At 37.7% G+C, this 59,444-nt stretch overlaps 3 protein-coding genes across 8 annotated transcripts; 2 read left to right on the forward strand and 1 right to left on the reverse strand.

The window, feature by feature from the left end:
- Positions 1-4,199: 4,199 nt before the first annotated feature.
- On the forward strand, positions 4,200-5,027 carry LOC139980092 (uncharacterized). Its single transcript, XM_071991468.1, has one exon. The coding sequence runs from the start codon at positions 4,200-4,202 to the stop codon at positions 5,025-5,027; it is 828 nt and encodes a 275-aa protein (XP_071847569.1).
- A 4,129-nt stretch (positions 5,028-9,156) lies between these two features.
- On the forward strand, positions 9,157-38,212 carry LOC139980229 (RNA-binding protein 26-like). 5 transcript variants are annotated; one of them, XM_071991751.1, is made up of 22 exons: positions 9,157-9,310; positions 11,113-11,180; positions 12,181-12,299; positions 13,124-13,311; positions 13,822-13,946; positions 14,401-14,537; positions 15,621-15,800; positions 16,437-16,736; positions 17,963-18,085; positions 18,795-18,962; positions 19,836-20,230; positions 20,753-20,899; positions 21,727-21,822; positions 22,638-22,883; positions 23,424-23,564; positions 24,917-25,021; positions 25,551-25,760; positions 26,077-26,163; positions 26,464-26,589; positions 28,055-31,610; positions 31,770-31,886; positions 32,246-38,212. In XM_071991751.1, the coding sequence occupies exons 2-20, from the start codon at positions 11,119-11,121 to the stop codon at positions 28,151-28,153; spliced, it is 3,054 nt and encodes a 1,017-aa protein (XP_071847852.1). In that variant the 5' UTR covers positions 9,157-9,310; positions 11,113-11,118; the 3' UTR covers positions 28,154-31,610; positions 31,770-31,886; positions 32,246-38,212. The 5 variants fall into 5 exon arrangements, with proteins under 5 accessions (XP_071847852.1, XP_071847853.1, XP_071847854.1 ...); XM_071991752.1 differs by having other exon boundaries at positions 28,055-30,987; positions 31,461-31,886; XM_071991753.1 differs by having other exon boundaries at positions 28,055-30,987.
- Positions 33,290-56,106, reverse strand: LOC139980231 (magnesium transporter NIPA2-like). Of its 2 annotated transcripts, none has more exons than XM_071991755.1 (6): positions 55,352-56,106; positions 54,110-54,386; positions 51,445-51,501; positions 49,890-49,980; positions 44,245-44,405; positions 33,290-43,062 (listed from the first exon to the last, which is right to left on the reverse strand). In XM_071991755.1, the coding sequence occupies exons 2-6, from the start codon at positions 54,381-54,383 to the stop codon at positions 42,434-42,436; spliced, it is 1,212 nt and encodes a 403-aa protein (XP_071847856.1). In that variant the 5' UTR covers positions 54,384-54,386; positions 55,352-56,106; the 3' UTR covers positions 33,290-42,433. The 2 variants fall into 2 exon arrangements, with proteins under 2 accessions (XP_071847856.1, XP_071847857.1); XM_071991756.1 differs by having other exon boundaries at positions 55,262-56,106.
- Between the last annotated feature and the right edge of the window lie 3,338 nt (positions 56,107-59,444).

The following is a 59,444-nucleotide window of genomic DNA, read 5'->3' on the forward strand; positions in this document are numbered from 1 at the left end:
AGGCCGATAGGTTGCTTAGAATTGCACGATAGTAAAGACCCGTATTTCCAATTAGCTCAAGATCGGATCATAGATCGATTTTAATCGCGGGCTAGGCTGAAATATTATCGCGCACCAACGGGCGATCTACGGAGGAACCCTGGTGCAGATCATCAAAACGACTACACTCTCTTGTAATCAATAAGATCAGTGATTCTGCCCCTTTTTCTCTCTTTGGCTAGAGCAACACCGTGGCTATAGCAACACCGTTGCTAGAGCAACACCGTGGTAATATGGTGTAAAACAACTTATTGGGAACGCAAATGGGTCAGTGGGGAAGTGCCCGTATTATATTGTTATGTCGTAAAGGTCAAGGACGATGACCACCATATGTCCGAATCGAAGGACTTCTCGAAACCTACACGTTATGTCTACAACTGTATACGCTACAAAAAAAAATCATATATAAATGGTCACGCTTGCGCACACTGCAGCATACATGTTATTGCGATATTTAAAAAAAATGGAGAGCTTCTGTCAAACAGAGACAAGCATCAGTGATAGTGAAGCAGAAACATTAAATGCCGACTGATTAAAACGCATGATGTGGTGATGCGAAGAGCGCAAGAGCACACCGTGATCAAATGGTAGTATAGTCATGTGATGAGCACACGAGCACAAAATGAGTGCATCAAAGGGCAAAAGAGCACACCGTCATCCAATATTACTTGAGTATATTTGGTTTGATACGTGTATATATTCTATTTAATACTCGTATATAGGCCTATTGGAATTAATACGACTATATAATATGATATATTTGTCCCACAGGGCCTAATATATACGTAAAGTGAGCATCACGAGTTTCTTGGAAAGGAATAAATACCGCACATGATCCGGTTGAAGGTTGCAAAACCTTTCTGCAGAAAGTCAGATATTATCGAACCGTGCAGGGCGATCTGAAAAATGAAGTTTTTGCAAGTATAGAGGGCGCCAATCATATCTGGGATGCTATGTATGGCTCGTTATTAGTGGAATACAGCGCGCATATTTACATTTTACCGTAATTATGGAACACGTTGCTCATAATATTGCCGAACACAAGTTAAGTTAGGACGTTCCATGCAAGTTAAGCCAGTAACTGTGCCGACTAGATATACCCATGTTAATGGGGTGAGGGGAGCGAGGATACGGGGATATGACCCCTATTTTTCATCCTCAGTCGGCGGGAACGGTTCAGTCGGGGTTTTTTCTTCAATTCAACCGGGGGAAATGCTTCAGATGACTCTTTATCAAACGTTTGACGTAAATGACACAATTTATAGTTTTGCATTAATTTCTCTTTCTTAATTCTGCATTGTCGTCGAGTCTACGACTCTAGAATAGAAACGGTGAAGTGAAAGCGAGGTACTGAGGTGAATATAACTCTTTGTAAAGTTTAGCAGAATCATTAATATTATTTGTAAAAAATAACTTTGGAGAGTTCACCGGCGTTTTAAAGTCGTAGTCTTATTTATAGCTTGTGTTACAACCAGTGATATATGTAAATGCTTGAAGGATGATATGTACGGAAGTGTAAACAAGACATGTCAATTGAAGTTTGATGCGATGCAACAATTCGTGAAAGTGACAAGAAACATGTCAATTTTCAGATTTTTGTAATTTTGAGTTGGTATTGGTCGACAAGATGTCAGTTTTCAGATTCGAGTCATTTTGACGAGTTGTTGCATCTCATCAAAAAGTCACTTTTCATGTCCTTCTACGCTTCCGTAGATCTGAGAATTCCAGTTCTTATTATAGACTCTGCGGAGTGTATAAAATGTTCCTTCTACGCTTCCGTAGATCTGGGAATTCCAGTTCTTATTATAGATAGACTCTGCGGAGTGTATATAGTGATTATGCGAATTTCGAGTCTTCTGCACCCTCCCTTCACCGAAGAAGCTCTCGCTCTTCTGTAGGGTATCGCTCCTCCCTCTGTAGTTACACACAACACTCTGTATAGAATATTAACAGAGGATAGAGGGGAGATATGGTGTACACATGGTATGAATGTACGCTTTTGCGTTGGCATACAAGTGGCGTAAGGTACATTAATATAAAAGAATTGTCGAATTCTACCGTGATGCCCAAAAATGCCACTGTTGTGTAGGGAATCCCTCTGTCTGTAAGTGCCCGTTTGTGGCATGAAGAGGAGAGGTGGCACAGTCAATAAAGGGAAATGCACGTACTGGTGTTGTGTCGCTGCCGGGGTTAGGGCTATTTAAGGACAGAAGACCTTCATCTAGATTTCACATATGTTAGTATACAAAATTGCTGACTATAAAGCCACACGTTGTTGCAGAGATCTCATAATAATCATTTTGTGCGCTTTGTGTATAGCTTTTCTTAACAAAACCCGATGATATGTCGATTTCTGCGTTTCCGTTTATTTCAGTACGGTATCTTCTCCAGTACAGGAACGGTCATGTCGTTTTGAAGGATGTTATACTCACGCGTATATATGCAAAGTCGGTTAAAATGGAATGAAAGGCTATAATTGGATACTCCGTTAAGGTGAAATGTAATGGTATCACCTTGTACTTCAATCGGGGCACACTAAGATTCCTACATATAGTGCCGTTGAGGGAATGTAAGCACTCTCTTGTGGGTGTTTAGGGCATACTTGAGATAAATTTTTGTAAATGTTTAGTACCGATATATCAAGACACAGAGCAAAAGAGTGTTATGCTTTGCATATGTACTGAGTTTATGATGTAGGCTCCAGATAAGCTAGCATAACGCATCTCTACAGTGCTAAACTAAAAATAGTAAAATATGAAGCCCAGACACATTGATTGATGAGCCCTGATGCCAGTCTAAATTGTCATCTAAAACAAAAGTGGTGAAGAATTTAAAGTCTAAGGAGTGTTAACCGGTAAGTTCAGTCACGGACAGATGTACAGCATGAAATTTTCCTGATGTTGGTTGAGAAGGAACTTGAACGAGGCAGGACAGAGCACATGAAACTGCGGTTTTATAAATTGTTTGAATACTCAACTGCCTGAAAAACTGACAGGCTATTAATATTACAACTCAGATAAAAAAAGAACTGGTATGCCGAAGACTCCACAATGGGGATCATCCCAATCATGCCGGTAATATAGTTACCGCCCTAAATATCTACAAATTTGATTTCACACTTCAAGTGAGTAATTGTGGGCATTCAATTATCGATGAATATTGCTCTTCATTGTAGATCACTCAATTTCCTGTTGGGGCCGTCAGTGGTAGGCCTACATGAAGTATGGTATTTTACGGTTGATTATTTTTAGGTTAAGAGGCAAGAACTTCATAAAAGGAATTAAAATGACATAAGAATAGTTATCATAAAAGATAAAACTGGAGAAACGTAGCCTAGATTACGAGTAGAGGTAAGACAGTTCTTCTGATCCGTTCTTCCCCTTAGACGCACTGACAAAACTAAACTAAACTAACCTTCCATTCCAAAAAGTTGAGAAAAATTGTTAAGCAAAATCTAAGTAGTAAGTTAATGATTTTATGTTTATAAACATATAGTAGTAAGTAATACAACTTGATGAAAGTGTAGAGGACTTCACTTTTCTTAAATCGGAAGTGCGCCCTCATTTTTATAAGATTAATTACGATCGATAATCACTCTGTCAATGTCATGACTAATACTAGGTCAAGAGACATTGGTTTCGATAAAACAATGGATGGTTTTATTCCGACGAACGATAAGCGAAATCTTTCACACAACGATAGAATATATAGCTACTTACGACTTACGACTTACGACTTGGATTACGATATTCAACGGATCGACAACGCTTATACTTATGACGAAATTACGCTTAAACGGAAAACTTTTATTGTTTTTCCCTACTTTTATTCAATATCAAATCGGATACGTGTTGCCCTGCTTCCGGGCGAATTGTTTTTATGGATTAGGATTTTGATAGCGGAATTTGTGTTGGATTTTTAATTGGATCCTGTCTGTAGTATTCGTACGAGACGGCGACCTAGCGCAAATAGGACTGTAGTGTTTGAGGTGAGTGACGTACTTTTATCTTTCATATAATTTACCACCTAATAACCCTAGCGTCCAAAGTGGTGACCCCGACGTGATTCAGCTAGGTTGCCTTGAATACTTCCCATGTACTAAAAATCGCATAATTTTTTACTACTGTTTTTCGCATTGGAATAATATAATACTGTACATCATGGATCCAGAAAATTCCCACGAAACACAACAATCGCTATCCGCAGTTAGTATTAAATTACCTCCGTACTGGCCCAATGACCCAATTATCTGGTTCGCACAGGTTGAGGCGCAATTCGTAACGAGGAGAGTTACTAACGAGGATACAAAATATTCCTACGTGATATCGTCCCTACAACCGGAAATAGCCCAGGAAGTACGCGACTTGCTCATAAGTAAGCCAAGCGAACAACCCTATAAAAAACTAAAGGAGGAGTTGATTAAGCGAACAACGGCTTCGGAGCAAAAACGGCTCCACCAGTTGTTAATTTCTGAAGAATTGGGGGATCGGAAACCCACGCAACTGTTGCGCAAGATGCGTCAGCTGCTAGGAACAAACACCCTTCATGCGAACATTTTGAAACAACTTTTTGTTCAGCGACTTCCATCGAGCGCCCAACTAATTCTGGCGTCGATGAGCGACACCACACCGATAGAAACCGTAGCCGAGTTAGCGGATAAAATCATGGAAGTTACTCCTGCATATCCTCCCATCGCTGCCATACAAACACCCCAGGCCCAGGCACAAAAATCAGAAGTGCAACAACTAAGTGAACAAGTCCGTGAACTCACTGCCCAAATTGCTTCACTAAAGTCAGAGGTCAGGGAGCGCAGTCGAAGCCGATCTCGAAGCCGACAAAGATTCAGTTCCCAGTCAAATAATACCAGTAACGTCGACAGTGATATTTGTTGGTATCATCAATCATTTGGTGATAAGGCCAGGAAATGTAGAGCGCCATGCAAGTATCCAAGCAATTTAAAGCCGGAAAACGAACAGGCCAGCGTGTAACGGTGGCGAGCGTTGGCCAAAATCGAAGCCGCCTGTTTTACATTCGTGACAGAACCACCACGAAACGTTTTCTCATTGATACAGGGGCAGCGGTCAGTGTGGTACCCCCCGTACGTTGTGACCTATATAATCGCGGAAAGGGGCCATATCTTCAAGCGGCAAATCGGACCAAAATAGACACTTTCGGGCACAAGTCACTAACACTCGATATTGGTTTGCGTAGGAACTTTCCGTGGGTCTTTGTGATCGCCGACGTGGAAACTGCTATTCTCGGTTGTGATTTCTTACGATATTTTGGATTACTTGTCGATATTCGAAATAATACACTTATCGACAGGTTAACCAATCTCACTATTGAAGGCATCTCAACCGAAGAAACGTCCCTTTGTCCTATGTTTGCCACAACATCTAACGATTCACCTTATCATGCTCTATTAAAGGAATTCCCAGAAATTTTGCGGGTAACTTTTGAAGAAACACAGGTGAAACATTCGGTTACGCACTATATCAACACGATCGGAGCACCCATTTTTTCTCGCACACGTCGTCTACCGCCCAACAAGCTAACTATCGCTCGACAAGAATTTGACCACATGCTGCAACTTGGGATCGTCCGACAATCTAACAGCAATTGGTCATCCCCTCTACACATGGTGCCCAAAAAGAACGGAGATTGGAGGCCATGTGGCGATTATCGAGCCCTTAACAACGTTACCATTCCAGACCGCTATCCTATTCCACACATTCACGATTTCTCAACTTCACTGTCGGGAACATCAATTTATTCCAAAATTGATCTAGTGCGAGCCTACCATCAAATCCCAGTGGAAGACTCCGATATTTGCAAAACGGCCATCACAACCCCATTCGGCCTCTTCGAATTCAAACGAATGCCGTTTGGACTCCGCAATGCCGCCCAGACGTTCCAACGCTTCATGGACGAGGTAACGCGCGGTTTGCCATTTTGCTACACTTACATTGATGACGTACTCGTGGCCAGCAAATCCCCAGAGGAACATACCCGTCACCTTAAACAGCTGTTTGCCAGACTCGCAGATTACGGAGTGGTGATCAATCCAACTAAGTGTCAGTTCGGTGTTCCAGAACTTGAATTTCTTGGACACAAATTGAGCTCCAAAGGAATATCACCTCTCCCGGAGAAAGTGCAAGCCATAGCCGAATTTCCGAAACCAAATTCGTTACGCAAACTTCGAGAATATCTTGGACTTGTCAACTTTTATAGGAGATTCATCCCGGGATGTTCCAGTATTTTACACCCGTTAATAGACTTATTAGCCGGAAAGAAGCCAAAGTCAGCACCGATTGACTGGAATGACGAAGCATCCGAATCATTCGAGGAGAGCAAACGAGCGCTCGCCAACGCAACTCTCCTTACGCATCCCGACTCATCCAAACCCCTTTCATTAATGGTGGACGCCTCGGATAAAGCCTTAGGAGGCGTGTTACAGCAAAATATTGAAGGAGTTTGGCATCCAATCTCGTTTTTCTCCCGAAAACTAAGCGAGACAGAATCGCGATACAGTGCATTTGGTCGTGAACTACTAGCAATATACTCGGCAATACGTCATTTCCGTCATATACTAGAGGGACGACAATTCTTCATTCTCACCGACCACAAACCACTAACATACGCGTTAAAAACTAGTACCGACCGCTACTCACCGAGAGAGATACGGCATCTGGATTTCGTTTCCCAGTTCACGGCGGATATTCGCCACGTCAGTGGAAAGGACAATGTCGTCGCAGACGCACTGTCTCGTTTAGGCGTTAACGCATTCCGTCAAGGATTGCCCGCATCTACCCTGATCGACTTTGCTCAAATCGCTGCAAAACAACAGCATGACATTCAGCTTCAGGAATTGAAGGACTCCACTGTCATGAAATTTCAGGAGATTCCGCTCCCATCATCACCTGGCACGATATGGTGTGATATGTCAACCGGTTCACCGCGACCGTTTATACCGAAGGTGTTTCGGAAAGACATTTTTAATTCACTTCACTCCATGTCGCATCCTGGAATCAGAGCAACACGGAAACTTATCACGGACCGTTTCGTGTGGCCCAACATAAACAAAGACGTCAGGTCATGGGCTAAATCATGTGAGTCCTGCCAACGCGCCAAAGTACACCGACACACGACGACGCCACTTGGTACTTTTGCTGTCCCCGATGCTCGTTTCGAACACATTCATTTGGACATTGTGGGCCCACTCCCACTGTCAAGAGGTTACAAATACCTCCTCACCGTTATCGACCGTTTCACTCGTTGGCCGGAAGCAATCTGTATTCCAGATATCACTGCCCAGACTGTAGCTGAAGCATTTGTCAGCAGATGGATTTCCACTTTCGGTGTGCCATCGACTATAACGACGGATAGAGGCGCTCAATTCGAATCTGCTCTGTTTAAACAACTGACCGCTCTTCTCGGCAGCAAACGAATACGTACGACTGCGTATCACCCGATATCCAACGGGCTTGTGGAACGCTTCCATAGGCATCTCAAATCATCCATCAAAGCTCAACGCGATCCTTCCAAGTGGGCCGAGGTTTTGCCACTTGTTTTGTTAGGCATACGTACAACGCTTAAAGCCGACCTTGGGTGCAGTGCAGCGGAATTAGTTTTCGGTACTACTCTTCGCGTGCCATGTCAACTGGTATCTCCTGTTCCTGACGTGAACGAACTTGATCCTACAATTTTCGTCGACCGCCTGAAACGTCAGATGGCCGATTTAAAACGAACCGACACCAGGCCAAATCAACGACATGCGCAGCAGTCCGACGATCTTCAGCACTGCACACATGTTTGGGTTAGAGTCGATTCAGTGAAACGTCCACTGCAACCTCCGTACCGAGGGCCTTTCCGTGTCATTTCCAGGGGCGACAAAACATTTGTATTGGACATCAATTGCAAACACGACACAGTGTCGATTGACAGGTTAAAGGTCGCGTATGCTGAAGACGATGAACTTGTGGAACCGACCGAACCGCTTACTTTGCCCACGCCCTCTTTCGAGAACGACGAACTTTCAACCAAGACACGCCACTCTGAAGATACGCCCACCGGACTCATACAGCCTGACCCCAAGCCAAAGACCGTTACGCGATCAGGTAGGCGGGTTCATTGGCCAGTGCGATATAGGTGAAGAACTGTGTACATATATGTTTTATATTACGTTTTGTTTTTCTTATCGATCACTCTTTTTCGCGAGTGATCTGGAAGGGGGCTATGTAGAGGACTTCACTTTTCTTAAATCGGAAGTGCGCCCTCATTTTTATAAGATTAATTACGATCGATAATCACTCTGTCAATGTCATGACTAATACTAGGTCAAGAGACATTGGTTTCGATAAAACAATGGATGGTTTTATTCCGACGAACGATAAGCGAAATCTTTCACACAACGATAGAATATATAGCTACTTACGACTTACGACTTGGATTACGATATTCAACGGATCGACAACGCTTATACTTATGACGAAATTACGCTTAAACGGAAAACTTTTATTGTTTTTCCCTACTTTTATTCAATATCAAATCGGATACGTGTTGCCCTGCTTCCGGGCGAATTGTTTTTATGGATTAGGATTTTGATAGCGGAATTTGTGTTGGATTTTTAATTGGATCCTGTCTGTAGTATTCGTACGAGACGGCGACCTAGCGCAAATAGGACTGTAGTGTTTGAGGTGAGTGACGTACTTTTATCTTTCATATAATTTACCACCTAATAACCCTAGCGTCTAAAAAAGCAAACGTTTTATAAATTACATTTCAGGGCACTTTCCTGTCATTTTGGAGGCATCTTGCTTGAAAGTTATGTTCCAGCCTAAAATGAAACCATTCACTGAGTTTTGTTTGTCAGTCGCAGGTTGCAACTCAATTATTTTATCCCTAAATACCTTTACCCAATTCTAGATACTGGTATGAAGCACCGAATTTTCAGCACAATCTCAATATTCGGAACATTCCAGACCGCACGACTCTGGAAGTCGAAAGCAAACCCATGTTGTACTCCACCACCACTTCCACGTCCGTTACATACACGCGCGCGTTACTATCCAGTAATTTGACAGTAAATCCAGTTCCATGGAATATAATATGCTTGACCAAACCGTTTTAAAAAGCTAAGCTAGTCCGTGCATGCCTGGCCTACGGTCCTACAGTTCTTAACGTAGTGCACATTATTAACTTTTGGAACAAGAGTATCACACTTAACCCTCTGGAATATTGTTGCTGAGTAAAATTTGAAAGCAAACGCAGGGTATTTATCACCATGAAATTTCTTTGTAAAATGTTCTAGATATAGGTTTTGTTTCGTGGAAACTTGTAACAGTCAATTAAAGCCTAAGGTTAACGACTAACGCTAGGCTTGGCCTAGCCTACTACTACTAGTAGTAGTAGTACTACCCTGTAACAATCTGGCCTAACGTTAACTTTGGACCGTGCAAAAATTTACACTCGCAAGTAGCATATAACGTTCAAGATTGCTTCCTTGTCGACTGCAAACTGCTAACAAGACACCAGCAAAGCTTTTTAACTCACTTTTCTGTACATACAGGGATACACTTCAAATTAGCCTAGGCTAGTATCAGTAACATCATTCAGTCAGCCTAGTAGTAGTAGTTGCGGTATTACTATTAGCCGGGGGCCGTGTCATTCCGCCATCGGTCCTTTCCCCCATAGAAAATGTGCTCTTTCCACCATCGAAAAAGTGCCGGTCCACCATGCATAAAAGCACTTTTTCTATGGCGAAAAGAGCACATTATTGTGGGTAGGAGTATCGTTAGTAGCCAATGTTGGTTAGAAATATAATAAGAAACAGATTGTTAGCATGGGTTGATGCTTCATGGTTGAATTAGTGATAAAGCATTGGCTTTGTAACAAGAAACTCTCAAAATAATGAGGTTATATCAACAGTTTCACAGAACCCCTTTTCCCACACCCTCTTCCCACCTTTTGGTTTAAAATATGCTGACAGTGTTAAACCATCTTGAACACCTGCACTGTGTATTGCTCTGCCTCACTCTACCAAGGCCTGCCTTTCCACAAAATTGGTCTGGTAAATTGACAATCAGAATCGGGCACATTTGAAGACGGTGTACCTATCTTTCCATGTGATTCAAAGAAAGTTTCACTGATACATACCTGTAGGCTGTACACCAGTGTAAAATCTATTCCTAAAATGTACCTTTCCGCCAAAGGTTGTGAGCCTTTCCACGTTGCGAAAAGGCTGGAAACATGGCGGAGAAGTATAGCAGTAAACATCTATGGCGAAAAAGTATGGCATTATACATCTATGGCAGAATGGCACTAGACACATACTAGTCCTGGGCTAAGTCAGACTTGTAATTTACAGTAGTTGGCTAGTGTTAAGAACTAAGATGTGTATTTGTGTTGTAAGATAGGGTTATCAAACAAATTTAAGCTAGTCAACATTTAATTGAACAAAATTTGCTAAGTGACCACCACAACAGCAACATGCGCCTCCACACAAGGATAGATGCTCAGTGAAATGAAATGTTTTTATTATATAAACTCTGTACATGATGTCAACATGAAATTATCAACAAATTATCAACAAAATTCTTCCACTGCAACTGTGCCTCAAGGGCAAGATCAAGGCTCAGTTGAGCTAAACAGTTTTATGAAATAATCAGTCAACATATCCCACCCCCCCCCCCCCGGCTGTTTTTCCGAAAGTGGTGGTGCATTCTATAGTGTCTCTGGGTTATTTTAGGGACTTAGAATCTTTGCATTAGCCCTAACCCTCAGTAGAAATGGAGTGCCAACTGCCTACACTTTAACATATATTGGACTTCATCCACATCAGCAATGTAACAACCAGCCTGTTACATAGCTAGAACATAAGATTTAGGCCATCTTAACAGGTGGCTGCTCAGATGTGTATATTATGGATTACAGAAAGGGACTTGATCTATCAATTAACATTTTTGCAGCCATATGTTAGATGTAAAGCTATTAAACAATTTTCAATTTCATTAAAAAGATGTATGCATATTACTAAATTGCATGTCTCTTATTTTGTTTTCTTCCCCACACCAGCTAAATATGCCAGCCATCGATAATGTTGAAGACTTAAAAAAGTGGCTTGTGACAAAACTTGAACCAATGTAAGTAAAATTACTCTCTAACTTTTGAATACTTTGTGAAACAATACAAATTTACTTTGTCAGTTAACAGTTACTGCCCAAATCAATGTCTTGCAAAGATACACACGTTGATGAACAAACACATGTATGGTTTTCTTCCAACATCGTCGGGGAGAAGAGAGAATAGGAGGAGGAAAAATGTTAAGCAAAATCACAAAGAAATGCAGGGTTGTTGTTGTTCACAAGGCATATTCACCATGTATTTCACTACATATTTACTGTAGGTCAATGTTCTCTGATTGTTTGGCAGGGTGTGTACAACTAAATGCAACCCTGTGTCTTGGCTTTATCAAACATGTTCAAGAAATGGCTAGAAAACAATGAATAATGGGAAAGCAAATTTGTGAGCTAGAATAATAAAATGAGACTGGACTGCTCATGTGGTTTTGCTTCTTTTCTGTATGTTGGCCAAAACCATACAACAGAGAAGAGACATTACATGGCAAATTCTGCACATCTCCTTTGAGAATTTGTAAAATATGTTGGGGAATAATTTATTATTCAAATTTTGTGTAGCAGTTTTGAAGTCAAATACTATACTACATATTTTTCTGTATAAGAAACTGCTAACCATCTTTGGTATGTCTTCCCTGTATGTATGTATTCCATATATCTGTCTTCCCTGTATGTATGTATGTATGTATATACATATGTATGTATGTACATACGTATGTGTTTTCAATGTATGTGTGTTTGGGTGAATGTATATGTGTTGAGTAGGACCAAGCATAAGGAGTACAGTAGACAAGTTATGCTCTCCTGTAGGTACTGTGTACATATATCTCAGTGTTTGTTTTGACACATCACTGTACACACCTTCACTACATGCAAATTATTTGTGGATAACAGAGTATGGAATGTGTGTCATTCACATCGGCTAATGCAACTTTGAAATAATACTGTTGTGTGTTGTTCTTGGAACAGTTACTTACATATCTTTATTATTTCTGTCTTCTTCCAGATGTGATGCAGACCCAGTTCCACTAGCCAAATACTGTGTTGCACTAGCCAGAAAAGACAAATCAGAAGATGAACTCAAAACATTTTGCAACGATCAGCTTGAAGTATTTTTGCAAACAGGTAAAAGATGGACGTTCGTTTGTCGTATCGAAAAATCTTTATTTTAATGCACCTTTTTGTATTTGGGGCTATTGCTTTTCGGTTTTAAATTCAATATCTATGCTGACAATTATGTAATAAGTTTTCATGTCTACGAACGAAGTCTCCACCACAAAATTTTAGAATCAAATGGACTATGTAAACTGCTCGCCAGTTAATATTCAGCAACTTGAGCAGTATTTTGTGCAAAGTGATATTTGCCTATTTTAACCATCTTTTGTGTAATTCATGCAACAAAAGTAACAATGCAACCGCTTTAATTTCTTTGAATGCACTATTGATGCCGAGAGTCAGTATGCTATAAACGCAAACAATTACTTTTGAGTGAGAGTTAATTAAGTCTGTTTATTTATCAGAACATTGATGTAGTTTGTATTGTACAGTAGTTGCAAACAATTACCAAAAGATGTAACCATGTTCATTGAACAGATGACAAAAGTATGTGAAAATATGGCTATGGCTTACTATAGGGTTAACAAAAATTTTGAATCACTCCAAACCTTTTTTTCACCTTTTGATGTGGTGGTATGGATCTGAGATTTGGGGATGCAGTGCTAAAACGTAACCAATTTATTAGTTTAGGTAGATGGGAAAATGCAGAAAAACAATAGAGAAAGGAGTCAATTATAGCTTGTAATTAACAAACAGGTTTGAGTGAACATACAATGGAGCTTGCAATCTTGAAGTTTTGCTTCACCAACGCAAACCATTAAAATCACAAAAACTTCCCACATATCATATTTTCTGAAATTTTGTTTCAATAAATATTCTTTTACATTTTCTAGAGACTGCCAAATTTGTCGATGACATGTTTGATTCCTTGAAAACCAAATCATACATTCCAAAGGACAAGCAAACTAGCGACGCTGTGCCAGAATATCCCCCCTTGCCCCCAGAAACAGCTCCATCTGTACCTCCACCAGCTCCACCCCCTGACCTACCCCAGGAGGAACCCCCTCTGCATCCATTAGCGGTAAGTAAAGTTCTTTTGTGTTTTTATTGGGGGGGGGAGGAGGGGAGGGTGGAGCAGGACATAAATAATCCAGCTACTGTAGTGTACTGTGCAGGGTAGTTACATGTATTGCATATGATCATGTTCTGTTACAATACCTAATTGCTAAGAGATTATCGGTAAACAATATAATTTATAATGTAAGTGACGTAAAAGACAGCCTATCATTCTCCTCACAAAACTAGACTTGAATCAAGAAAACAGAAAGAACTGCCATTTGTTATTTTGCGACAAAATAGACTGAACCGAAAAAGCAACAAAAGACAAAGGAAGGAAAAGAAAGTTAAAATGTGGTGATAGATAGAGGACATGACAATTAGATCTCAACTTTGAAATGGACCAGTTTGCAATTTGATTTGTTTCCTTGAGAGAAGAATTCTGCTTTCTAGCTATGGTGTGGGTGTGCAGACTTTGCCCATTATGATCGTATCTTTGTTCTTCTGTATGTTTTGCTTTTTTTTTATTTGGTAGTCTGTCGACAAGATTCAAGATGCAGATGGCTCGGTACCCTTAAGGAGAGACGGAGTTCAGAACAAAGACAGGGAACCCTGGACACCACCGAAGAACCGCAGCAGGAGTAGAAGCTTCAGTCCACGGTATTGTCTCAGTCGATATCGACATTTCGTTGTCTGTGTCATTGTCAGATTTATGAGGAAGAGGAAGCTGCAGATCACGGGATGTAAAACTCACACAGCCTTTGACAGACAAGAAGCTTTGTTAAATTAATACTTAGCAGTAAACTGGACAACAAATTTTAATCATTGTCAATAAATTATCTTTACTATTATGATGACGAGGAAGATGACGAACAAATTATCGGTAGTTTGGGTGAAAATATTTATAACAAGAAATGCCGACCAAGTGAAGAAAATGTTGCAATTCCTCCCTCTGGTTGTTTATAACTATTGAAAATGAGGAACTACTAGGTATGAAGACATGCCACTAAAGAAGAACTTGAGAAACTCCACCCGTTACAGATCCTTTTGAGGATTTACCAGTATGATCCATATAAGTTAATAATCACTTAAACAATGTTTCTTTTATCGGCAGAAGGAGGAGACGAGAAGATGATCGATTGAGGAATAGGAGAGACGAGAGGGACCGAGACCGGTTTGACAGAGATAGGAGGTCTCATAGGGGTCATTATAGGGACAGATATGACCCCATGGACAGAGATCATGATAGAGGTATGACTGCGTCAGACAAGTTACATTTCATGAGTATTTCTGTGTCAGATGTAGTGGATACAACAAAGCTGAAAGTTATGGTGGATCAAAGGATAGAAAATTGTTCAGCAGTTTGACAGGGAGCGAGGGGGATCGAGGGGAAGTGTCAATATAGGTCAAAGATTCATAAGTATTTCTGTGTCAGATGTAATGGATACAACAAAGCTGAAAGTTGTGGTGGATCAAAGGATCAAAGGGAGGTCATGAAAGGGACATATATCTGGGCTATGATAGAGGTATCACTCACACAAGTCAATAAAAACACATTCAACAAGGATAAGATTTACAAATTGAGCCAAATAATAAGAACTACTCTGGGAACATACACCCGTTTGACAGAGAAAAGGTAAGGTCTTTACCCAATAAGATATAATGCCAATGGACATGGGTCATTGGTTGTATCAGGTATTTCATATTATTTCTTAATTTTCATTACTTTTCTTAATTTTCATTTCTTCGAAAGGTGTTATTGGTTAAGGATATTTTATTTTGTTGTCATCACAATTTGATTTTCTATTAGTAAGTTTTTCAAGTTGGAGATTGCTATAGTCTGATGTAGTTACCCCCCCCCCCTCCCCCTGCCAATCATCAGAGTACCTCTCAATTCACCTGTGTTGTGTTTTTCATTTTCTAGTGGTAGTCAGAGCTTATGGTATTTGGTTCAATCATTTTAACAGGCTGTGTGTGGTTGTTTTCAATAATAATCATAATAAGAGGCTTTGATGTCAGTGAGGAGGAGGGTTCAGGCACTTCAAAGCCCTTTTTTATGTCAGAACAATTGATATTTCCTATAATGCATGCAAGCACTCTCTTAAATCATGATCTGATACCTTTTTCTTTAAATCTTGCATCACCTAATTCTCAGGGATACTGGTAGCATAGACAGGAATACTGCCTTTTAAGTACTGTTTACAGTCCCATACTGAGGCTGTGAACTTAGCTTGGCAAGCAATACAACAAATTCCATGTTTATAGCTTGGACCTCATTTTCAATCTCAGGAAACTAAACTTCAATGTATTTTTTTCTTTCCTTTCTGTTTGTAGGGTACGGAAGAGGCAGGTACATTGATCAGGAGAGAGAGGTTGGCAACAAGTTCAGCCATAGGTCAAGGTCGAGGTCACCTCCATCTCCAACCGTCAGCAGCTCGGTGACCGTCGTGTCGAGAAATAATAAGTCTGACTCAGACAAGACGAGAGCTAAGCCCAGATGCAGGGACTTTGATGGTAAGAACAGTCTCATCTTCATATCTTAGAAATCTGGTTTGGACACTGAAAGATGAGCCAAGAGCAAATATCTTGAACAGATACAGAATGAACAAATCTTTTTGGATAGAGGAAAGAGAGCTTTGGGCTAGAAATGGTTCTTTGGGGTAGCAGGACTTGACTGCTGAAGAGGGGTTGTTTTTTGTGCTGTACAATGGGCACTTTTCCCAGCAGTGCAAGTAATTAATCCCAACATATTTGGGACTTATTTTTGTCCCAAGAATTTAGGCTGTCATTATTGTTTTCAATTGATTACAAAGGAAATTGTACTTGAAAGTGAAATAAGATTGTTTAGGGTTCTAGCTGTGAAATGTAACCCAGCTTGTGTAACAGTTTCATATCCAGAGGTAGATGTTGAAGTTCATTTGATATGCTTTTGCCTATATTAATAAATCTAACCCCCCACTCCCCCATTGCTTTCAATCTTACATCTTACAAGCGATACCGCCAGGACGATAGATAACTTAACTCTCTCTGTCCCTTTGTCCGGTACCCCAGTCTAGAAGCATTCCGTTCACCCATGGTTTCCCTTCACCGTCTTACAAGGTATGGGTTTGATCCAACTGCTTCTCCTGACCTTACACTTCCTTTACACAGAGAAAGGCTTCTGCATGAGAGGGGAACTCTGCCAGTTTGACCACGGTGTCGATCCCCTTGTGGTAGACGATCTAAATATACCAAGTGTACTTCGAATGCCGGGGGATGGACCTCCTGCTAGGCCTCCGTTACCAGGTCAGCCTCATCCTCCTCCTCCTCCACCTCAACTTCCACATCCTCCAGAGATGCCACCCATCAGGCCTCCCTTGCCACCATTTGGACCTCCACTTCCTCCCAACATCCCGCCACCATTCAGACCGTCTATGGAACAGACACGACTACATGATATGCAACAAAGAGGTGAGACCTGTTCAATGATACTGTTCCGTAGTCATGTAATAGTATACACATAATGAATGGTTTCCATTCGTGCAATAGTGCAAATATTTCACGAGTTGAAACATGGAATGTTCCATTCAACGAGGCGCAGCCGAGTTGAATGGAACAAATCACATCTTTCAACGAATGAAATATTTGCACTATTGCACGAATGGAAACCATTCATTATTTGTTTTATACAACACCTTCAAATTTGGATATAATTGGATGTAAAATGCACTCATGCAACAGATTGTTTTGTACAGACAGGTTTCTCTGCTCTCTTACCATTGAAAAAAGTGCTATCAAAAAAGTATAAAGCATGGTTCTATTTCGTAGAGTGCAATAGAGCGGATTTTGCATGCAATCGACGAGCAATTGACCAATCAAATGGCCGGAATATAATTAGGTGTTGTATAAAGAGTAAATAAAACCGATGAAGACATGATTAAATGACTCTTTGTCTGTGTTGCTCATGTGTTGTATATAGTAATGTTGTCATAGAAGATGTACCTGGCAGTTATTAAAGTGTAAAACTATTGCACAGTGGAACAGATGGGCATGGGAATTGGTAGAGTGTGTGTTACCACGTGGCTTCAGTGTCCTTAATATTCTTCTTAATACTTACCAGTGGAGGCATTAGAGGAAGAAAGTGCAAAGAAAAACAATAAAAGTGATAGTTATAGTAGTGTTAGTTACATACTACTCTGTGTCAGACAGACAAATAACAAAAACAAAACATTCTGCAGGAAATAAGTCGTTACCTGGCATTGTCCACTTTAATTCCTGAATGGCATTTAGTTAGTCTTTAAGAGGGCCTAATGCTTTTGTAGCAGGGCAGGCAGTACCTGTTTTCTAATTAATTAAAAAAAACATTTTTCTGACAGTTATTTTAAGGGGGTCAGACAAACATTTGGGAGCTTAGGCCCCCTCCTACTTGGTCCCACCTGGCCATGCACTGCGTATACGAATTATGACTTTTCATGTCACATTGTTTTGTTTTTTCAAAACTGAACATGGGGAAGCAGGTGTAATGTCATAGATGGAGGTACACAACGTTAACCATCTGACTTGGTATTTGATAGGATTGGAAGTTGACCTAAATTGAGGGTGAAATTTTAAAAATTAGAACCAATATGGTATCCAGTTTTGAAATAAAAAAATGGAGATGTGGTCTTCTATTGCATCAATTATTTCTCTTCCTCCAGGGTTACCTCCTCCAAGATTGAATGTGCCACCACCACCTCCACCTGGTGTTGGCCCAGGACCGATACTAGGTCCTCCAGTGGGCTTCCCACCTGTACCCATTAGAGGAAACAGTTATAACTCAGGTAAGTCAGGTAAGAACAGATACAAAACACAGTAGCAGAATTGATGGATGAGCTAAGGCAATGAACAATAGAATGGCTGAACAAAGGCAACTGATCATGAACCAGGAGGGGGTAGGCGAGACAATAGAACAGATACAAAACACAATAGCAGAATCGATGGATGAGCTAAGGCAATGAACAATAGAATGGCTGAAGAAAGGCAACTGATCATGAACCGGGAGGAGGCGGGACAATAGAACAGATACAAAACACAATAGCAGAATTGGTGGATATGCTAAGGCAATGAACAATAGAATGGATGAACAAAGAGCAACCGATCATCTTAGAATAAAGGTATGCTTTGGTGTTCGTTTACTCTCCACGTCTTCAGATGGAAGTAGTACAATGATTAGTAAGACCTTTGTAAAATCATTAAATAGGTAGTAGGAATGCATACAGTCAGGGAAGGTACTTGTTTATTATGCACAGTTATGATTATTAATACTAGGTACACAATACTACACAATAAAAAACAAACACCAAGCCTAAATACAAGCAAAAAATACAAACATTACTCCGCAGTAAATAAATATGCTTTCATCATACCTTTTAAGACTGAGACGGAAACCGCTACTCGTATACCCACAGGCAGGGAAGGTACTTATTTAGGACAATGTTATCCAATGTTACGTACCTGTTGATAATATCACCGTAATTGTTTACCATGTAGGAGGGTTTCGTAACAGTGAGCCGGGATACAACCCCGAACAACCAGAGATGGACATCGGCTCTGCCGAAAGATTTGGGGAGAGTGAAAGACAGTCAAAACCACGGATGGCGCCCTCTAATCTCAGGAATCTGGTCAACATTGATGTGGTTCCAACCATTTCCAATTCAGGTGAGTCAAGTCATAACGTAATCAAATGAAGTACTTTGACCTCTCCAAATGTGATCGGCAGCTGAAATCAAGTTTGAAACAACAAGGTGTGTCCTTACACAGACGACCATCCCTATTGCTAACTGGCCACAGTGTAGTATGCCTTTACTCTGTAAGGACCAGAGGTAGAATGGTGTGAATGTAGGACAGTTACAAAAAGAACTTTATGATGCTACTTTCTTCTTTGTATCTCACTTGGTAAAGGATTGTCAATTCTGATGCTTAATAACAATAAATTGTGATATTTAATATCTTCACCATTAAACAAGCTATGAAGTTGGGAGTTTATCCAATGTGCTTGTTTTTTCTACTGCAAAAAGTCTCTGTAGTTAATCGTAACAGTTAGAGGCGGTGGTGACGTCTTGATCCTAGCAGGATCTTCTTTCGAAGGCAAACTGGAAATCAAAGAGAGAGAAAAAGTGCTTAATCTATTACCAAAAGCTAATGTAGGTTAATGTGGTTTGTTTGTGAAGGAGCGAGCATCGAAATATCCGGCCCTGTAACTGCAACATGGTTTGTACATAAGTATAACACCTCAAAGTTTCTTAATCCTTTAAGTGATGTGAAATGAAAACCATAGATGTAGCAATAACAAAACCTTACAAATAATGCTTCTCTCATTACATATTAGTTTATGCCTGTTTGAAATGCCTGTTGAAACTAATGCCGTTTTGAAACTAAAAAATGAAACTTAAACCAAAAAATGAAACTAAAAATGCCTGTTGAAATATGCCTGTTGAAACTAACACCAAAATCTGCTTTAACAGGTCATGCTGGTATCACACATAAGTTCGGCAATTTGACGTATTATTCATATTTCCTTTCCTTCCACAGAGAAAAGAGAGTCCCCGGTCTCGCAGGTCAAAGCAGCTATGGATAGGTCCAGCCCAATGAGGGAGAGTCGTTCCCCACAGCCCAGTGGCCCGCCCAAAGAGAGAGATGCCAGTGTCGTCGACTCAAGGAGATTTGTGGTTGGAAGTGAGGACAAAGACGTTGCAAGTAATTCCCAAGGAGTCGTACCTCCCACAATCAAAAACTCTTCTGCGGGCAAAGTGCCTGACCTCAGGGAGAGGCTATCAGGGACTTTTGCCGCTTCCCACCCTGGACATAGTCGAAAATTTGTGCCTAATAACAGAACTTTAGAGATCAGAAAAATACCAAGAGAACTAAACAACATTGCAAAGTTAAATGAACATTTTGACAAATTTGGTACTATAGTGAATTTACAGGTAAGGAATCTCTCTTAACTTCCAATGTGTCAACTTCTTTAGATATTCTTTTCAAAGGTTTATTGGAGAGGCAGAGGGTCGTTGGTTTGGGTGGTGATGGAGTGTGGTGAGAAGATAGTATTTTAGATGATACAGAAAAATTGTAACCTCCCCTAAAGCTTAGAAAAATAGCTTGTTATAAAATGTGTCATGCTTGTTTTGTTTCAAGTAACTTTACATAATTTTTACTGGTGGCTTAACAAGCACAGCCTATACTTTTTTATACAAGTACTCTCAGGTCCTTTCAAATTCTTCTTAGATATCTGCAAGAGGAAAAGGGAAGAAAAAGGAGGGGGGAGGCGGGTAGAAAAAATAATAACTAACATCAAACTGTTGAGCTATCTGCAAACATTATTCAGAAACGTAGTACGGAGATATTAACAGAAACAAAATCTTATACTCTAAAGGGAGGCTGACAAGTCAGTTTCATATGGCATCGTCTGAAGAGTAAGTTATTTGTCTTTGTGCGATCATTATTTTCAGGTTGCCTACAGTGGCGACCCTGGTGCAGCTCTCTTGACATTTGCCACTCATCCTCAAGCTAAAAGTGCTCATCAGTCTTCGGCGGCAGTCCTAGGGAACAGGTTCATAAAGGTCTTCTGGCATTCACCGGATGGTAACTCTGAACAGGTAATAATTCCCCTTCCTTCCCTCCCTCCCTCCCCTCCCCGTATCATAAAGGTCTTCTGGCATTCACCGGATGGTAACTCTGAACAGGTAATAATTCCCCCTCCCTCCCCTCCCCCCCACCTATTGTCAAGAATTTAAATGTTGACAAATATATTTATTAAACCTCACAACCTAGTCATCATCTTTGTTTTTATAAATTGGTTTAATGTGAACCAGGTACCTTACCAAACCTTTACAACCTTTCCTTAAGAAGAAAGTAAAGAAAGTGAAATGTTGAGCAGTTGATGACAGTGGATGACCGTAGAATTTTGTGTGATGTTTCATTATGTCGGTCAAAGATAACCAACCTGATGTCCTCACATCATGGAAGGTTGTTCTGTGCCACCAAAAAGAAACCCCTCAAGAAACACTGTTTTGTAATAAGAGTAAGATTCGTGAGAGTAAAACTAATGGTTTTTGGATAAATCCAGAGCCCCAAAAGATCCTTTGAAAGGTTTCCCAAGTAGGCCTAATGACAAGGTTATTAAATTTTAAAACCCCTTCTCACTGTGAGAGATTTTCTAATGCATCAATTTTGTCCAATAACTAGTATTGCCAAGTGGACATTCTGCAAGGAAATTTTTCATGTCTAAGAAAAACAACTTTCAAATGATACGACCTATTAGCCCTGGGAGTTAATACCTGTTTGTTGCCAGTTGGACAATGTAAAAAGGGAAAATTTTCATGTCTGAAAGGACAGCCTTCAAATGATCAAAAAATTTATATTTAACTCTGGTTGATTTTATATCTTTATGAAGGTTCATCTTTGTGGTCCTCTTCTCTTACAGAATCAAGGACCTGCTAAGAAGCCCAGAAACGAGAGGATCGTAATTCCCAGTAAAGAGAAATTGAGCATTGTCAGAAGACCTTTGGCTCCAGAAAAGGTAAAAAAAATATTGTCTGACTGATGCAGCTCATTGGTTGTCTAGTTTAATATTTTTGCAGTATTCCAAATATATTCCCAAAGTTTAGTTGCTGGTAAATCACACTGGTTTGGTATTTTGCAGTAATCTGGTTGTATACTTTGACTTAGCTATTTTGATGACATAAAGTATGAAAATTTAATTCATTATACTTTATGGTCAAAATAATTATTTCTGCATTGTCATGAACTGTATGAAACAGTATTATGCTGTAACTTATGGTTGTAATGAAAGAGAGAAAATGGATAGGGATGGGGGGGGGGGGAGGGGGATAATTGCCATTGTGTGTAAACAGTGTTTGCTTCTTGTAGGCGATAGCACTGGTATATTTGGACTATTGCTCCTTCAATTGCGACATGTCATTTTGTGTGCAGAGTGGTTGGGCTTTTTTGCCCAATAAATGTCTATTCAAAAAGGAAATTTCCGAAATCTTGTTTTGGCGGATTTAGACTAGATGAAGAATATTCAGTAAGGTACTTATAAAAAAAAATGGATGACTGCAGAACAAAGTTTAGGTGAGTGTATTAGTGAAGATGATTTGTCAATTATCTTAAGTTTGGGTCTTGGTAAGATTGTTGATAAGCAATCCAAGGATATTGTTTTCAAGTTAGGAATTGCTATCAAAAGCTTAAGTCCAGTAACTCTAGTCAGAGAACATCATGAAACACAGGTCGAGCATTTCGGTAAGTAACACCTGTGATGCGAGTTAGTGATTATTTCAATTGCGAAGTGTTGTCGGTGCTTACAACATATCGTACTCTGTTACAATCCTGTAGCCCGTGGTCCTGAGTGCAGCTGCTAACATCTCCAAGACGGTATACAACCCTGCTGCTGCCGCTGCCATGAAACGTACAGAGGAGGCGGCCGGGAACCCCGGGGCCCTGGCGTCCAGAAAGCTGGCCGTGGCCAAGGAAGCTATAAGGAAGAAGAACGAAGAGACCAGGAAACTGGCTCTGCAGAAACAAGCTGACATTAAAAAACAAAAACAAGAACTTACTAATATGATGATACAGAAACAGAAGGTATGATGTGGTTTTTTTCTTCAAATGGCATGCTTATCAAAGACATGCAGAAACTGAATGTGGTCTAATGATATTTGTTTTGCTGTTTCAAAAATGGTTATTATGATATTTCGGTACGTCTTACTGCTGCTCCTATCGGTGCGTAACTATAGAGACGAGAGCTGTTGTAGAATATGCCTCTATCAACCAGGGAACTAACTTTTAATGAATGCATAATATTTAGCGTGCTTGGAGATTTGATCCTGTGAGCATCTTCCATGGCAAAGCAACAGATTGGCAAATGCACAAGGTACACAAAAAGAAATAAAGAACAGGTTAATTGATAGTCTTAGATAAGAACTTTAAATTAGGAGGATGAACGACAGTGGAACGATAGTGGAACGACAGTGGAACGACAGTGGAACGACAGTGGAACGACAGTGGAACGACAGTGGAATGAAGGCAGCATGAGAGAAGGTTAATTTATAAAAATAGAACAATGAATCATAGATTGCATGTCTGTTAAAGCTGAGCATATGTGCTGGTCTTTTTTTTATCCAGGCTCTTATAGCTAAGTTGGAAGCACTGAAGGATGGAACCCCTGCCGCCAAGCAAGAAATACTAAAGACGATCAAATCACTGGCAGCCAGCATTGAGAAGTCCAAAGCGGAACAGAATCCAAAGCCCAGGACAAAAGCTGATGTATGTTTCCTACTCTACATTATCTATTTGAATTGATTTTATTGTTCGGTAATTGTGTGTTGTTTTCTGTTCTATTGTCTTCTCTCCGGTTCATGATCAGTTGCATTTGTTCATTCATCCCTTTGTTGTCTTTGCTAATCCATTGATGGTATTATTATTGTTCTATGGTCGTTTTTCATCTGTTCATGATCAGTTGCCTTTGTTCAACCATTCTATTGTTCATTGTTTAAGCTCATCTAATCGATTCTGCTAATTTGTTTTTGTATCTGTTCTATTTTCTCCCCCCCCCCTCCCTTAGGTTGATGATCAGTTGCCTTTGTTCAACCATTCTATTGTTCATTGTTTAAGCTCATCTAATCGATTCTGCTAATTTGTTTTTGTATCTGTTCTATTTTCTCCCCCCCACCCTCCCTCAGGTTGATGATCAGTTGCCTTTGTTCAGCCATTCTACTGTTCATTGCCTTAGCTCATCCATCAGTTCTGCTATTGTGTTTTGTATCTGTTCTATTGTCTATTCCCCTGGTTCATGATCAGTTGCCATTGTTCAGCTGTTCTATTGTTCATAGCCTTAGCTCATCCATCAGTTCTGCTATTGTGTTTTGTATCTGTTCTATTTTCTCCCCCCCCCCTCCCTCAGGTTGATGATCAGTTGCCTTTGTTCAACCATTCTATTGTTCATTGCCTTAGCTCATCCATCAGTTCTGCTATTGTGTTTTGTTTCTGTTCTATTGTCTTTACCGGACCAGTTCATGATCAGTTGCCTTAGTTCATCCGTTCTATTGTTCATTGCCTTAGCTCATCCATCAATCGGTTCTGATATTGTGTTTTGTGTCTGTTCTATTGTCTGTTCATGATCATTACAATAGTTCATTCCTTCCATGTTCCATTGTTGTCCTTTTTTTCCTTCAGCCCAATTTATCCGTTCCAATTTTTATTTTCTTCTACCATTCTACTGTGCATCGCTTTGATTCTGCCTTACCATTATCAGTCATTTCCTTCGTTCTGTGAATTCATTTACTCAAATCTGCTTCATTTGTTCAGTTGATCAACTGTATTCATTCTGTCATTGTTGTCACTTTTTATCCATTTCTGTTATTTTCTTTCTGTTTTTAATTTGGAACCTTACAACTAATCACTGCCTATTTTACTATATTAAATTTTTAATAATACATCACCTGTTTGTTTTCCGCCCCCTTCCCCGCCCCCCCCCCCCACGAATATCCCACTCATATATTTGGGTTCTGTTGTGTAATGTTTTGATTTATATTCAGTCCGACAAATAAGTAGCTCCGGACAGGACTATTTTAGTAGCAACCAGGTTGAAAAAAGAATAGTATTTTCTTTATATTCAGACTCAAAAAGAATTGTTAGACACAGAATTAGACCTTTACAACCAACAAGTTGAGGGTCAGGATACCACAGAGCTAAGGAAAAGAGTGGCGGCCTTGAAGCACGAGGTTTGTATACGTTAACAGTCTCTGGATTTCAAAAGTATAATAACTGCAACGTCTAAACTGTGCGTTATTTGTAAAAGCGTGAGACCAGACTCGTTTGAACCCGACACACCGAATTTGTTGATGTTCTGAGTTTACTCATTTGCCACGAGCTCAGTAAATTTGTAATTAGCATAGTGTAGACTAGAGGGGCACTATGCCAGTTGTTGCCATGGCTGCATTTGGTCAGTTTAACTTGGCAGTGATCTCAAGTCACCTGAATATCAAAGTGTTTTAACCCATTAGACGTACATTGAGTGGTTACACCACCAGTCTTCTCCCACTGTCGATCAAATTTTGCCGTTCACGAACCATGGGGATTGCAAGAACATTCAATTTAAACTGACTTTGTCAGTGGGCAGATAATAGATTAAGAGTTTCATTATTAAAAACTACTCTACCTACTTTTGATACTTTTATGGATGGGTTGATTCCATTCATGAAGTGAATCATAGGATAGTAATTTATCAGTATATTTTGGAACTCTTTCAAGCAGGCCCGATCTCTGGGACTCATCGGAGGTAACAGAGGAGCCATGGGTGGCAGAGGGAGAGGACGGGGTAGAGGCCGAGGGAGGGGTGCTCCAATCCAGAGGAGAAGGCGGTCTAGTAGGTCCAACACTGTCCTAGACAAGCGCCCTCGACAGCTGCGAATAGCAGGATTCAACCCAGAGGAGAAGGAAGAAGTACTCGTGCACTTAAACGTGAGACATTTAATTAGTTAATAATCAGTGCCTTAGTACGGGGGGGGGGGGGGGGGGGCGTGGTCGGTGTTGTTAAATCTTTCATTTGCTGTATATGATGTAATACTGTATGTTCATTGCCCTGTTCTGTAATGTGGTCATGAAGAATTGGTCTTGTGTTGGAGTTATATAATTAGTGCATTTTAAAAAATTTCATAGATGCCAATCGAAATGGAAAATGAGAAGATGTGTAGGGTTTTGTTTGATTCGTCTGTGTTGTCTCATAGTGTTAAGTCACGATGAATGTAATTTTTATTTATTTTGTTTATTTTTGCAGGAATTTGGAGAACTTGAACATATAGACTACAGAGATTTAACAAACGATTATGTGGTCAGTTACAAGACAAGGCAAGAGGCTGAAATGGTAAGTATAAGTCTAGACGTGTTTAACAATACCAGGAGTTCCTATTAGTGTGTGGTGAGTCCTCTTGTCAGTAAGAACAACTTGATTGCTTAGGTTGGTCAATACATATTCAGTCCTACCAGGATGTTCCACTTTTTCGTTTTTTTTCTTCTTGGGGCGGGGAGGGTGGTTGGTTGGGGGAGTAAGGCATAATGGGGGGGCAGGGAGTAGGGCATTCTTATTTATTTGTGAAGTAATTTGCCGTAATTTTATTCCGTTTTCTTGGTGAGTGATTTGTTCATTCTTTGTCGTCATATTCAGGCAGTTACCAGAGGTACATCATTCAATGAGAAGCAATTGTCAATGTCCTGGCATATACAGGAGGAAGCTCCACCCGAACCAGCGCAAGATGAGCCGGAAGAGGAGGAATTCCCAGACAATGATGAGGTATACAAATTTACACTTTATGATGACGTATAACAATTTAGACTTTATGATGAGGTATACAAATTTACATTTTACGATGAGGTATACAAATTTACATTTTACGATGAGGTAAACAACTTTACACTTTATGATGAGGTATACAAATATACACTTTATGATGAGGTATACAAATTTAAACTTTATGATGAGGTATACAAATATACACTTTATGATGAGGTATACAAATTTACACTTTATGATGAAGTATAAAAATTTACACTTTATGATGAGGTATAAAAAATTACACTTTATGATGAGGTATACAAATTTACACTTTATGATGAGGTATACAAATTTACACTTTATGATGAGGCATACAAATTTACACTTTACGATGAGGTATACAACTTTACACTTTATGATGAGGTATACAAATTTACACTTTATGATGAGGTATACAAATTTAAACTTTATGGTGAGGCATACAAATGTACATTTTACGATGAGGTATACAACTTTACACTTTATGATCAGGTATACAAATTTACACCTTATGATGAGGTATACAAATATACACTTTATGATGAGGTATACAAATTTCAACTTTATGATGAGGCATACAAATTTACACTTTACGATGAGGTGTACAACTTTACACTTTATGATGAGGTATACAAATTTACACTTTATGATGAAGTATAAAAATTTACACTTTATGATGAGGTATAAAAAATTACACTTTATGATGAGGTATACAAATTTACACTTTATGATGAGGTATACAAATTTCAACTTTATGATGAGGCATACAAATTTACACTTTACGATGAGGTGTACAACTTTACACTTTATGATGAGGTATACAAATTTACACTTTATGATGTGGTATACAAATATACACTTTATGATGAGGTATACAAGTAAACACTCTATGATGAGGTATACAAATTTTCACTTTGAAAGACCGCTTTATGGAATAATTTGATGCAAGGAGCCAATGATTTACATGTGATACTTCTTTTTAATTTGGCTGTAGGTAACCATGCATGTTCAGATAACTTCTAGTTTGGTTTATGATCACTTGTAGCAAGGTTTTGTAATCTAACTTTCTGGGTAGTGTTTGTGGGAATTTCTTCCACCGTCACACGTTGATTAGCGTATAAACGAAAATTCTTCACTTTCCGTATTTCTTGAAAATGTTTTACGGTACAATACAAATCGGCAGTAGCACAAAGCTTTTGGTTGTCTTACTCTCTCAGCAATACTTATAGGTAGCACTCCCTCTGTAACATCTGTCAGAAACAATAAGCCCACCCCCCCCCCCCATTTCTAAGGAATGTGGTCTCAAAGCTTTGCTGGCAGTTTAAATGTTTTTAAATTTATGCTGGATTATTTAGTTTCTTTAGGAAGAATTACAATGAAGTAATAATTCTTAATGGAGAAAGACACTTTAACAAGAATTTTAAACGATTTTATCATCTAAAAGGAAAATGTGATCGAAGATGAGGAAGAAGATGACCTCTTACGTGATGAGGATGAAGAAGAAGATGAAGACGATGATGAGAGTAGAGCGTGGAGACGATGACCCCAAAGAGGAAGATGAGGAGAAGGAGGAGGAGGATGGTGATCCTTGCAAAACATTCTATATATGAAATGTAGACTAAGCTTTAATCTCAAGTGATTTTAACAAGCTTGTGTACAGCCAGCCGTTCTTGGTCTAGGCTGTTTTAAAAAGAAATTTTGGAAGCTCCAAGGTGTTGATACACCAAGAGACATTTTGAAAGAATGAGAAAATATTTCTCTTGCAACTAAATGAGGATTTCAATGAGAGGTTTGTCCCAAGGACAGAAACCCACTGTTTTTTTTTTTTCATTTCCACTTGGAGGGTCCATGCTAGACAAGGTATTTAAAGCTGGCAATTGAATATATGACTTTTGTTTCCTACCTGGAGCATTGTTAAAAAGTCACTCTGAACCCCTTTAGGGAGCTGTAGTTACTTTGTAATAGCAATCTACAAATATTGAATCGATTTTGAAATATAAGCAGAAGTAAATTAAACTCGAAATTATCCGAGGTTTCCGTTAGCTGTGACATTTTTGGTCATGTGACACTATTTCAGGTTGCGATATTTGTCATCTGTGATATAGGTAAATAATTGGCAAAAGTTTGCTTTGGATCTGAGTTAGCTGCCGTCCAGATCACGATATGACCGGTCAGCTGTGACCCGGGTCACATTGTAGGTCACCACCAGGAGCCTAGGACCCAAATCAACGTTGGTAACGATTCACAAGATACAATCAAACTGACCAAGCAGAGTTTTCTCCCTCGCGAGGTTTTAGTCTTATAATAGGCAGCATCCACCTACGATGAGGTGGACTCTAGTCTTGTCTAAATAAGTAATATTGATTGTTAGTTAGGTGTGAACACATGACTCATCCATGTACTGTAGGGGATCAATACGTCATCTGTTTCAATTGATAAATTGATGTTCAGCTTGTAAAGGTCACCACTCTCGTACATTGTAAATTATTAACTACATCCTTCAGGACAAGGTTATGATTATTTACTACAGGAACATATGTGATTTAAGTTTGTCCAAACTGAATAACGTAAATTTTTGAATAATCATTAATGTAACAATCCATCCCGTTTTGTCATAAATTTGCACCATTTTCAATGTGAGAGAGGAAGTAATGTTAAATGCTTAAAGCAACAGAAATGTGGTAAAATTGTTTTAATAATTTGATCTTTTGTGTATAAAACAGCTCTTTTTGCCTGGGGTGATGTAGTCAGGGTTGGAATGCAGTATAGGATGTATTGGGAGATTACACTTATTTTTGTGAATTTGGTTACTTTGTTACACACTGTATCCTGTCAGCAATTACTCACTAGCTTTATCTACTTGTTAGCATGCATTGATTTTATGTTTTTTTTTTCAAAAATTGTTTCCAGTTTTAGAAACTGAGCTGGTTTTTAATGATGAGAATTATTTCTTGATATGTTGTATAAGATTTGTTTATAATGTTCTATCATGTATTTACATATGTTTCATGCAAAATAAAACAATGTCCAAAAAGAACTTTAAAAAAAAAGAAAAGAGACAGATTGTGAAAAAGAAAGAAAAAGTTGGAAAAAAAGGCCAATTAGTTTAAAAAAGAAGTGAAACAAAAGAATGTAAAAGCAAGAAGAAAAGAGAAAATGAAAGAAAAGAAATTTCTAATCTGTCACTTGCAAGTAAGAAATAAAAAAATCATGTTCTTAACTTCAGTGGCAGAGCCTGTCTTGATTCAAAATCTGAAGAAAAGAAGGCCAAAAATGAAAAAAAAGTTCTGGACACAAAACAAAAACCCTTCCAGAAAGAGAAGCTATTATTCTCCCTCCAAACATGCAATAAGGTCTGTAAGTGTATGATTGTTGATGACATGCCTTGGCACGATGACTGCTGTGCAGTGTAAGTGTGTGTAGTGTGAGAGTGATGTGCAGTTTGAGTATGTGTAGTATGAGAGAGATATATGTGCAGTTTGAGTATGTGGAGTAAAAGAGAGATATATGTGCAGTTTGAGTATGTGCATTGTGAGAGTGATATAAGTACAGTTTGAGTATGTGTAGTATGAGTGATATTTGTGCAGTTTGAGTATGCGGAGTATGAGTGATATTTGTGCTGTTTGAGTATGTGTAGTATGAGAGAGATATTTGTGCAGTTTGAGTATGTGCATTGTGAAAATGATATATGTGCAGTTTGAGTATGTGGAGTATGAGTGATATTTGTGCAGTTTGAGTATGTGTAGTATGAGAGTGATATATGTGCAGTTTGAGTATGTGCAGTGTGAGAGTGATATAAGTGCAGTTTGAGTATGTGGAGTATGAGTGATATTTGTGCAGTTTGAGTATGTGTAGTATGAGAGTGATATATGTGCAGTTTGAGTATGTGCAGTGTGAGAGTGATATAAGTGCAGTTTGAGTATGTGGAGTATGAGTGATATTTGTGCAGTTTGAGTATGTGTAGTATGAGAGTGATATATGTGCAGTTTGAGTATGTGCAGTGTGAGAGTGATATATGTGCAGTTTGAGTATGTGAAGTATGAGAGTGAAATATGTGCAGTGTGAGAGTGATTTGCATTGTGAGAGTGACATATGTGCAGTTTAAGTATGTGCAGTATGAGAATGATATTTGTGCAGTGTGTGTGCAGTTTAGTAGCATATGTGCAGTTTGAGAATGTGTAGTGTGAGAGTGATATTAATGCACTGTGGTGGTGAACAGAAGTGCAATTAGTGTCATGAGAGGGGTGCTGTACATTTCCCCTTGGGACCAGGAAAATGTAAATGGAGGGACAAGGTCAGTTAATGGAGGCACATGAAAGAAGGCTATTAAGAACAGTGCAGTTACATTGATCTGTGAGTATTGAGTATTTCTAGTTGGTGAGTATTTTCTTTCTACAAACTTGAAATATCTTTAATCTAAAAAGACTGTTTTATGTGATGCTAAGCCAAAAACAGACTGTCATCACCTTGTAGAGAACCTCTATTTCTTGTAGTAATTAATTACAGATTACATTTACGACATTCCTTTCATGTAACCTACAACAGTTTGTAGCTATCCTTACGTTTTCCTTATTCTGGGACATGTTTATTTATATCCACTATGTCTAATTGCCTGACAATGATAACAAGTGTCATCAACCGTTGAAGAAAGAAAGTGGAAGTCTTTGCATATTTCTCATTTGGGTTTCAAACCTATAATACAAATGATAAAAAAGCTGCTTCCTTTGAAAAAAAAAGTGAATGTTGAAACCTGTTGTAAATTTGTTAAGGAAGTTGTTTGCATATTTCAAGTACGAAAATTTCTACTTGTTTTGTGCAGAATATTATACGTTTGTTTCCTTCGTTTGCAGATCCCTCTCAGCTCCCTCTCCCTTCCTGCACCACCTCTCTCATGACCCTTCATATCTCATATGTCCCCCTGTCACTCCCAAGTCTGGTCTGTTTTGCAAATTTATCTGAGGCTTAGGCAAAGTACAGTTATGCTGAAATATATGTAGCAGGTATGTTGGTTTTACAACCCTCTCGCAGAATTTCTGTTTATCATATGTATGTGTATAGTATGAGGTAGTACATACTGGACTTTGCACTTCCATGTTGGAAAGTTTTCCAGATTCTCTTCAGCATCTTTTAACTCTTGTCCTTCTTACTTTCCTTTGCAGACTTCACATCTCGGACGGGACCTATACATTTCAGGTATCTGCCTGATTAACCGGACTTTATCTCACATTTCTGCGGCTTTAGGGAGAACTGACCACACACCACAGTATAAAAGAAAGGTATTCTATTTTTCATCATGATTGAGTCACAGAAGCTCTGGTGCCCATATTGTGTATAGTGAGCTGTTATACAATTATGATACAACCTCCTTCCTAACCTTGTAAGCAAGAACATAGCCACTTCATCTTATAAAATGTACTTAAACTATACACATATTACAAGGTCATTACATGTGATTTTAAACATCGCTGGATGTAGAAGATGAGGATTATGGAATCTATTGACCCAAGCATGACTACATAACTAATTAAGTGTGAGACATTTTTTTGTGGCGGGAAAGTGGGGAGAAATCACATCTTTGGGCCAAGAATTGTCTTTTACCAAGTCTTACATCAGCTTTCTTTTGTTTTCATTGCAGCTTCTACATCCGTCACAATTTACACATCTTAGAGGCCTTTTTCTCTTCATGACTGTTTGGTCCACCAAACCAAGACAATTACGCATCTTTAGAGTTCAGAGACGCACTCAAGCAGGCTACTTGATAACCATGTCTACAGACAGGCTGACTGAATCCCTCTTGGCCTTTTGCTGAGATTATGTGTACTATCTGCTCACTTTCAAAATGACCAGCAATATTCCACTTGAACCAACACTTTCATGATCACAAGTAAGAGGTGACTGCGGTTGAGAGTCAATGAAGTTTTGATTGGTTTTGTGCCCAGACGCTATATTTGGTGATTTTTACTTAAAAAGTACTATTTCACTGAAATTCTCAAGGAACATGTAAAACATTGCAAACATCTATTTAGGAGACTAACACACACTATCTTGAAGTGGGACAGACTACAAAATACAGAGGCCCTCGTCTACTACAGGTTGTCTACGAGACTGTCATCTATGCTGGATTTCCAATAACTACCACTTAACTTTCTTGTTTGGATGTTTCAAATTGTTTATTCTAATTGACGTTTCTAACCCAAACTTGTACTTCTAGCTCTTAATTGAAGTTAATATAAAGTATCAAACGATTGTTCACAGATTGACCTTGGTAGCAAAGTATGTTTTCACAACCAAGGGTGGGGAGTTATGCTACCTTTTATACTGATCATATACAATTATTAGTGTTTGCTGTTTAGGCGTAAGTGAACTAAATTTTGTGAATGTATTCAAAATGACAGTGTCATTAGTTTGGCTGTGAATGTCATAATTAAGCATCTTGTTGAAATATATGAGGACTGTAGGTAGGGGCACATTGTATCACATTACATGTGAATTGGTGGAAAGAGAATTGGTGGCAAGTGAATTGGTGGCAAGTGAAAGGTGGGAGAGGGTGGGATCCACATTGCAACTGTCTAATTTGAAATAGATTTGTCCTTTGATTAGTGCAAGGGTTTCAAGGAAAGATGGGTTTGCATATATGTTAATTGGGTCACACCACAATAAAAGACAGACAAAACATTGATATTTTGTAAGCATATTTTTATGTATTTAATGTACTTTCATATTATACTGCTAATGTTACAGCTTTTTGAATGAGAAGAAGAAATATTACACTCAAGAGCAAAAGATAGCGGGCGGGGAGGAAGAAATTTAAAAAACGGAATATTATAAGTGAACTATTGTAGTATCCTTCCTGCTCTAATTAAATTCAAAATTGAAAAATACATTTTTTCTTTGACTATAGACCCTTACAACATGCAAGAAGCATTCAAGTTAGCAGCAATCATTTAACAACCCCAGCAGCATTTATTTATAAAGAGGTTTAGAAACCAAATGCAGTGTTCTACACTAATGACAAAAGCATGTAATTACGTACAACAAAACCTACAATGAGTTTTTATTTGACTGCGATTCCATCAACTCATCACTTAACCCTCCCATCGCCCTCTCCTAAACCTGCTGCGATTATCTCCCCCTCCCCCCCCCCCCAATACACCATTTTTGTTAAGTTCAGTTCAGTTGCACAGCTGTATTGTTTGTAATTGTTATAGTTATATTTCTGTATTTTCAGATACTTTTAGGTGGAAATTTCTTCCATGTTTTCTTACCCGTAGTAAATTGGATCCTTGAAGTACATGGTTGCATTTTTTCTCTGCTGAATTTCTCACCTCATCATGGAAGTGAATGGACAGTTTCAATTCATTGAGCCGCAACAGACACTTAAAAACTCCATTGAGAAAGTTTGTTGCTATTAAAAACATCAATGCTTAAGTCTACCCTACCACATAGCAGCATAACCTAAGCTTAATCTAATTTCCATCTGATACTGAAGACTAAAAGCCATTACTGTTATCGACACTGCTAACTACTAGTCAGTTGTACTTGAGGATTTTTAATTTGGATTTAATAACATCATTGGTGAATTCACCTTAGTTATTTAATCATAAGTTAAATGATACTATTTAGTTGTTTAATTATAATCATAATCATAATAGTAATAATGATATTATTATTTCATTGTTTAATTTAACAAAACCTTGTTTCTTTAAATAAATATTGTAGATATGGATGATCTCCAAACTATTTCCTTGCCTTTTCTAACTTTATGTCACTTTACTTCTAAGTGATGATGAAATTGAACAAAAAATTAATAACAATAATCATAAATAAAGTAAAATAAACAACCCAAATCAAATCGATGTGTGAAAGTTTACTTTCAAAATTAAAAACCAAAATTGTAACATAATACTAAATGTTTTCTCTGATGTTATCCACTTTATAATTGTTTACTCTGCTCAAGTAACTGACCATTGAAGAGGCCAGACCTGGCAGAAACAACACGTGCCTTTTACAGTGGAGAGTGCAACTGCGAAATAATCTGCAATTTGTAAGACAAACATTCCACCGTATCACGTGATCTACGAACCAAACCTGTCTTCCTTATCTTACTCCTTAAGCTCTAAGCTTGTGAAAGTTTATTCCTGCTGCAGCTGCTTCATTAGCTAAGATAAGGAAGACAGCCTTGGTTACTTCCTAGATCATGTGATACCAGGAAACTTGCTGTTTCTTTCCGTGTATAAACCAAGCGAGGGCTAACCACGTTAAACTCATATAAATGAATACTAGAAGTAATAAAGCACTTTGCGATGTCAGTGATGACTTAACATTTGAACATAAGATTTTATTGCAGGTTAACATAATGGAAGTCAAAACAAATTGATAAACTGATTAGAGACCCCGGACAGAGTCCTTGGGGGACAATATTGCACTTTGACAGTTTTTTAACAGGACAGAGGAGAGCTTATTGTGGTGACAAAAAGAAGAAAGCTTACTATATATAAATCTATTGCATTTTGTACCTTGGAAAAGATATTTTAAATTCAAATGTAAATGAACAACATATATGCCCATCAAAACGAGATGGAATCATGTTAACTCAAAACGCAAAAACTAAAAAACACTTAAATAACATAATTCATGATTCTTTGAGAGGACAGACAGAACTAATGAATTCAGAAATTTTTGGCCGACAAGGATGCACTCAAAGTTTCACAAGATTACTGAGAAACATACAATACCAGAATTTACCACTAAAGAAGAACAATTCTTCCAGAAAAAAATAATAATAATAATGTCCTGAATAACTGCTTATAAAAAATCATTTTAATGTGAAATCTCAAAATAAATAGCTTTATAATAACCAAAACTAATAAGCACCATCTAAATATGTCTTTATGATCTGTATAATAAACGAGCATTTATATCGCACTAAACATTGCACCAAACAAAAAGAAGTGTAAAAAATGGAGGAGAAAATACTACTTTTGGTCAAATGAGACGGTTAAAGGAAAGAAGGAGAAAAATAAAGTGCACAAGAGGACATGCAAAGGAAAGAATACTGAAATATCAAGTTTTGAAAAATTCATCACAAGGTGAAAATAATTAATGCTGCTAATTTGACCATTTTTCAGAGCCTATAGAACTTGTTAAGAAATTAATGAGCTTAACAATTTTGGAGGGTGGGGGTTGGGGCCAAATACTGATAACCCCTCATGTCAACCAATGGGTGGGTGATAAACAACTTATTTTCCATCTGTTTTCAAAATAAATTCATGTAACCAAACGTTGCATGGAGGTAATCAGCTATGCACGGCTGCAATTCAATTACGGTGTAAACAAATTGGCTCTTCACAAAGAAAGCAATGTGCAATGTTACACCTTAAACATGAAACTCAATAAAAAACATTTTGCAAAATGTTTCAACATGTGGGGGAAATTTGACACTGTTGCATGGGGGCTTGGGGAGATGATATTAAGTTTTGGCATTTTTCATATCAAGCAAAATTATAGTAGTAGTAAAGAAGATTGGTATCAAAACTATTCCTCATACAATCCTTTCCGGTAAACTGTACAGCAAAAATAACGATGACGCTGCAATAAAGGGACACAAATTGTTTTCAGTATCGTACGAAGGCACTCAACGCATAAAATTAACAGCCATTTCATGATAGCTTAATATACCTTTCAACCTCTCTTACAAAATGTGCATGATTTACAATATCTATGGTAACTAAATCTAGATATAGTATATAGATCAACTGCCTTACATGACTCTGCAGATATTCAGACTACTCTTAATTAGCATAAAATAAACACCCATGATAGCTTAATATACCTTTCAACCTCTCTTACAAAATGTGCATGGTTTACATTATCTATGGTAACTAAATCTAGATATAGTATATAGATCAACTGCCTTACATGACTCTGCAGATATTCAGACTACTCTTAATTAGCATAAAATAAACACCCATGATAGCTTAATATACCTTTCAACCTCTCTTACAAAATGTGCATGGTTTACATTATCTATGGTAACTAAATCTAGATATAGTATATAGATCAACTGCCTTACATGACTCTGCAGATATTCAGACTACTCTTAATTAGCATAAAATAAACACCCATTTCATGATAGCTTAATATACCTTTCGACCTCTCTTACAAACTGTGCATGATTTACATTATCTATGGCAACTAAATCTAGGTATAGTATATAGAAGGAAACCAATTAGTCCTGTACTTAAGTTTGGCTACTTTACAGCCCTGTATAAAGAGTGACTTTTCTAGTCAAGTTGCAAAAACAAGATACTTATACTTTTGTCATCTATTTTGAGAAAGCTTCCATTTACATCAATTCCATCTGATAACTTGACAAACGACAATGTTTTGTAAGGAAACTCTCCTCTTTGCGCCTCGGAGGTACCTGGGTTTGAGGCTGTTCTCAGGCCATCCTGACTATACTCATTTCAACTTGTCATAATGGATAAGGAGAGCTCATGGATAACTTAAAGCGTTTCATCTTAAAGCAAATGTAAACTTAATTTAATTACTTGGAAAATTTGACAACTTTGTGCAGGTGAAATCTTCTCGTGCCGTCTGAATATGCTTTATAACAAAGGTGTTATTACTGCTCAGTATATTAATATAGAAACTTAGAGCAATTAACTCTGACAAATAGAATGCTGTATGAACTTTTCCAACTCATTATATGTTTGGGGAGGATGAAGCTATCTTCATGATAACTGTTACACAATTAATAGACAGCAGGGGGAGGGGGGAGGGGGGCGTGGACTGACAAGTGACGAGTGTTGGGTAACGAGTCAAGATGCCAGTCAAGCAACTTTGTAAAAATAAATGATTCAAAAATATCCGTGCTGTATTTTGCCAAAGGGTAGTGTAGAAGCTGGAGGTCAGTGACTGAATTGTAGTCGGAGAATCTGCTAGAATTTACTCAACTCCATCGGAGAGAAACTAGAGTGAAATATAAGGGAAACTTCGTATGAAATTCCACCTGATAATACACATGCGCACGCTGCATAATTTACTATTCATTTAACTCAGAATGCACTGTAGCAGGGTTAATTGGCTTTCAAGTTTGAATTTTCATCTTTAAACTTACATTTCTAAGAAAAAATAAAATACACATTTAATTATATAACATTATGTGGTTGTGTGTACCAAGAAATTCACACCTATAAAATGGATGCATACTTTAAATAGTAACTGCCTTTTAGCATGGACTTCAAACTACATATCGTAAATAAGGTGGCACATTGATTAACATAATCAAGCATTGGAAAGAAAAAGAAGTGGTCAATATTTTCTGATCAGAGGGCCGTCATACTTTTAAGGTTCAAATTATTTGTAGTCTTTTAAATGTAGCCACAACACAACAGAAATCAGACAGGATTTTAAAAAAAAATGCTGCTTTTGTCAAAAGTGGAACACTAAAGTATTAACCTCGTAAGATTATGAGAAAATGAAAAGAAATAAAGACAATTTCGGTGCAAACAAACTAGAAACAAAACACTTGCTTCATTCAACCTTCTCTCAACATCAAATGCACCATTTAAACTTCAATAGAGAACCAAATGTACCCCCCCCCCCAAAAAAAAAAAAAAAAAAAAAAAAATTGAAAGTAAAAAAATGAACTCAAAGCTAGTACTCGATTGGGCTTAATACTATTTCATATTTAAATTATCATAAAAAAGTCACATTTTTTTTATACTGTCAATCGTTTCCAATTTGTATATTTCTATAAATAACTTTGGTTTTCTTTAATGTTCATGCAGTATTTGGCAGAGGACAATAACATAGAAAAGATCTATTGAAATTGTCTTAGTATTTTTTTTTCATCTTATTTAGCACACTGTCATTTAGCTGATAATACTACTAATACAATTTGTTGATTAAATAATTTTCATTTAGAGAAAATGAGATAAAAATTGCACATACTGTAGAGTTAGATTGTTTAGACTACAAATTAATTTTTCGATAAATACATCAAACATTTAGTGGAAGGATACGGTCTCTTGAGAATATATAAACACACTAGTCGGAATGCTTGCTTGCTCCAATTTACAGCTCTTTCTTCCTCAAATCACTTCTGCAACACTATATTACTAAATATGTACAGACCTATTCACAACTCACCCCGTTTCCCTCATCCCAACCATATCCCCCATACCCACCCCAACCATATCCCCTGCCACCTTTCACTATTATCAACTGATGAAAATTAAATTTACATATTTGTGCACCATGTGAATACTTCTATAAAAGAGTTATTGTTTTGTTTTTATTTCTAAAGCAAACTATAAAATGACACACTATAGCACATAAATAGCATCTGGTTGTTAGGGAAATAAGAAGCACCATAAACTTAGTAGTTACTGTTTTATCTGGCCAAAACAATCACATGGACAAAAGGAAGAAGAACTGCTTTTTCAAAACAAAAGAAAATAAGTAAAGGTAAAATAAATATTATTAACTACTTAATTAATGACTATATCAAATGAGATTGTTATTATAGGAACCTCAAGATATAATTTCCTGTGATAGAAAAGTAATTTAAGAAAAAAGAAATGATAAAGAAATTTTGCGTACATCTTTCCTTACTGATGGGCACAGGCGCGGACATGATATGATATGATATATTAATGGACTGATACATGGTTACAGGTTATACTAAAACTGATTTCCTTCTTTGGAAATTGAAAACAGACAGAGGGCACTGTCTTATCGGTCCTATCTAGCTCCCTGGAAATTGACGAGCTGTTGCTATCAGTTTTAGTACCGGAATCACCAACAGTAGCAGATATCTTTTGTAACACGTGTCCGGAGCTTAAAGTCAAGCTAACAGTTTTATGGACTTTTACTTGTGATTTCTGAAACCTGATTTTCGTTCCAAAAGACTGCACAAGTGTGAAATTGTGATGTCGCCAATCACCCACTGCTCTGTGCGCTCATGAACTCTTTCAGGCCACCATGTTACTTTGATTCAGGGATCTGTAAAACCTTTGATTACACACACTAGTACCTATGTGAGAGCTCCCTCTGTTTAAACATACCAGAGAGGAACAAAACGGCTCATTACTATCTAAAAAGTAAAATAGACACCACCAGAATTTTTTTCTTTACCAATCAGTACTGTAACTTTTCCTGTATGAACAATTTGTACCAACATTACAAACAGCGAACACTTTTACCTCTGTTTTTCTTCTATAAGCACACATGGTAATGTTTTTGGAAGATTCATCCAAGATAAACTTGGGCACAAAAACCAAACAACTTATGCACTATCAACCCCAATGCCTTCAAATGAGAATAACCGAGGGATCGCGACGGTGTTACATCAAGTAAAGATAGCAAGTCCCGTTAGAAGGGAGTAGATTCTACACACAGTTGATACCACACACGGTAGATACTACACATGGTAGATACTACCAAAGTAGATACCACACGCGGTAGACACTACACTCACATGGTAGATACCACACAGTAGATACCACACATGGTAGATACTACACACGGTAGATACTACAACAGTAGATACTACATAGGGTAGACACTACACATGGTAGATACCACACAAGGTAGATACCACACACGGTTGATACCACATACGGTAGATACCACACGCGGTAGATTCCACAGACGGTAGATACGACGCACGGTCGATACCACACGAGGTAGATAACACACAGTACATACTGCACACGGCAGATACTACATGCAGTAGATTCTGTACCACATTCTGTACCACACACGGTAGATACTGCACACGGTAGATACCACACACGGTAGATACCACACACGGTAGATACTACACATGGTAGATACTGCACACGGTAGATACCACACACGGTAGATACTGCACACGGTGATACCACACACGGTAGATACTACACATGGTAGATACTGCACACGGTAGATACCACACACGGTAGATACACGGTAGATAGTACACACGGTCTGGTCAAAGAAAAGGTTGCTGCAAAATGTACCAATTACTGTGTATCTGATAAGAACAGATACCACACATGATCACCTTTCACAAAAACCAGGCCAAATATATAAAGCAATAGTTCACCCTCCCCGCCCCCGACCCCCCCCCCACCCAGCCATGGCAAAATGATAAAGCATTAAATAAATCAGTACACAAATTTGCTCTCCCAATTTATGTACGATAAATTTCTTTGCAAGCTGCAACAGCTTGAAATGTAATTTGCATAAATTTGTAAATATTTGCATAACAACCAAGAAACGAAGATATTCGGTACTTTCATCTGTTGAGGTACTTACAACAATTGGCAAAAAGATGTAAGTTAGCAATCACAGCCAACCTTTGCCCATTTGTACCCCTAAAAAACAGATGATTATTAAAAGAAATCTGTAAATCATGTTTTATCAATCAAAATTAGATGTCATTAATATTCTCCTTTACATTGGCATTATTCGGAAGGCCACCGGCCTTAAAATTTGGGGGAAAGAGCAAGGACCTTTGGGCACAGCAGATATTCCTTTCCTTCGGATTACCAAGCATGTAAATAATCTTGGTTTAAATCAGTTGCACTTCCATTATCTTCCAGCGACGGAATTTTGAAATGATGAGATATTTTTAGTTTTTCCATGATGCACAAAATATCTCACTCAAAGTGGCGTCCCGGTTCAGACTACTATTAAATTAACCCTTTGATCTTTAATTTCAAAATAAATCAATAAACTTGTGGTCTCTACATAAACATATAACTGACCAAAAAAAAATAAATAATAATATATATATGGACAAACACAACATTAGCTTGCTTTCAATCAATGCTAAAATGCTGTTTTCAAGTATTCCCTGACAACCCTTACCAAACAAATATATAATTATATATATATATATATATATATATATCAAAAAAGAGCAAAATGATACCTTTGAAAATTGACAGAATAGTCCAAAAGTAAATTATGATAAGAGAGGAACGTAGCGGAAGCATTCTGTTGAAATTTGCCTTCGATTCCTACTCCATTCTTGAGATACCTTCATTTTTTGAGACAACGATAGTTGATGTTGTCACTTTTAGTACTTAGGATGAACTTGCAGTAAATCAGTATGGTGTTCATAGTAGCACACTCACAGCATTCCTTGCTTTGTTTAATTTTAAAGACTTCTATTAAGTGTCTTGTATTCAGGCGCGTAGCCAAGGGGGGGGGGGGCGAAGGGGGCAGCCGCCCCCCCTTGAGCATATTTTTAAAAAATTTTTTTAATGTTTTTATGATATCGCTAGTATTTTCAAAAGAGAAAATGCTAAGATGCAACTTACAAGGCCTGGGAAGTGCCATTTCCAGCAAACTGAGAGGCATTTTCAGCCAAAATTTTCTTGTACGCTTCGCGCCAACCATGGTGGCGCTACGCTTAGATAGTTTGTATTGCCGAATCTACAGTTTCGCCCCTCCCTTGGCAAATTCCTGCCTACGCGCCTGCTTGTATTCATACCATGTTAAACTCAAATTCAGTTCAAGAAGAAAAACTGCCAGAAAAATTGTTTCAGCAAAACTAGACATTTTCGGTCCATAAGCATCTACGACATCATCACACCTGTTTACCTCATTCTCACTCTAGGTTACAAAAGATATCAACGCCAAAAACACTGTCTTCTTAAAAACTGCATGCCAAAATCGAAAGCAAATTTCACCCAGATGCTTGGAATATGTTCCACACTTTACTAGTCAAAATATGAATCACCTTTTGGACTATTCTTGTAAGATTTTTTTTGTACATAAAATTTTTCCCCTCAAACCACAGAGCCAGTGGACTCGCCTACTGCAGCTGCTATTCGGGCCTGAGTTGACCGTTTCCTACGTCATTGAGTAGGGCCAACGACTCTGTGTGGAAATGGCTGCTCTCCTCCTCTGACGTAAACTGGTTATTCAGCGAAGCTTGGCTCGTATTAAGGCTGGCTGTCTTACTCACGGAAGGTAGGTCAGATATGCTAATGTTTATATCTCTGAAAGCATGAAGGAGGAAGATCCCAGCCACGATCGTCCCGAAACCGGCTAACGTCCCTACGATGTCCGAGAAACCCATGAACTTCCATTCCTCGAAGAGGATGGCGGACGCCACCAGCACAGTTACGGTAAAGAAAACGTAATATATAGGCGTGACCACGGATGTGTTGTAAATGTCCAGAGCTTTGTTTAGGTAATGCATCTGAAAACATATAAAGACGACTAGACACACGATCATGATCCACATTAACCCTAACCTGAACGGCTGGCCGATCCCGGCGAAGAAGGATAGTAGACCGATGCCGACACCTTTGCTGCACATGACCACGAGGGATCCCACCAGGGAGCATATGACAATGTAGACTAATATGTTGGTGTGACCGTACCGGGGCGCCACGAAAATTATCATCACGGTGACGGTGATGAGTACTAAAGCCAGGAATACAAGGAAAACTGAAACAGGAAAGAAGTGAAATGCATAAATGTACATTTAGAGGGACCAACCACGAACAGAACCCCAGCATGTACGAGTATATTGAGTTATAAATGTCACACGATGCTCAATCTTTTTTAAAGATTATGATATTTATAGTTGGTAAATGTAGAATGTTTTCGAGGTTCTACAGTGAAATGAGAAATAACATTCTTGCTGCAATTTGCAAGATCCTCCCAATGGCTTTTAACAATATGTTACGCAGCGACTTGCGACCATCTGACATTTGGTTCCTAACAAAAGAGTCCAACCATGTTTGTACTGTTTAAATTTTCTCTGAGGCGACTAACTTTCCTTTTCAGACAACAATTACTAATCTCTGCAGTTTTCAAAGGGTCAAGCAATCATTCATCCCGTCTACAATAGATTCTGATTGGGGGAAATCTCAGCTATCTTGAAATCCTCAAAAACACTTAAATTCTTAAAAGTTTGTTGTAATCAAAATGAAAGATTTAAAAAAATTGACAGGTATCAGTAACTATCAGAATGTCAAGGACTATAACCTTTTTTAATGTTTCAAAAGCACCGCTGTTTCAAAATTCAATACAACCCGAGCATGTTCAAACTAGATGTTTCTTGTTGATGAGGGAGGGGACTGGGTTGGTTGAGGGGATCCGGGTCACAACAGTATCTTCAAATTTTAATTCTTGAAAATATATTTACCTACCAAACAGATTCTGATTGAGAAGAACCCAACTATTCCAAAATCTTTAAGAACATTTTAAAATTTCTTTAAAGTATCCAAAAGTGAAAGACTACAGTACACTCTGTTAAATAGCTGTTTCAAAATCACTGCTGTATCAAAATTTCACAAACAAACACTATTACTAGATACTTTCCTTGTGGATGAAGGTGGTGGAGGGGGGGGGAGGGAGAAGGGGAGGGGGAAGTTGAGGGTCCCAAAAGTATATCTACCTATCAATATATCTACCTATCAATCCTACCTATAGGCATTTACAGGTTGCTAATCAGCCAAGTGGTCTCATTCTTAAGTTAACCTCACATTCCCTGTGTTACATCCTTCATTTCTCAGCATTGTTGTGCAAACCAGGGTGTGTGTGTGCATACCAACCAGCCACCATGGCATCCAGCTACCATGGCAACAAGCTAGATATGCAGTAGGAAGGTGGTGCATGACTTACTTGGTTCAAGTATCTTGCCTTGTAATTCTTCGACTGTGGTTGCTGAATCTTCCACAGGAGCGTGGAGAATTATGAACAAGGATCCCAGAATGCACTGGTAACAGCCGATCTTGCCGAGTAAATTTAGAGCTTCGTTCAAGAAATAGGAAGACAAGACAGCTCTAAAAGGAGAAAAAAGGATCAGTTAAGAAAATTGGTAAAAGCCCAGAAACGGTACATGCAGAAATCACTGTGTGGGGAGGGTACTTGGGGTTAATCGTTGGGGGTACATTACAAGTCAGTTTAGTAGTTTATATGGTCAGACACACAACGGCACAATTCATGATCTTCCAACTTTAAGTGATAAGAAAAACATATCATCATATGACAATATTATCATTAGACTTCAGTATAAAGAGCACTCATGAAAATAAAACTTTGTGAATGAATTGACAAAAACAAGTTTTGATTTATTTTTTGAACACTGTAACCTCACATCGTTCATTCACATACTCTAGATTCACTCCCACCTTCCCAAAACCCCACACCCTCCCCACCCAATCCCCCAGTGTCCCTCCCTCCCTCCCTCCCCACCCAATCCCCCAGTGTCCCTCCCTCCCTCCCTCCCTCCCTCCCTCCCTCCCTCCCTCCCTCCCTCCCTCCCTCCCTCCCTCCCTCCCTCCCTCCCTCCCTCCCTCCCTCCCTCCCTCCCTCCCTCCCTCCCTCCCTCCCTCCCTCCCTCCCTCCCTCCCTCCCTCCCTCCCTCCCTCCCTCCCTCCCTCCCTCCCTCCCTCCCTCCCTCCCTCCCTCCCTCCCTCCCTCCCTCCCTCCCTCCCTCCCTCCCTCCCTCCCTCCCTCCCTCCCTCCCTCCCTCCCTCCCTCCCTCCCTCCCTCCCTCCCTCCCTCCCTCCCTCCCTCCCTCCCTCCCTCCCTCCCTCCCTCCCTCCCTCCCTCCCTCCATGTCCACTCCCTTCATGTCCACATTTCTTTTCCAAATCATGAATTACATTTTGATCCAAAACACAAAAAAGGACACAAAGCACACTACACCCATTATTTGTATTGTGACTATATAATGAACATTGCTGTACAAAACAGACATTGTATTAAATGGGGTTCTATTGTACATTGATCCCAGCAACATTTCTGTCATAGTAATAACGTCCATGATGACAGAATCATATTCAGATAACACACTGGATGGTTATGTATTTATAACTTTAAATGAAGGAACATTCGCTCAGACATCTTGTGAACGTTTTCAGCCGTTAACAGTCTCTCAGATCCATTCCCTATATAGTGTGATTTCAATGGTGATTAACAGGGAAACATCTACGTGACTTTAGAATACAGCTCAGGGGAATAGAAACTATAGTAACGGATTATGAAAGTTTGAGACTATAGCCTTGAAAACGATGCTAACATAATGAATTTACAATATTCCATATCTAGACTATCATTTGTAGAGGTGTTACCATTTTTGTAGCATACAATTATTAATAATGCATGTATATATTAATGTGTATCTATACTGTGAATATAGCCTACTGTATGTATATATATATATATATACATATATATCCATATCCATATATATCCATATCCATATATATCCATATATATATATATATAACCATATACTGTGTGTACTGTGTATATATATTTTATACAATATATAGTAACATAAAGAGCTGCCTGTTTCGATGAGTGAGAAGAAAGATATAAATGCTAAAAGCTGGATGATTAGTGCCTCAATCCATAAAATGCACAAAATCCTTGTCAATACCCAAAAATATGTAACAGCAAGTAGTTACTACAATAATGCAACTTTTGTCAATATCAGTGTTTGCTATTTCACAGAATATTTGAAACAATTATAGGTTTGTGCAATCTTTTTCTTCATCAATAGCATCTTTCTTTTTGTCATCACTCAGTAAAGCCCATTGAGCAACTTTTGTTGGATTCTGTGCTATGGACAGTAAGAATAATTATTGTTATGATTATTATATTAATATTATTATATGTGGATGGGGCTTTTTACTAAACTCAAATAAATAGTTATCAACTTGATTGGTTTGTTTCATTTCAAATAATGAAGAGAAAGTTTTAAAAATTTGTGGCTGACATTGTGTATTCATCATTTTTCTCTGGTCACATTTTAAAAATTAACTTTTTCCTATCATGCCATTTAACTTTACAGATATAAACCCCCACCCCCCCCCCCTTCACCAAAAAATAAAACAACTTTGGATAAGCCTGGTACATTAGCAACGCCTGTTTGTAATAGTAGGTTTGATAAAATTGATACTGGTGACCAGATACAAAAAGCAGCTTTGTAATATAAGATACTACAGATTAATCAATCAGAAGTGACTGAAATTCACAGACCACTTCCATTAATGCAACTTTTTTTACTTAATTTGGTCAATTTTCAATAGCATCCCCAAATCCCACAACAACAGTTTGTTAAGCTTGACTTCTCAGACCTGTTTCTTTTCAACTAGTGAAGACCAAAAGGCTTTTCAATCAATGTGACTGGATATCCACTGTTGTTTGATTTAATCTGGTGACCATTATACTTCAGTTTCTCAAAAGCAACAGTAACAATAATGTAATGATAACTGAGTATAGTAGAGTGTGTTACAGTTCTGTTATAGTACGGTACAGTACAGAACAAAACAGTTCAGCACAGCTACAGTACAACTCAGTACAGTATGGTATAGTACATTAATGGTACAGCATAGTACAGTAATGTATAGTACAGCATAGTACAGTGCAGTTCTGTATTGTACAGCATCACTTTGGACAGTTCTATATTGTACAGCATAGTAAAGTACAGTTAGAACTGTATAGTACTGAACAGTACAGTTAAGTACAGTTAGGTACAGTACAACAGAGTAGTTATGTATGGTACAGTGCAGTATGGTACGGTACAGTACAGTTACTGTATAGTACAATATAGTGCATTAGAGTTACTGCATACAGTACAGTACAGTACTGGTACAGTACAGCACTGATTAAACTACAGTGTAGTACAGTATACTTATAGTACAGTACTGTATGGCATTTTAAATGTTCCTTGGGATATCAAACATCTGTTGTGACAGTTTGTGCTACAGACTATAAATACCATATGTGCCATATCTGATTGCCTAAATGTGTTTATACATTGCAAACAGCACCAGCTAAAGTCTGCATATGTACCATGACTTAACTATGTTCACCTTTTCAGAGTTCATAAACAGTCATTTAGTAACAATATTAGGTATCTCTAATGAGGCAGAAAACAGTGCTGTTATCTGCTTCATGTACATATACCGCTCGGTACATGAACACTTCCAAGCTTACAGTGTACAGATAGCTAAGTTAGACATAACTTAAAGGTGACCTTTGTATCTACTAACACTACTATAGATATCAACTACTGTATTGTCAGGCAAACAATTTATGAGTGAAATTTACCAAGCTGACATTGTTGCAAAAACACTTTAGACAGAAGGGTTTTTAATAAATTAATGCATGTTTTGCAAATTCTGAGATAAAACATTGATGGGAAGGGGGTGGAGGGGCAGGGACAAAGGAAAGGATACTACTATAGATCTAAATATTTATCATTAAAGATTCAAAGTAATAAAGTGTGCAAATTAATGTGTAGACCTACTTCTCCATTCAGGAGTTCATCAAAACAAGTAGAAATGCAATAAAGTTAAAGGTAGAATCTGAATATAAACAACCGACAATTGTCCATCAGTGTAAAATGTTTAAATGCAGTCTAGTCTGTATGATGGTTGGTCTGTAAACTTATGATCTGTACTTTGTTCTAAATCTCCCAAGATCAAGATGTGTACAATGCAAACATGATATACTGCACTTGAACGTCTTTTCACCTTCGACATGATTCTCTGAGTCTTCTCTTCATGCCCTCTTTAGGATTAAATGACAGAGATGTTACTCTAAGTGTTTATAAATTTCATAGGTAATTCTTGCATTTACTCTTTAACTTGTTGTGGTGGACTGATACACAGATCGGTTCAACCAAGATGCTCCAACGCTTTACATGTAGATTCTTAAGATGAAGATAATTTTCTGTAAATATTAACAAATACTAATTGTCCATCTTTGATTAATACGTACAGGAATTTCTGTTCAGTTTCACTTTGTTCCGTACAGATTACATTGCATGAGCCTATAACACATGGAGATATTGTGTAAAATTCTTTGTAGAAAACTTTGATAAATTGCAGTTATGGGTCAAAAGAATGTTCAGTCTTTAATTTTTTTTTACATTTTTTATTTTTTTTAAGTTTGTATTTTTTATATTTTTTTTATAGCAATGCTATGCACTATCAAACATCAGAATGATCATTCTTCGAAGTAAAATAATTTGTCAGGGTTTTATCTGTATTACTCTCTCACTGGTTAACTGAATACACTGTAGGTTCCCTTAAACAAACAAATCAATTAGCTATGTTGGGTCTCTTGTTAGCACTAAAAATTTTTACGTTTCTAATAAAAATCAGTACGTTAGAGATGACACTTTAATTAAATCAGTAATGAAAACATCTAATTAATGTTCACATGGTTAGTGTATGCATGCTTAAAGACTAAACTAATCTCGACATAAGGGCAGGTTGACCAAAGTACAGTTGTTATAAAGAGAGAACAACTACTCCATGCAATTTCCCAATAGGTGGGGCCGCACACAGAGGTTCCACACTATAGCAATGTCCGATCCAATTTACCAGGCACAATTATGTAAAGTAGCTCAATGTAGTTGTCTCATTGGTTGACCATCATGTACATTGGGAGAAATGTTAGTCATCCTCTAATTCTAGGATGGGACTTTATTAAGATGTACGTGAACTCCATCAATGTCGATCGTGGGACTATGACCATTCTCAATAAAGAAATTCCAATGCTAAGAAAGAACAGGGATTCTCTGTTGTGTTGCAACCTCATTACCAATCGAAATGAGAGGATTCCACCTGAAACACAAGTCTTTGTCAACGCTAAACCAGAGACTTCGCCATTTCAACCAGTGCCATACCAGTACAGAGGAAAACTGGAATCGCAATATTTCCAAGATGAAGACATTCGCTTACACATATAAGCTCCACAAAGTTGACCGACCAATTGACCAGACTCAGTTGTCTCTATCATTCACAGTAGCCCCAAGAAACTGACATTTCAATACCTACATCTGATGCTTCTGTACAGCTTTAACACATCACCATGGCAACGTTTCCAACTTACAGCTTGATCAAACATTATTATGGGTACTTTAATTGTAGCAACAGGACTGTCAGCTGACTACCCACCTCTTTCAAATCTTTCAATAGACAGATTACAGGTCATGTGTTCCCTGACAAAATTTCCCATCACTCGTTTCAATTGATAAATTTTGGATTTAAAGAAAAATTAAGAGTGGCATTCTAAATATGCAGGTACACGTTTTACAAACTGAATATAAAAACAGCTACAACACGATTCTTTATAGTTGATTAAGTATTAAAGGTAACACAATGAAAGGCACAACAGTAAAATCAGCATATTGCTTGAATTAATAAAATTATCGAAATGTATGCCCTCCACACAGCGAGCTTAATTTTCCCTTTCCCAAATTTCAAAATACTCAATCAGTGAACTGAACGTAATAGTTTACTTACGCTACAAGGACACTGAGGGCCCCTAAGGGTGTCACAAGGGTGGCTGGGGCAAATGCATACGCCATAAAATTGCATAATTCTCCAAGGCCCACTGAAAATGATAGAAAAGAAGAGAAAAATATTTCATAGGAGAGTTCCAAGCAACAGCATGTCTAAATATAACATGATATCAGCCAATGTAAATATGAATGATTTTTGTTATTATGTGCATTTTATAAGTATTAACATCGTCAAATGTGTAAGCTGCACAGATTCCCACAACTTTTAAAACATTCTTCGTGACTAGCAACCCATGTCCATCATCTTGTCATTTCCTCGGTTGTCAATGCATCCTCCATTTTGATGTCATGCCAGTAGACACCCTAGGCCTAGACATTGCATTAATAAAACTGCTGAACTTACGTACAGTTTAGAGTGCAAAAAAGAAACTAAAACAACAACAGCCCAGACTATGCATACACAAGTAGAATATTGGAGGCCAAATTTTGAGTCAAATTGGAAATTTCAGTCAAATTGATTTTGAGCGTTTAGGACAGTTAGTGCAATCAGAGGATTTCAAACATGTCCATGTGATGTCTTGTGTCATGGAGACTTAAAACCTTTTAATGACAAGCTCAAAATTATCTTGGAGTATACACTAAACTTGCCTTTCAAGCAGCATTTTAAGTTTGGCCACCAATATTACCCACAACTACAGAGTGTTACTCAAAATGAGATTCCAAGACTTTTGTCACCAAATAAAGAATATTGAGTGAGTCATTCATGAATTACTGAGTTACTAAAGTTAGGCAGATGAGAGGGGGGGAGCAAAAGTAAACTAGACACAGGCAAGAGATGAAAAAAGTAACTTAATGAATTTGTTTCTTTCTCATCTTTTGGTCGCCAAGACACTTTTCACACCTGCATTATGAACCCCATGAATAAACTGAATGGAAGCCTTCAAACTTTCCGACTCTGACATACCAACATCCAAGACGAGCCTTGCTTAGTCAAACTACTGAACTACAATGGTATGATATGTCTGTTTGGAAACACATCAGAAAGTTTTGTCAAATTCTACTCAAAATCCTGATTTAAATTACAACTCAAATTTTCCCTTTGCCTTTAAAAGTGATTTACGAGGAAGTATTAGAGTTATTTCAAAACTTCAACTGCCTTATGGATTCACCCCTTAACATCATATCTTGTGACAGACATACTGCCACTTGTGTGATAATCAATACTCCGTGCGACCACCTGAGAACCACATCCCAATATTTTGTTGAATATTTGAGATAAAATGTAACATATTTGGAAACTATATTAATATGTGCCACATTTGCATTCATCTACCTAGGATAAAAAAGAAAAAAACAAGTTATAGCAAGTCACTATTTCTACCTACAGACAAGACACAAATCACTTTTGCTAGCAAATTTTGTAATGATTCTCACTCTCTCATTTCTGTAAAATTATTTTAGTAGCATTTTAGGATCGTAGGTTGTGTTGATTCCACAAATAGTGATAATCTTTGATGAAATTCTCCTGAAATAACAACAGAGGTATTCACACTTACATAACAAGAATCCAGCCCACCACATCCATTCTTTCAAATAAGCATGGCCGCCATCGCCTGTAAAGGTTAAGAGGAAAAAAGAAAATGACAATGATTTTCAATTTGAGAGAAACAACATCAGCCATGACATTTTGACATATTGTAGACACATCAATGCAGCCCCTACAGATAGATGGATTGGATATAGGTGGATGGATGGATTGCTATACAAATAATGAATGGTTATGAGAATATAAGTGCAATAGTGCAAATATTTCATGAGTTGAAAGATGGAACGTTCCATACAACGAGGCGCAGCCGAGTTGAATGGAACAAATTACATCTTTCAACGAATGAAATATTTGCACTATTGCACGAATGGAAACCATTCATTATTTGTTTTATACAACATATTATATTAAGATGGGTATAATGCACTCATGCAACAGATTGTTTTGAACAGACAGGTTTCTCTGCTCTCTTACCATTGAAAAAAGTGCTACCAAAAAAGTACAACCCATAGTTCTATTTCATAGAGTGGAATAGAGCGGATTTTGCATGCAATCAACGAGCAATTGACCAATCAAATGACCAGTGTACAATTAGGTGTTGTATAAAATGGTGTATAATTTGCTCTTCTTGGAAAGCCATTTTGAGCTAAACTGTGATGATGAAGAAATGGAACAAACAATGACCAATCCCCTTCTCTAACAAAGGAATCAATGATGCAATCGTGAGAGTGACAATCCCCTTGGTAACTTGAATATTAATGACTGTAGCACTAGAGCCCGCAGTTTATTTATTTGGTCCCTTGGAAGTATAGTATTAGGATGTTAAAGAGGTCTGCAGAATGACATCACAATTAAGAAAAAAACAGACAAAACAAGAGGGTAATCCATGGAGTTGCAGATCTCATCTACTCAAATGACAAAAGTGATGGTTGGGTTACTTCTGAATTCATTTTGCTGCAATCTTTGTTAATAGGCTGGAATCCATTTTTGTAATGTATTGTTTTGTTCAAAGTTTAGAAGAAAAGGATATTACCGAAACCATCACTGTTGTTTCATGCAAGGCATCAAATTTGGGCCAATTTAGGCCTCTGGCCTACATTGTCCTTTCAATCTCCAGTAATCCCAAACATCCAAAAAGGAATATTCTAGTATTTGTCTCATGATTCTCTATATATGATGTGGTTTATTGGCTTTTCCTAAATGCTGACAAGCAGATAATGGCTAAAAACCAATTTTTAGGTTTTCAACCCTTGACCTCTGACGTAAGACCTATTACACCAGGCACCTACCCACCAAGTTTGAACTTGATCGGAATAACAGTGTAGGAATACGCAACCCACCTTTGCAAACAATTTTGGATAAATTGACCTCTGCCCTCGACCCTAAACACCTAAATCTGTCCTTTTTAAAATTCATCTCATCATTCTCTACATATCATGTGGTTTAATGCCGGTTCCCTACATGTTGACAAGCAGAAATGGCTAAAAACCAATTATTAGTTGACCTTTGACCTCATCAATCACACAGTCATGTGTTTACATGGTCAGGCACCTAACCACTAAGTTTGAACTTGATCCGACTTACGACTTACGGTCTAGGAGTTTACAACACACTTTTTTGTGCAAATTAGACGATTTTAACTGTTGACCTCAATTGACCTTTGACCACGGCCTAAACACCCAAATCTGTCCTGTTTTTAAATTTAGTCTCATCACTATCTACATATCATGTGGTTTAATGACTTTTTCATACATGCTGACAAACAGAAAATGGCCAAAAAAAAAATTTTTTACATTGCTTGACCTTTGACACCATAAATCATGCAAATTTTGAACATGAAAGGACTTAAATGGTCTAGGAGTATGCAACTCACTTTTTGCTCACTCACACACAATAACTCACACACGTACTTCCTCACATTTCTGATGTGGGGGTGAAGTACAATATCTCAGCTCTGTATACATTATGTGTAGGCCTTTTACAAAAATTTATGGTGTGGAAAATAGCAAAGTAATTGGGGTGTGATCCCAGATTACACGGTGTGCACAGTACTTTGGCTTCTGACTGGCACCCCTAGCTAAGAAATGGCTATATACAGGGATTGCCACCAACTCAGGGCTACACAGCTCAGTTGGAAGAGTGTACTGGGATCGCAACCCTTGTTCTCGCTATAAATTTCTGTGCTCTTTACCATTGTCTAAAATGTCCCAGCTAATTTTCTATTATTCATTTACTTACAAGAGATTATGGTGTGTTAGTATTATGTGAAAAATGTCAAACTACAGTGGAAGGGAACATCTGTCTAACTGTTTAGTCTTTTCCTGACCACAAGCTTTTTAAGGTGGTCAAAGGATGAAATATTTAACAATACTTTTAAATATTTTGTTTTGTTTTATTTTATTTATATTTTATTTATTTATATTTTATTTATTATTTTTTTATATATATTTTTATATATATTTTTTATATTTTTTTATTTTTTTATATATATTTGTTATATATTTTATATATATTATTTATTTATATTTATATTTTATTTATATTATATTATATTTTATTTTTTTAAATATATTAAAATAAATTAAAATATTTAACAACGTCAAGGTCGCACAAATTCTGCACACACACCCGTCACTGATCAGCTTCAATATGAAGACTAACATGAAAAGACTAACCAGCTCTCGTTGCATACGCAGATATTTTGATGAGTGCTTTCTTCTTGACTATGAAACTGGTTCCGATAAATACGCTAGACGAGACCGCTAGGCTCAGACCAATGTAGAAATCTCTCTGATAGTAGAGCGGAATCGGTGCCGTGGCAGTCTCCAGGCTGTCTGTCGTCAACATGGTTGTCACTCTCGAAGCCGTCGTCGTTATGAAATCAGCCGTGGTCACATCCAGCGTTGTGACGTGCTGCGTTTCTGCTGTACTGTGTGTTATGTTTGACATCTCCTATATTAAAGAGAGAGAGAAAAAGTAAAGAAATCATAAAAAAAAATTAAAAATTGACGACAGAATCAACACAAAATGTCGATTAGAGTTACCACTCAATGAGCTGTACAATCTGAAGAAATAATTTAACTTAACAAAGACTAGGCCTATACATTTGTGGTGATAGGGTACAAAAGAAGCAGGGAAGACCCAAACCAACCCAATTGTATCATTCCTGAAGGGAATCACAAGAACAATTAACATTACAGTATCTATAACATGAAACAAAAAGGACCCAGGTTCCATAAATCACAGTACGGTTCTGTATGCAATCTGTCTTTAAGTTTCTTGTAGATATCGCATCTGTTAACATTTCAATTTGACAATAATGATCTCTGTAGTGGCTACATTTTCCTCTAAATGAAACAGATGGTTTAATGCCTAACCATAACTTCCTAAATCGAGGCAGCTATATATTGTCTGTCTCTGTAGTAAACTTAGTGAAGAGACAAAGATCTCTTTGTGGTCCAGGATTAACTAATTGAGAGAATCAGAGATGACAAAAGCTTTCAGTTTCACCAATACTGGTCTATACTGTACCAGTACATTTATGCATTGTATTCTAGACCACACAAAAGATTTCAATAAGGGATTTAGAGAAACAAATTTAGTTGCCAAGAGATACAAAATGGACTTACAGGTAATTTAAAACTAAAGAAATCAGCTTAGACATACATACTTTTACATGGTCAGTTGCCTATTGTTTGCAATAGGGGTGAAAGGTTAAATCCTTGAAATAATGGCAGGTTGAACTTGTGGAATACCACAAACAACCCCCAACTAGAAGACCCTTAAAATCGAACAGCCTTTTGAACTTGTCTAAAACTACCACTCACCTTGCGTCTTATTTATGTGTGTTCAGCTTCTGATATTAAGTGCATATTAAGTACATCTGATATTGAGTGATAATGGCACACACTATTTACCTAGATGCTTAGTTGGCACTACGGTGAGCTGCAGTCAGTGACCACCTCCACAACGGTCCAACTTTTTTGTATTGTGTGTTTTCCTAGGTATTCTACTGATTTGAGAGTAGTTTCCTTGTTTACTCATCTTATTATGGTAACATTAGAAATGATGAATTTACACAAAGCAGACATCCTTCTCGTCATGGAGAGCATCAGTTTTTAAGTCTGTTGATTATTTCTTACCTAAGATCGATTACGTGCAGATCCGATTACTTAAAAACACATGATAAGAGTGACGTACTGTATAAGGCAAATACCTTACGTAGTTTGCATGCGCATGGAATGGATGATTGCAATATGTTTGCTTAAAATTTAACAGTGGTAATTTTTCTCTTTGCACTAACCGATGACGAAATGAGGTAAATACAGCACAAACGACTGTAGTTTAATTAATAGAATTTAATTACTGGTATGGACATATGTGAAAATAAATTGTATCAATCCAGTGGTGATAAATCATATATGCGATCTATTAGTTGACATTTATGCATATATGTACTGTACAATATAGGATCTCGACAGGTAACTGAGTTAGGAATGAAGTATATCAGCATAGTGTGGGATGATAATAAGGTTGAACATCAGTTTTTCAGGAAAATTGTACAAAAACCAAGAATATTACAAGCATGATATACTGTACACACCGAGATTATGCACGCAAAGGAATGCAAAGTGAAGTAACAAGACTTACTGCTTAATGGTACCAAAAATTCACTGAGAACTAACTGCCTTTTCTATGACATCACCATAAAACTTGGAGCCGGCCCCCCCCCTCCCCGAAAAAAAAAAAAATGTCACAAAATTATAAATACCATGTGAATTTATAGATATTCTGAGGCTGTTCAAATATTTTTCCTTTAAAATTTTCAACAATTTTTTTCACAAGGTTAACATAAATCTACTGTAACATTTTCTGTATCAGTAACAAGTATAATTTAGTTTTCAAAGTTTGAGTAACAGATTGTGAAAGCTCTGAATTTTGTCTCATTATAATATGCTATATAATAATAAAATAAATATATGTACACAGTTCCCATATAACTTACACAACCTGCTATCTAAATACATCTTTGCGCTTGTATCTAACAATTTGCTCATTTCGTATTCACTTTACCATGCAATGCTGGATAAATTATTCCCTATCAGTATATAATCATTTTTTCAAAGTTTCTATAATTATTTGGTGAAAAGACAGGGCAGAAGAAGTGAGGGAGCAATGTAATATAACTTCTGCTGTGTCATGTCAGTATCTAAATACAAGCTTTTAATTGACTTTAAATATATATATATATATATATATATATATATATATATATATATATATATATATATATATATATGTATGTATATATATATATGTATGTATATATATATATATATATATATATATATATATATATATATATATTTATATATATTTAATGCATATTTGTGAACAAACAGAGCCCCTTCCGCCCGGGTCCATCCTGATCCCAGACAAAATGAACAAACATAGTTGCATACAACACTATATGTATCACATTGTGTGTTTTGATAATTGTTCAGACCACCAATTCTATTACACTACTACTTCAGTTAACTGTACAACACGCAATGGACATCTGGTCTATAGCATAGGACTTTCACACTATACCAGACCAAGCAACAGATTACAGTACAGTTAATACCTGCATCTACAGTATGTATATGTGTACAGCACATGTACCTGCATATTATCAAAAATAGATTTTAAGGTCAAAAGCCAGCCACCAGTCATCCAACAATGAAAGTTAATTACCACAATGGTATTTTAAAAGGCTTATATATATTGTGTTCAGTGTAACCTCCTCTTTACACAGTACATAAATGTACGTACAACACTAACGAGTAAAAGTCTCTGTTGAATTATGCTGACTTCTAATACAAAAAGTAGCCCTACCTCAAGACAAGAAATATATAATCCATTAACTCCACACTGAAGAATGAAATCAATGTCGACAGCATATAAAAGGTTATAGGTACATCTCTAGAATGCCATGAGCATATATCTGATTCCAGCTTTCTCACAAAGAAATGGCTAACCATAACAAGTTAAATCTTAATCTTTTTTGGTGGCAGTTGATGGCACTCACTAACTCTGATGGAAATAAAATCACACCACCAACCGGTTTACTAATTTTCCCAACACATCTGACGTTATAAGATGAACAAAGAGTTTCTGTTTAATCCAGTATTGAAAAAGATAAAGAGGGCAGCTTCAGTAGCTCATTTAGTTTATTATTTAGAAAGAAAGGCACAATTAAACAAGTGTCTCAAATGTGTAATTTATTTTATTCTAATCTGTCTGATATCAAAGAAAATTTGATGAAAATGGGCATTGTATGGTCAACAGGTACAACTTTACAACAGCAACATTTTCTATAAAAATTTTCTCCCAAGTGGCACCTATACTACAAATTTTTATTTTATTACACAATGTCTATGGTTAACAAAGCTAAATGGGCCCTGGAAGAGATGTATATATATTACTGTCTTCAATGTTTGTTATTCTATTTGTATATAACTCTTGAGGGTTCTGGTAAATATCCTTAATTGCAACCATCAATACATCAGTCAATAATACAAAAAAAAATATAAACCAACTAAATATTAATAATTATTCTTGAAAGGAATTGTCTGGTGGAAGATTTTGATACATTGTCCTTGTAGTTATTATTTTTCTCTTTCTAACCATGTAAAAATTGTCCCCATTCGACGTTTTCTTCGTGTAGAAATCTGGTTTTCAAATTCACCAGTTTCTCAGCAAAAGTACCGTTTGTTCGAACGCTTCAATATGGTGATTGACGTAGTGCTTGCAAATAGGCAAAACAGGCGACTTGAAGTTAGCACTCCCATTTCCGCAGCAAATAAACTCTCACGTGTAAGCACATGTGATTGCCATATAACGTACATACTCGCGAACGAATATCCTATGATGCCCAGTTTAAAATACTGCATTCCTATTCTAATTCTGATTGACCCTGCAATCTAACAGATACTTTAAATCATAAAATGCAGATACAAACTAAAATCTCCTTCATCTTTGGTTTATATTAAGCCCCATCCCACCAGCTCCCTGCCCCACATTTTTATCTTTTCTTTCACCCTTCTAACAGATGCACCCAAAACTGAGATAAGGTGAGATAAGGTTTCTCATCATGAGAAACCAAATAAAGAACAACAGCTGTGAAGAATATTGTCTACTTCGGTTCTAATTACTTGACAAGTTCTACACCACGTGTGTATGCATGCATGCATACATAGTACATGTGTACAGTCTGCAATCCATGCACCAATCATATGATAGTGATAATTCTACGTATTCTGCAAATTTTCTCAAACATTATACTGTACCTTAGCTTTAACTGACACAGTTATACAAGACATGTATAGCTCAGCTCACAATATGGCCCACTGACAAAAGAGCAATGACCGATTGAATGAATATCTATGTATAAGTGTCTGCCACGTATTGCAGACGGACAGAAAATTCTGAATTTTCAAATACAATTAAAGTCCTTTTTTGATGTTTCTCTGTGTGGTGGGAATGACATGTTCACTTTGTCGTGGTTTTGATCGGGTACTGTATGCATTAGCTATCTGACCAGCTTACTAACTGTACATTGGTGAGGTTGGCCTATACAGCTGTTAGCACTTGTCTTGACTGAGTCTTAGATACACACACTAAGATATATAGCTGGGTCACTTAATTGCAATTTCTGCTTCGGTCAAGTTCTTGCTACAGTCAATAGTGTAAGTTTACAAGGGTCATTGATGAAATGAAAATAACTTTCATTAGTCAGAGTTCCGTTCTGTAAATACCTTAAAAAATTCATTCAAAAATGAACCTTTCTGTCTTTATGCATCTTTTCATGTAGATGGACCACACAGCCCAATTTTATATCAGGTTTTTGCGATGATCACTAAATGAAAATAAACCCAACTTGAAGGGAAACAATGATTGATAATAATTAGTGTTCCGCAAATACATATAAAGTATTTCAAAGTATTGCTTAATGATCATGTCATAATT

This window comes from Apostichopus japonicus, chromosome 14 (assembly GCF_037975245.1).
Source record: "Apostichopus japonicus isolate 1M-3 chromosome 14, ASM3797524v1, whole genome shotgun sequence".
NCBI lineage: Eukaryota > Metazoa > Echinodermata > Holothuroidea > Aspidochirotida > Stichopodidae > Apostichopus > Apostichopus japonicus.

Bases quoted from the DNA above. Each gene is read 5' to 3' on its own strand.
- LOC139980092 (XM_071991468.1), top strand. From the start codon at position 4,200: ATGGATCCAGAAAATTCCCACGAAACACAACAATCGCTATCCGCAGTT.
- LOC139980229 (XM_071991750.1), top strand. From the start codon at position 11,119: ATGCCAGCCATCGATAATGTTGAAGACTTAAAAAAGTGGCTTGTGACA. The intron at 13,947-14,400 runs GTATTGTCTCAG...TTTTATCGGCAG, and splicing joins AGTAGAAGCTTCAGTCCACG to AAGGAGGAGACGAGAAGATG. The intron at 20,231-20,752 runs GTAAGGAATCTC...CATTATTTTCAG, and splicing joins GTACTATAGTGAATTTACAG to GTTGCCTACAGTGGCGACCC.
- LOC139980231 (XM_071991755.1), bottom strand. From the start codon at position 54,383: ATGTCAAACATAACACACAGTACAGCAGAAACGCAGCACGTCACAACG. The intron at 44,406-49,889 runs GTAAGTAAACTA...TTCTCCTTTTAG, and splicing joins GCCCTCAGTGTCCTTGTAGC to AGCTGTCTTGTCTTCCTATT. The intron at 43,063-44,244 runs GTAAGTCATGCA...TTCCTGTTTCAG, and splicing joins AGGCAAGATACTTGAACCAA to TTTTCCTTGTATTCCTGGCT.